Source organism: Dermacentor variabilis, chromosome 9 (assembly GCF_050947875.1).
Source record: "Dermacentor variabilis isolate Ectoservices chromosome 9, ASM5094787v1, whole genome shotgun sequence".
NCBI lineage: Eukaryota > Metazoa > Arthropoda > Arachnida > Ixodida > Ixodidae > Dermacentor > Dermacentor variabilis.
The window spans coordinates 75552151-75624239 of NC_134576.1; the positions used below are offsets into that span (position 1 = coordinate 75552151).

At 46.1% G+C, this 72089-nt stretch overlaps 1 protein-coding gene across 1 annotated transcript; it reads left to right on the forward strand.

Annotated features, from left to right (window-relative positions):
* Positions 1-6539: 6539 nt before the first annotated feature.
* Positions 6540-38358, forward strand: LOC142558070 (uncharacterized). Its single transcript, XM_075670233.1, has 5 exons — positions 6540-6697; positions 12678-12816; positions 23351-23484; positions 28803-28908; positions 38117-38358. Exons 1-5 carry the CDS (start codon positions 6625-6627, stop codon positions 38337-38339), a joined length of 675 nt encoding a protein of 224 aa, XP_075526348.1. The 5' UTR covers positions 6540-6624; the 3' UTR covers positions 38340-38358.
* The last annotated feature ends 33731 nt before the right edge of the window (positions 38359-72089 follow it).

A 72089-nucleotide genomic window follows, 5' to 3' on the forward strand; every position in this document is an offset into this window, starting at 1 on the left:
CATCAGGAACTATAATATGGATAGAATTGAACAGGCTCTCAGGAACGGAGGAAGCCTAAAAACAGTGAAGAAGAAACTAGGAATAGGCAAGAATCAGATGTGTGCGTTAAGAGACAAAGCCGGCAATATCGTTACTAATATGGATGAGATAGTTCAAGTGGCTGAGGAGTTCTATAGAGATTTATACAGTACCAGTGGCACCCACGACGATAGTGGAAGAGAGAATAGCCTAGAGGAATTCGAAATCCCACAGGTAACGCCAGAAGAAGTAAAGAAAGCCTTAGGAGCTATGCAAAGGGGGAAGGCAGCTGGGGAGGATCAGGTAACAGCAGATTTGTTGAAGGATGGTGGTCAGATTGTTCTAGAGAAACTGGCCACCCCGTATACGCAATGCCTCATAACCTCGAGCGTACCGGAATCTTGGAAGAACGCTAACATAATCCTAATCCATAAGAAAGGGGACGCCGAAGACTTGAAAAATTACAGACCGATCAGCTTACTGTCCGTTGCCTACAAAGTATTTACTAAGGTAATCGCAAATAGAATCAGGAACACCTTAGACTTCTGTCAACCAAAGGACCAGGCAGGATTCCGTAAAGGCTACTCAACAATAGACCATATTCACACTATCAATCAAGGGATAGAGAAATGTGCAGAATATAACCAACCCTTATATATAGCTTTCATTGATTACGAGAAAGCGTTTGATTCAGTCGAAACCTCAGCAGTCATGGAGGTATTACGGAATCAGGGTGTAGATGAGCCATATGTAAAGATACTGGAAGATATCTATAGCGGCTCCACAGCCACCGTAGTCCTCCACAAAGAAAGCAACAAAATCCCTATAAAGAAAGGCGTCAGACAGGGAGATACGATATCTCCAATGCTATTCACAGCATGTTTACAGGAGGTATTCATAGGTCTGGAGTGGGAAGAATTGGGGATAAAAGTTGATGGAGAATACCTTAGCAACTTGCGATTCGCTGATGATATTGCCTTGCTTAGTAACTCAGGAGACAAATTGCAATGCATGCTCACTGACCTGGAGAGGCAAAGCAGAAGGGTGGGTCTGAAAATTAATCTGCAGAAAACTAAAGTAATGTTTAACAGGCTCGGAAAAGAACAGCAGTTTACGATAGGTAGCGAAGCACTGGAAGGGGTAAGGGAATACATCTACTTAGGGCAGGTAGTGACCACGGATCCGGATCATGAGACTGAAATAACCAGAAGAATAAGAATGGGCTGGGGTGCGTTTGGCAGGCATTCTCAAATCATGAACAGCAGGTTGCCACTATCCCTCAAAAGGAAAGTGTATAACAGCTGTGTGTTACCAGTACTCACATATGGGGCAGAAACCTGGAGGCTTACGAATAGGGTTCTGCTGAAATTGAGGACGACGCAACGAGCTATGGAAAGAAGAATGATGGGTGTGACGTTAAGGGATAAGAAAAGAGCAGATTGGGTGAGGCAACAAACGCGGGTAAACGACATCTTAGTTGAAATCAAGAAAAAGAAATGGGCATGGGCCGGACATGTAATGAGGAGGGAAGATAACCGATGGTCACTAAGGGTTACGGACTGGATTCCAAGGGAAGGGATGCGTAGCAGGGGGCGGCAGAAAGTTAGGTGGGCGGATGACATTAAGACGTTTGCAGGGACAACATGGCCACAATTAGTACATGACCGGGGTAGTTGGAGAAGTATGGGAGAGGGCTTTGCCCTGCAGTGGGCGTAACTAGGCAGATGATGATGATGATGATATATGCGCGGTCGGAGTTCACGAAGTAGAAACTGTCGGGGGCACCTCCTAACAGGGAACAAAGGGGGGAGGGGGGCACTACGCTTGCGGCAACAGTAGCAGTCTATATCATACAAAGGTTGCGTTCAATCGGAAAAGAGAAGAGAGGGAAAAAAAAGGAACAGAAAAACAGCGCTTTGAATACAAAACTAGGCCGTGGTAGTATATTTGGAACGAGCAATACGGGAAATTCTTCTTCGGGGGGAAACACAAACAGTGTTTTAGCACAAAACTGTGTGGTGGTAGTATGTGGAACAAGCAATGATGGAAAATATTCACAGGGAAAAAAAATAAAAAAGAACAAAAAGTGTGGTACAGTAAAATACAAAACTGTTAATAATGCTTATATTGCACAACGGAAATACTACCAGTCCGGTAATTTGTTAATATAATACCCCTTAGCTTTCCGCCTGAAAGTTTCAAATGCGCATGATTACACGTCGGACGGGATCGAATTGTGCAATGATATGCGAGAAAACATGACACTAAATTTCCCATAATTACTTTGAACTTTAGGAAAGACGAAATTGTGACGAGCAGTAAAGGCGTCTGTTATTATTGTGAGTAAGCTGAGCACGGGTAAACCTTTCAAAACCTAAATCCGAATTCACGAGGCGGAACATTATTAGCCAAGTTCATGACAGAATAACATGCGCCAAGGGAGAAGGTTTAGGGAACGAAAAATGGGCGCAGAGGGAGATGAAAACGGTTGAAATGTCATCAATCGTAACGCTTGCTTTTGTGAAGCTTGTAGTTGGTGGAGATGCGTGAAGTATGTATTACCCCATGATGAAAGACAATATGAATGATGACTATGAATTAAATAACATGGGGTTTTGCGTGCCAAAACCTCGATCTGATTATGAGGTACGCCGTAGTGAAGTAAGTTGGACCACCTGTGGTTATTTAGCATGCACCTAAATCTAAGTACACGGGTGTTTTCGCCTCCATCGAAATGCGGCCACCATGGCCGGGATTCGATCCCGCGACCTCGTGCATAGCAGCCCAACACCATAGCCACTAAGCAACCCCCACAGCGGGTATGACTGTGAATATATGGGTCATACAAAGACAAGAGAATATTTGGTTGAAGAAAGGAGCGTGATTTGATAATGACGCGAATGCTAAAATAGTTTTTTTATAGAGATTGGGCATGGAGGTTGAATTTTAAGTACTCATTTAAGATAATGCTTAGAAATTTTGTTGATCCAGATCTTCTATGTGTTTCTTAAGCGACACAACTAAGGAATCTATGAATAGCGTTTGCGACGAATGACATATCATCATTTTTGTCTTCGATGGATTGATGTCTGAGGTGTTTTTTTATGCACCATGACTGAACATTAGCCAGATCATTGTTCAGCTTGTTTTGTAGTGTGACAAAATTTCTGCCGGATACGAAAATGGTTGAGGCATCACCATAAAGAAGGCACTGCAGTGAGCATGCGCTAATATTTGTGGCAAATCATTAATGAATAATAAAAATAACAATGGCCAAAATATTGAACCCTGTGGGACGCCTCTGTTATTAAAATTAGGTGTATATAAGGACCTATTACCAGTAGGTGTCTTACCAGTACTCACGTACGGGGCAGAAACCTGGAGGCTTAGGAAAAGGGTTCTACTTAAATTGAGGACGACGCAACGAGCTATGGAAATAAGAATGATGGGTGTAACATTAAGGGATAAGAAACGAGCAGATTGGGCGAGGGAACAAACGCGAGTTAATGACATCTTAGTTGAAATCAAGAAAAAGAAATGAAGCATGGGCAGGACATGTAATGAGGAGGACAGATAACCGATGGTCATTAAGGGTTACCGACTGGATTCCAAGGGAGGAAAGCGTAGCAGGGGACGACAAAAAGTTAAGTGGGCGGATGAGATTAAGAAGTTTGCAGGGACAACATGGCCACAATTAGTACGTGACCGGGGTAGTTACAGAAGTATGGGAGAGGCCTTTGCGCTGCAGTGGGCGTAACCAGGCTGATGATGATGATGAAGGAACTATTCACTTGGACTATTTGTGGTCGTTCTGTTAGGTAGTGACGAACTAACTGCAAAGATGCACGAGAAATTCCACAGGATTCTAGGTTGTACAGGAGGATGAGGTGGTAATTGTATCGCATTGGTCAATTGCTCCGGGCATTGCTCCGAAGGAGCCGCGTTAAATCTGTCCACCGCTTGGGAAACTCACCCCACATCGCGGCGTCGTTCTTTTAGGAGAAAACAACGCGAGAATATATTGTAATAGAGTTATGAACGATACTGTGTGAGTAAATCCATGCAGTAACTAGAGAAATGCTCAAAATGTCGGCATTTTGCAGAAGCAGTTGCCGCCTCTAGGCTTCAGTTGCAATGTGCTCGATGTGACGGTGGCATACATAGCGGTTTGGCGCGTTAAAGCGAGAGCGGATAGTGCCTCGATTGAAGAAAGAAGCTTGAGCCACCCTTCAACCGCTTCCTCGTGCTTCGTAAGGAGAAGACAATCTGTGGGTAAAATTGCGAAAACAATACAGATACAATACAATACAATACAGAAACAATACAGAAGGCAGCCTTGCGCTAATGTACTCGCACGCGACGCGGCAGGCGTTCCAAAGCGGCCGCCTGTGCACGAGTATCTGCGCAACCAGTGAACGCCAAGGATATTTCGCAGTTTGTGAATAAGCACGTCTTCCCCGTAATCGCCATTTCACAAGAGTTCCGAGTGCGCCCTGGACGCGCCTACGTGGTCACTCGATCATGAATTCGACGACGCATGCCGCAATGAGATGTGCGTGTTTCTAGCAGTTCGCAATGACGACACATGTGCTACCGTATACCAGCCCATATGTATGTATGTATGTATGTATGTATGTATGTATGTATGTATGTATGTATGTATGTATGTATGTATGTATGTATGTATGTATGTATGTATGTATGTATGTATGTATGTATGTATGTATGTATGTATGTATGTATGTATGTATGTATGTATGTATGTGTGTATGTGTGTATGTATGTGTGTATGTGTGTATGTGTGTATGTGTGTGTATGTATGTATGTATGTATGTATGTATGTATGTATGTATGTATGTATGTATGTATGTATGTATGTATGTATGTATGTATGTATGTATGTATGTATGTATGTATGTATGTATGTATGTATGTATGTATGTATGTATGTATGGCGTTGGCATTGCATGCACGAGCGAAGAAATTTTTTGGGGCTAATATCGGAACTAGATGAGGCATGTGTGTGCTGCAGCTAAAAAATCCGGAGACCACTCAGCACATCCCAATGGAATGCCGAGGGATACACCCAGCGAGAACCTTAGGTAACGTACACCTTTCTGACTCACTTGGGTTTACAGTGGACGGAAGCGTCAACCGGTGAGCAGCCGAGATAAGCAAGAGACGAAGAGACGTTTAACGTACTGGTAGAAAAAAATAACAGCAGGGAAGAGATTGATATATCACTGCAGTGTAATAAAAACTGCTGTAGAATGAGGAATTTGCGAATTTCCTGTAGAGTATATACCTTTCTTTCTTTCGGCGTTCCTTGCAATTTGAGCTCTGCCCTCCTTATGTCATCCAACTGCACAGTGCAAGTTCCGTTTATTTTATCATTTCCCTTTCCTCAGAAACATCGTCTTAGAATGTGTGTCGGTTATGTTCCAGATAAATACGTAGGTGGAGACGTTTTATTCTTATTTCATTTCTTTCGGAATGAAGCATGTAGCAAAAAGGATTTTTGGCAGCGTAAGAACGTACCCTCAGATTCCCTCCACCTCTTCCTGCCGATACGCACGCACTCGCGTCCGCGACGACTCCGACTAATTCCACTGATTTCCTGTGTACATATACTGCCGTATACTTTGGCTCCTCGTCAACATGCTAGCTTTCACATCAAGGCGAGCACCGTAAATTTCAGCCTACCACTCATGGACAACCTAGACAGAAAGGGACAGAGAGCAGGATGCGATGGTTTCAGCAGAAGCTGCAGAGTTCAGCGTCATTGTAGACGCGACGTATTCTGCTCAAAACGAAAATGAATTAAAAAAAGACGGAAGTTTTTTTTAAGAAGTTAGCCTCGCGAGAGGCTTGGAATGCTAGTACAGATGAAATGCGCGACGGTGGGTGAAATAAAACAGGAGGGAGAAGTAAAATACGAACGCCCGCGAAACCACGGTAGTTTACGACTTCAAGGCGCATGTCGCGACGCATGTTTCAAGTGTTGCTTAAGACAAACTTTGGGAGAATGTAAAGCGTGTGTAAATGCAAAACATACGGTCAGCATCCTCGTCACCACTGCAACTGTGACACAAGGGCGTGCATGACAGCCGAATTTAATATACCATAATGTCTCGCGTAAGCGATACTTAAACGAGCGAGATGAACGTGCGGTGGTACAGGTCAAGACCACGTGACACGTGAAAGCCACAGTCGGGGTCGGAACAATTATGCGGGCCGCGAGGCGAAATTACGAGGTGAAAGCTGACGCAGCACACACCTCATGAGCTCACATTGCCAAATGACGAAGGTGTGCGCACACGCACGTACTCAAAGATAACGGGGCTGCAGCAATGGAAAGAAAAATACGCGGTATAAGACAAGATGTGATGCTCCCACAGAAACGACGTTGCCACGATTGCATACGTCTACGTGCTACCGTCGACGACCTGTGACGTCGCCACGGACGACAAAGGAAACGGCGCCTCTATGTCGACGCCACCGGCGCCGGCAGTGTCGCACATATATTGACGCTCCGGGACGCGTCCGGATGATAGTGTAACTGAACGCATCGACAGTGCGTGCGCAGCCGTCGTCGCATCTGAACCATGGAATCGTACGCATCGACGACGCTCTTCGCGTGCGCCCTTGCGCTGCATGCCCTGCTGGCTGTCGCTCAAGGTGAGTTGTGCGAGCGCACTCGTAGAATACCGTATCACGCGAAGACAGCAAATACTAAAGGTTTCATTTTTTTTTCTTAACAGAGCAGCCGGTTGCTTGCGATATTAATTCGTAGCCGTGGGTCCCATCCCCAGTCGCATCTAATGGCTATCGTAATACGCGTAGACTTACCGTAGTTATAAATTACGGCGTCTCTTAGCCGCAAGGGCTTCTTCGGGATGTTGGTTCCCGTCAGTCAGTCAATTTGTGTGGATTTTGAGGAAAGTAAAAGAAAACCGCTGAGGCACGTGGTATGGCCCGTGCGCTGAAGATCACTGCGCAGCTGCTTATTCGTAGAGAGAAAGGCTTATGGCAGTTAGGTCTTGAGTAAAATGCGCGTTTTGCTTCACCTCAACGCAAGCCCCTTTCCTCAACAATAAGCGGCCTTAAGGTACAAAATGCTGCGCTAATCAGATGCCTCCCATACTGAACACAGTGTAAAAGAGGTCGGCTTTCGAACGTTAAAAGCTGCGGGCGACAATCCTGTAATCCTGGACGCAGCCGCCGAGACCGAGAATCGAACCCAAGACCTCGTTATGAGCTGCACAACGCGGTAGCCACCGAGTCAGCGTGGCGGGTTTAACTGAACCTGTCCTACTGTAATGTTATAATACAATGATGGATAGCAATCAGGGGGACAGGAAGGGTTCGGTTTTAGTATCAACCGTATAAAATCAACAAACAATGAAGCCAAGGAAGGCATACATGAGAAGCTTAACTGTTTTTTTCTTGGTTTAAAATTCTGATCACATTAAAAAAAGATGTTTAGGGCCGATATTAGGTGCTGAAGGCGGGATTTTCACGTACGTAGAGAAAATAAGCTCCTCCACGTGTTTCTTGTAAAAGCCGCTTTTCGTTGTGGCCTGTCACAGTGAGCAACATCGTATCGTGGATTGGGACGTTGATGGTGCATTTTGCATTCTTACGTCATCTTGCGCTGCTCAAAACCAACTTCACGAGATCTTTTCGGCGTCTATAACGACGCGATGGCTTGGATAAGATTACTGACAATATCCTCGATAGGTGACGGTGAAAGCACGATAAACCGCTTTCATACAATTGTATCCGGAACGAATATTTCACATAATCGCTTCCGAGTTAGGTTGAGAAAAGCCGAAGCCAGTATACTTTACAATGTGCGAGGAGTCTCAGGGGCTAGTAATGTTGAGCAACGTAAGGTTGAGTAATGTAACGAGTCTCACGATTTAATAGAGAGAGAGAGAGAGAGAGAGAGAGAGAGAGAGAGCTAAATGTGTGGGAAAAGCAAGGAAGTTAACATGAAGAGCTTCTGGTTTGCTACCTTGTACTGGGGCAAAGGGAAATGAAAGACGGAAAGAATAGCGGAGAGATAAAGCAAAGACACGAAAAGAAATTGCCGCAGAACTCATCATGCGATGACTGTCGACGGTAATACGTTAGCATGGAGTCATTATAGCGGCACACCGCATTGCCACCGTCTGAGCGAGCTATGTATGGGGTGTGTACTGCAGCGGGACTCCTCTAAGAACACTCTGTGCCATCTAGCGCTGCCGCCACAAAGCTTGCGCGTGGTTTACGACGCGTGTGACGCGCCGGTGCATGCGAATGCTGAGAAACGTGTCATGCTGCAACCAGGCTCCTATATATGGCGCTTCTTTCTGTAGGCGCTGCGCCATCTGGTGGCACTGCGGAGAAGTCCACGCTTGGCCTCCGAGACGAGAAGCGTGGCGCGCCGCTTCTCGTCTTTCGAACGCTGATAATTATTCCCTGGCTTGCTGCACACTCAGTGGCGCAAACTCAGTGACCCAAGTTCGCGAGAGGTTTATTGAAGCGTATAGCGGCATATACCCAGTGTGTTCGTGGTGCATCTCGCTAAGGCGCTGGCGTGAAAGGCGTCCACTGAAAAGCGATACATGCTCAGTGCAATTAATTGTGGCGCAGCCTACTAATACGTCCCGTTGTTGTCCTTGTGGAAACCTTATGATGTGGAGTCGATTCCGTTTATCGGATAAATTTCGGGGATCTAATTAGGATGCGCTAAACATTCGACCCCTGACTACCCGGTGACCGAGGTAGGAGGCAAGAACGGTTAGATACAATCAAAGAAACTGCAATGAATGAGAAGAGTGCATGAACAAGGCCAGCCAGATCGTCTACTCGATGCCTGCAGTGCAGCCACTGAGTCAGCCAGATTGCCAATGCTTGGCGCGAGTGTGAGACGCTCGTGCTTCTAGTTGTTCATGCACTGCATTGCTTGGCTGCCCGCATACACTTGACGCTACCTGCTGAATTGTTGAATGCATACCTATAAAATGGGTTGACGTGTCGGGTCTTCAAGAAAATTTCCACCCTGAAACTCCGGTCTTGGACTCTGCCACCACGTCGTGCCTGAATCTATCCAGCAGACGTCACCGACACCATTCGCGGCGCTCTTCGACACAAAGATTTTGCACTGTTCAGCAGTACGGTTGAGCATGACGTCAACGACTGGCTGTCTGCATACTAACGGGTGAGCTTGCACAATCGATGGCATGGCACCTCCAAGTTAAGTAACGCCATCTTCTACGCTGCGGGTGTGGCTCACGTAGCTCTGGTATAAAAACCACGAAGCCGCCTTTCAGTTCTGGTCAGCATTCAAGACCAGTTTCGCTGAAGTTTTCTGTCGCCCCACCGTCTGCATGTTGCGCGTCGAGCAGTGATGGAGAGAGCGAGCGCAACAGACGGCTGACAGATAACTGGTATGTTCAAGAAGTTCTAGACCTGTGCAGACATGCGGACGCTTCTATGTCCGAAAATCAAAAGGCGAGACACCTATTGGAGGTTATCGCCGATGACATTTCTTCACGCGTATTGATCGCCCAGAGTCCGCGTACCGTAGGAGAGCTCATAAACTTGTGCCAAAGCTACGACGCGTTGAGGAGGCAGCGAGATTTCACCAGATATCAAATCATCAAACAGGTTCATCAAAGAGGTTGATTGGAGACCAGCACAGACCGAGTGGCGCATAGCCAATGCTCCAAGTTGGCGCGAAAGAGTTTCTTCAAACAATGGTACCTACCTAGTCCTGCATCTACAGTGACCGATGTCAGCGTGTAAGAGGTTCGTTGAAGAGCGGCGCGTATGTAAACACTGTCCCATACTCAGTGACCCAAGCTGCTCCGATGGTTGTTTTCCAACTCTGTTACCTCAGCACAGCAGCCTGATGTGCTACCCACCACGAAATTCCCAGTGGCCCAGGTAGTTGGGAACACGGTTGCATACAAACACAGACAGACAGACAGACAGACAGACAGACAGACAGACAGACAGACAGACAGACAGACAGACAGACAGACAGACAGACAGACAGACAGGCAGACAGACAGACAGACAGACAGACAGACAGACAGACAGATATATAGATGATAGATAGATAGGTAAATAGATATAAAGATCAATCAATCAATCAATCAATCAAGCAATCAATCAATCAATCAATCAATCAATCAATCAATCAATCAATCAGTGTTTATTGCACGAATAAAAATTCATGGGTAAGTTTACAGAAGGAGGTCCCAGAGCACAATAAGCTGGCCCCCATGCAGCCTTTTGCTCTGGGACCCCCTGTCAGGAAGGTATATAAGTGGGAATTACAATAGCAGTATGCTTGAAAACACAGTCACAGTTAAAAACACTATTAGAAACCCGACAGGGGTCCAGTCGATGCAGAGTGCTGAAACTAGATGTGTTCCAAAAGGATTGTGTGGCACCATTCGCAAGCACTCGAAGTTTCGCTGCTGCATCTATTCTTGACAGCGGTATTGATTCCTGCACGCCCTCTTCATAAGAAGGTCGAGCAGCTTCCCCAGCATGTTCGTTGCCCATTGCGCCACAGTGTGATATCATCTAAGGAGCCACTTAAACGTTCCTGTCCTTGCTTGACGAGGCGATGTAGGAGCTCCCGGATTCCTTGAACTATTTGTTCGTAGGGTCCACGGCGGAACGCGGAAAGGAAGCAACTTGTGCCTTGGAGTCACTGAAAACACTCCACTATTTAGGTTGGCTCTGACAAATTTTGCATGTATAATAATATTATGCGGTAACTTACAAGATAATATTGAGAGCCGTTGCCACCATGCAGTGACCAAAAAAATCATGTGGTTTGTATTCTGTAGATGGGATCGTGGCACTTCGCCATGTATCTAAAGACAGAGCTCGCAGATCAGCCGGAACTGCGCACGGTTAGCTTATTGAATGAGCCGCCAGCCTCGAATTCCGCTGCTGAACCGCTCGCGCAGAGATCCGTAAACTCTTCGCGCTCCAGCGGCTACACCTTGTCATCCTGCTTTTGCGCGCCAGTGCTTGTTATCCGCCCCCGTATCGGGAAGGTGCGCATCCGCGTACCCTTTGGATCATTCATGCCGCATGTATACCATCATTCTTTACATTCTTTTAGCTCAAACGGAAATTAGTGTCCACCCACGTGAACACGGGGTTTCTAAAGTAGTAGATCAGAAAAAATTCATGTGTTTGCCCACAAATTTCGTTATTTCCCGCAGTGTCATTCAAATACTTTCTCTTTTGCTACCTTAGGTAAGAGAGCTTTCAAAGAGAAACACAATAGGGCTTACTTTTTATTATTATCATCATCATTATTATCATAACCATCGCTCCGCGTGAAATTGTACAAAACAACTGCGATGCAACTAAATGCAATGATGCACAACATATAATGTGTAAGGCGACATTATGGAGTCGTTTTGGAGCAACCAGAGTTATGGCTTCCTGCAGTGGTCTTCATGTGATTTCTCCTAGGTAAATGTAGGGCCTTAGACATTCTGGTCATTATATTTGGGATCAGCGCTATTTTTTGGGGTGGGGAGTACCTCTGGATTATCGTATTCGTCGCAGTCTTGTCCCCATTTAGCAGCAAGGTGAGCTACCTGTCAGCTGTGGGCACCAAAATCAAATTCAGAGGCGCTGTTATAGAGCATTCGTGTACGCCGTCGTGGACACAGACATCCACTCGGTAGTCGCAAAATAGCACATTTGCTCTATCTACCCAACAAACCATTAGTGTTTGCCTCTGTCCTTTCAAGAACACATTTCGATGTCTTTATTTGATCTGCGACTCGTATGAAGTGTGTAGCGGGAATAATCCCGTGGGCGTTTGACGTAAAACTTGTTCACGCTCCAAGCCGCCATATTGCGCTGACGTCAGGCTGTTTAGTTTCGCCCTATTGGGCCCAAGCTCAGACGTAAGGTAGCGCAGACTTGTAAACAACAACGGACGGGCTTTCAGTTTGCTTGGAAGCGCCGTTTGTTTTCTAAAAAAATGTTGACGAACGTCCACATGGGTGGACGCATAGGTGGACGTCGTTTACATAAAGCCTTTCTGCGCAATGTTTTCCAGCCTCCTGGTAGAACTAAGTGTTGCAATAACTTCACATCTAGTGAAAAAGGAGGCCTAAACTGTTTCTTGTTTCCAAACCAGTTTGCTATAGGATCAACGCAAGAAAATTTTGCTGCAGACGTTCTGAAACGTGGCCTGGCTTATTTGCTTTCAATGCACACAGAAAGTTGTACTAATCCATTTTTTTTAATCGTGCACTACTATCTTTGTCCTTCATTTTATCGCTGAGTTTTGTTTGTTACCGGCATTGAAAACACGTATTTTGAGAAATACATCGCGCAGGTCGAGTTCAGTTTTGTGGTTAGAGCGTGTGCGAGAGACTTGCGGTTTCAGTCAGACAGTGTCTGCGGTGTTGGGGCGCCACACCCTTGCGTTGAGTTAGGCGTTTTTCAGTACAAAAGTGTACAATTTCGTCGTGTGGTCTGTACTGCAAATGGTCGCTAAACAAGAATAGCGTTCCTCTCAAACATCGAAGATAGGATCGCTTAAACCGATACCCACAGCACGCGGGATGCGTTTAGTTTTTCTCCCTTCCTTTCCCTCAGTATTTTTCTTTTGCCGTTCTCGTAGGTCCACCAGAGCCTGGAGTGTGCAATGCTGGTCACGTGTTCATTTGCTACCGGGAGTACAGCTCGGTGCTGTTTCGGCAAGAGCTCCTCCCAAACGCGGATGGGAGCTACAACGGGACTTCTTACATTTCTGCCTGCAGGTATGCGACAGATGACTTTTCTTTTGCACTACACTGCTGAAGCAAATTATATGCGCTCAATATTATGTGTGTTGTTTCGGGGTACCATAATCGATGGGTTATTCGCAAACTAGACGTGTTTATGCTAGCAGCACAACAACTAGTGTTATACCAGACATGCTTTCGATACCCTGGTTGTATTCAAGCGTATATAGACTGTTCTTGTCAAACAAATCATTCTACCGCTGCCTTTGTCATTCCAGAATGGAACCGAATGCGGACGTTTAAACTGAGTCGCACGGCATCGTAGGCTACCGCAGAGCATTTTGCAATATTGTCTTTGTTACGATACATAAATTCAATGCAGAAAGGGAAACAATGGGTCACCCTTGTGACTCGCAGGCAGCATTGTGGTCACTTCATGGTGACCACAATTTGAAAAATATGGCGTTAGTTTACGAGACACGAAAGGAACTCAGAAAAACAAGCGAAGAGAATCGCACAATCGCACGTGGCCACTGCCATATCCCTGGGAATGTTGCAGCAGACAAGGCAGCTGGACAAGCGCATGTTAATAAAGTCACATACGGTCTTCCTCCTTCGACACAAGGCGAATTACGGCACATACTAAGGTAGATCTCAGCACGTGGTTGCTAAGCGACATGGTTCGATCATAGCTCTAAATCTTCATATTTATTTCACATTCACCCTCCGGTTCAAATTAAAATCCCATCCACATAGGATAAAACCATAGCTTTTTAAACGCTCATTCGCCGTCTGCGGCTCGGTACCGCGCATACAAAACACTTTCTACGAGAAATTTCAACGGCTGATAGTCCGGAATGCACTTGTGGCCACGCGGATGAGGTTGTACATCATGTTCTGTTAGAATGTCCGTGACTCGACGCACACAGACAACGTTTAGCCAGGGATTTAGTGCATTTAGACCTCAGGCCATTCAGCCTCAGGAAGATCTTAGGTCCTTCATTGCAAAGACGAGCGTTACTGGTCCTCCTAAGATTTATAGAAGCGAGCAATTGCAATAATCTCGTAAACTGTTGATTAGAGTGTTTATCTGTGATTAGCTCACTCTATGGGATTTTGTTGACCTGGCTTTGGCCACTTGAGTGCCTGGATTCATGCACCTTCATTTGAATGCAATACGTGCTTTCTCATCTCCCCTGATATTAGTGTAGGTATATGTGACCAGACTTTGTGTTTACTTTAGTGTACCTATGTGAATGGGCTATATGTTGCTTTGTATCTTAGATGGCTTTTAGTTTTGATGCATTTAAGTTCATTTTTTCATATTTGTATGTGAAAAAGAGGAGCCAGTGCCAATTAAAGCCGACATCTCCTAAGTACCATATAATGAAAAAAATGAGACGTAATATATTTCATTGTCTTAATAGCGCTTTGTCCTAACTGAGACCACTTACTCCCCCATTAATTTCATGCCACGCCGAAAAATAAAGCGTCAAATTTGGGTTCTAGGCGCCTCATTCACGCGCCATAGGAGTCGAAATAGGCCACATAATACGTTGGCGAATCCAATCTGTTTTATGTGCGAAATATGTGCAGCCCATTTTTATGGCGTGGGAGCAGCCGCAGCGCCCACTTGTGAGGTCTCAAAAGCAGGGACCTGATTTTGCAACCGCCGCTGCAAAGAGTTTCGCGAGGCACACAAGAGGCCACTTTTCTATTTTTCAATCTGCCTACCGCAGCCGGCCCATTCTGACACAATAAGCTGGTATTGTATTTGTTAACCAAGCTATTTTGCTCACATTGGCGTATCAACTGTTGCAAGCCCGAAAAACACAAAGTACGCAAGAAGAGCTACTCAATGGATGGCGAGAAAAGCTAAATTCGGTTGTTAGCAAATGCTCAAGCAAGAAAATGAGAGCCGAATAATGCGCGTTTACGGGTCCTTGTAATTTTTTTTAATGTAACAACTAGATGGCTAATCTTGGTTCTTTGGTTCAATGGTTCAAGATTCGGTCTCATAACTCAGTATAAGCTGCTGCAGGCTTGAAAATGAGCGCTGTACATCGGCAGAGGTAAATAGAACGTTTTCTGTACTTTGGTATGCTTGACCGCTTTGCATTCTGGGATACTTGAGTGCTCGCCTGTCGGCAACTGTACCGGCCATGGTAGCGTACGCCGCCACGGCCGGTAAAGTTGCGCTCCGGTTAGGTTAGGTTATGTTAGGTTTGATTAGATTATCTTTCTACCGGCCGTAAAAATATATTTACCGGCCAGTAAAACATATATTTTGGAGGCTTGTACAGTCGAACACTAAAAAATCCCAGAGTGCGAAGTGGTCAAGCGGACCGAAATACAAAAACTCTTGGGGCTTTAGCGACTATGGCGTTGCGCAGCTAAGCCCGAAGGCACGCCACCAATTTCGGCGGAGGCGAAATACAAAAGCTGCCCGTTTGTCGTGCGTTGGACGCACGTTAGTGAACACCAGGTGGTCGAAGCTAATCCGGAATCTGACACTACGGTGTGCAACATGATCGTACCGAGGTCTTTTGTCACGCAAGACCAGATAATTTAATTCCTTAAGTTTCTCTGAGGAGAGACTTCCATTTTGCGCAAGCTTTTTCAACGGCTGTTGCAACACAAGTGGGATACATTAAACTTGTTTTGGGTTGTGTTAGCTCTGTCACTACTGGTGAACTGCTCGCAAGCACTCTTCCTTAACCGCATTTTGTACAACGCAGTGACTGTTCATCGCGCAGTGTTTCTCTCTCTCCTCTTTTTTCAACACAGTAAGGCAAAGAAGCACGCATCTCTTTACTAATACTTATTTAAATTAAATAAGCGTGGGAGAGAGAGAGGGGAGTGGACAGGTTTATTGCTTTATATAAACCGCCTTTGGCCGGTTGTCTCTGTGCTACCACAAAAGAGCAGAGGCGCTGCATAAAAGAGACCGCATAACTGTAGTCTGCAGTACTGCCAGCGGACTCTACATGCTTCCGCCTGCAGGAACGCACACACAGCGCACTGCACAGTCAAGAATCTTTATAAGCTGCAGTCTCCAGCGCACTTTTCTCGAAATGCTGCCCCCCTCTTTCTCAAATCCTGCAGTATATACCACGGAGCTGCGTGCCGACTGCCGAAGGAGGAGACATTTCGTGTTTTTTGGCACTGCTAATTGGAGTCAGGCAAGATGGTATGGTATGGTATGGAGAACTTTATTGGGTCCTGAAGGTCAACCATACGTTGACGCGGGCCGCTCCCACGTTGGGACTGTCAGGCCGAGCCCTTCAGCCACATCGCGGGCCTTCTGGACTGCCCGTAATTGGTCAGAGAGTGATTCACTGTGTAGCATTTGCCGCCACCATTCTTGTTCCTTGTCACGGTCTGTGAAGACCGCGGGGCCCTGCCAAAGCATGTGGTCAAGAGTAATGATGCCATTGCACTTATTACAGTTGGTTTGAATTTCCCTCTCCGGATAGATCCTGTTAATAAAATATGGACTTGGGTATGTTCTTGTCTGTAGCAAACGTAATGTGACCGCTTGGGCTCTGCAAAGCTTACCGTGTGGCAATGGGTATTCCCTTCTGCTTAAATAATAATGCTTCGTGATTTCGTTATATGTTAATAATCGATCCCTGTGTTCCCCGGGTGAAGTGTAAGTTGCTCGGTCTTGAAGAGCACGGCTAGAAAGTCCTCGTGCTGCTTCATTTGCCACCTCATTGAGGTTTGTCCGAGCTCCGTCCACCACCCCCAGATGTGCAGGAAACCAGCGGATTTCGATCCTCTCACTCTTGACCTTCTCTAATAATTTTGTTGCTATCCGTGTCACATATCCGTTGGTAAAGTTGCGTATGGCTGTTCTAGAGTCGCTGTAAATATGTGTCCACCGATTAGCCCGGATGGCTAAGGCGATTGCTACTTGTTCTGCTACTGTGGGGTCCTTGGTATAGACGGTGATGGCATCCTGTATGTTACCTTGAGTGTCTACGACAACGGAGGTATACGCATCCTTATTTTTAACCCAGGCAGCGTCAACGAACACCGCCTGCTGCTTATGTTGATCTATGTCTTGAAGGAGTGCCTTCGCCCTTGCCTTCCGTCTCTCGAGGTTATGTGTCGGGTGCATGTTCCTAGGGAACGGGGTCGTCTTTATTGTTTCCCGTAGTCCCGCTTGCAATTGTGTTAATAATTCTCCTTCGTTGGTGTGGTTAATTTCTACGCCAATTTCTTCAAGTAGCGCCCTCCCAGGGCGTGTCCCCATTAGTCTCTCCTGGTGGGCCGCCTGTTGAGCCTCAGCTATCTCCTCTAGTGTGTTATGCAGCCCTAGGCGCAATAAGCTATCATTGGCCGTGCTGATGGGAAGTCCTAGTGCAGTCTTTATAAGTCGTCTGATTAAAGCGTTTAGCTTGTTCTTATCAGCCTGTGTCCATTGGAGCATGCCAGCCACGTACGAGAAGTGGCAAAAGGCGAATGCATGTACCAATCTTATGGCACTGTCTTCTCCTAGCCCCTTATGCTTGTTGGTAACTCTACGCAGAAGCCGAATGACTTCTTCTGACTTGTTAGAGATGTATTCTATCATCCTGCAATTAGATCCGTTCGCTTGCAGGAGAAGTCCTAACACTCTAATAGTCTCCACCTGCCTGATTGGTTCTCCATTCTTGGCGCATATGTCAATGCGGGGTTCTTCCTCTGGGATATATCCGTTCGGCCTGCGCCCACGCTTACTGCTCCGTAATACCAATAGTTCTGATTTTTTAGCAGAGCAGTTCAGTCCCATACCCTCAAGTGTTGTTTCTACCACATAAATGCTTTCCTGTAGTTTGATCTCTGTTTGTCCCATATTACCTTCGGCACTCCAGATTGTTACATCATCTGCATATATAGCAAAGTGGATACCCTCAATCTGCGCGAGACCTCGAGCCACTTTTGACATTGCCAAATTAAATAACATGGGAGATAGGACAGACCCTTGTGGTGTCCCACGATTCCCAAGTTCCAGGGTTGTCGATTGGAGTTCGCCTAACCTGAGACAAGCAGAACGGCCACCGAGAAAGGCTTTGACGATATTGTGCAATCGCTTACCCAATCCCATCTCCGAGAGGATATCCAATATGGCCCTGTGCTTGATGCGATCAAAGGCCTTTTCTACATCTAGGCCTAGAAGAGCTCTCGTATGTAGCGGGCTAGCAAGAATAAGGTGATGCTTGATTAAAAGCATTGCATCTTGAGTCGAAAGTCCAGGACGGAAACCGATCAGGTTATGCGGAAGAATATTTCTGTTTTCTACATACTTAGTCAGTCTATTGAGTATGACATGCTCCATGGTTTTGCCCAGACATGATGTTAATGATATGGGTCTTAGGTTATCTAGATTGAGTTGCTTGCCTGGTTTGGGAATAAGAATTGTGTTAGCAATTCTCCATTCCTTCGGATAATCACCGTTTTTCCAGAGTTCGTTGAAATACCCTGTTAAATATTTTATGGAATGATCGTCCAAATTTTTCAACAGCCTATTGGAAATGCCATCTGGACCGGCAGCAGATCTACTGTTGAGGTCGTACAGGGCTGCACGAACTTCGCTTTCTGTGAAGTCTTGATCCATTGGCTCACACTCTTCCCCTGTATATTCAGGCAGGTCTGTACTCTCATCGCTATCCTTAAGTGGTAAATACTTAGCTGCGAGCCGATCCAGAATGGCCTCCTCCGTTGTGTCCTGACTCTCACGATGGACGAGTCGTGCTACTGCTGTTCTCCTATTAGATTTCGTGTCGTTCTCATGAAGCAAATGTCTAAGTAAGTTCCAATTCCCACCACGTCTGATTCGACCATCTATGGAATTACAAAGCTCATCCCATTGTTGTTTCTGTAAATTTCTGGAGTGTTCTTCAATCTCCCTATTCAACAATGCTATGCGCTTCCTGAGTCTCCTGTTCAGCCGTTGCGTTTTCCATCTATTTAACATAGATTGTTTCGCTTCAATCAAGTGCGCCAGCCTACTGTCCATGATTTCGATATCCTCCTCTGTGGTAATATCCTTCGTTGCCGCCTTTACATCTTCCCTGAGCTGAGTGGTCCAAGTTTGGAGTGTTTTCTTTTGTCCTTCCTCTGTCTCAGCTCTGATTTTCCTTGCTTTCCGAAAAAGATCCCAGTCAATGTAGTTAAAGTGCTTTATCTGATTACTTGGTGTTTCCAATAGTATTTGTAATATGTAATGATCACTACCCAGGTCAATATTGGAGTTATTCCAGCCAGCGTTCGCTAAGTTTGATACAAAAGTAAGGTCTGGGGTGGAGTCCCTGCATGTAGATGTACCACACCTAGTGGGATAAGCTGGGTCTGTGATGAGGGAGAGATTAAGATCTGTAGCTAGGTGCCAGAGTCCATCCCCTTTCTTAGTATTCCAGCGATATCCCCAGGTTTGATGTGGGGCGTTGAAATCCCCTCCAATAATGAGTGGAGCGTGCTTAGTAACAGCCATAGTCTTATTAAGAAGTGCCCTGAAACTCTGTTTCATGTCGCTAGGGCTGCTATAAACATTAAGACAAAAGAGGCTTTGCGGTTTGCTTCTATTCCTTTTCAAAATTATTTCCACTAGTAAGTATTCTAATTTGTTTAGTCCAAGGCGCAAATCATGTTCTATGTAAGGTATTTTCTTATCTACGAGCGTGGCTAGCCCCCTACCCGGCTCTTTGCCCCTGCATGTCGCTTTGTATCCGGATAGGCTGATCTCATCCGCCAAGGTTTCCTGCAGCATAATTATTTTCGGTTTGTCTGGAGAGGCTTTTATTAACTGCATAAGAGGTGCTTTTTTGTGATAAAATCCTCGGCAATTCCATTGCCACACGGTAAAGCTCCCCCTGCTAGCCATTGCTTATAGAACCCGCCTTACTGCTACCCGCTAGAGTACGCTTCGTAGAACCCCCCGACACGCTAGGGAGCGATCTGACGCTTTCTGCTTCTGAGGGTAGGTATTCGTCGTCATCGCCCTGTGCTTCTACTTTGGTGAGCCTCTTTTCAGCCGTCAGTCTCCATTTCCATAACTTATCAACTTTGAAGGTAGTTTTATCTATGGCATCTCTAAGTTGTTTAATCGCCTCCTTGATCTCTTCCAAAGCAGAGCACACTGTCGTTTCTACTGGGCTTATTGCCCGCTTCTTTGGAGCTGGTGTGTTTTCTTCATCCTGGCTGTTGTCATTATTCACCGGTTTGGCTATTGCTACTTTTGTGGAGTTAGTCTGCGAGTTCTTGCGAAGTTCTGCAACCTGCTTAGTAAGTTCTTCATTTGCCTTTCTCAGATACGGTACTTCTTTAATTAGCTGTTCTACCCTGGCATCATTATCTCCGACCAGCCGCTCCGCACCGCTCTCCGCAGCCCTCACAGTACCTTTCACTTTGTCGGCCCAGGTTGTTCCAGATGTCGTCTTGTCGCCAGGCGTCTGCCCTCCTCCTTCGAAGCGCACCTGCACTTCGCGTGATCTGGAGCGGCTTCTGCCCTTCGACGGCGAGCGGCGTCTTGACCGTGTGGGGCTCCTTGAGCACGTGCGCCCCCTGGTGCCCGTTTGGGCATCCCATTGCAGCTGTGCTGATGTCGCCTCCGATGCAGATCTGTTGCGTTCTCGTCGTCGAACTCGTACCACGTATGGAATTTGGTACCGCTGTCGGCAAGTCTTGTCCCCAGTTGGGTGGTCCCCTCCACAGAATTTGCACTTAGGCACACACATGTGATTGTCCTCCGGGTTTTTAGTTCCACATCCTCTGCACTGTACCACGTCCGGTGTTGGACATACATCTGATCGATGTCCAATCTTTCCGCAGGCATAGCAGACATCAAACTGCTTCCTATACAGGTAGCACTTGACGAGGGTCGACCCGTATCTTACATAATTGGGTACCTTGAGCCCATCAAACAGAACAATAACCGAACCCGTGGATTTAATACGTTTGGCTGCCAATGCCAGTGGGTTAAAGTCATGCACAATGTTCTTCGTTATCGTGGCCTGATTGTCTCTGAGGTCAACTCTCCGAATCACTCCTTTACACGTGGTATGCGGAGCTGTCTCGTAGGCGTTCACTTCGTATTCGGTTTCCACTATAATGATTGACCTGATTCGCACATACCTGGCAGCATGGCTGGGATCTGGTGTACTAACCACCACGATGTTTTGCGTGAAGTTAGGGCAAACGACATCCTCTCGGGCTTGTTGCGGAGTCAGGCCCGATGCTTCAATAACCGCCACGCCTATCGCTGTGGTGCTCACTTTGCTCAAGTTGAGACCTCCTCGTGGGCGGATGATGATTTTGCTGTGCTCCTCGGGCAATTGGGGCATCCTTGATGCCTTGACAATCCGGTTTTTGAACATAGTGGTTGTAGGTCCCTTGTTCTTGCTGCTGTTGCCTTGCTCTCGCTGGCTCTGCGGCGATGTTTTCCCATCGCCAGTAATCCTTGTGGTGGAGCGAAATTTTCGGCTTGTCACAATTTGCCAACCTAGATCTTCCTCATTCTCTTCTAATCCGGTAGCGTCTTCATCTTCCATGCGCGTTTCCGCCATCGCGGCACGGCGGGGCCAGTAGGCCTACTCGGGTCTTGCACCAAGAAAGGCCAGTAACAGTCCAAAAATGAAAGTCCCACCTTAAAGAAAGGTGTCCGCAAATTCCCGGTGACTTCACAAATCCAGTGATGTGCTTGAATCCGTGATGGTGGCAAAGAAGGCTGCACAAACATTCAAGAACGACGGAGCCGATGCGAGGGACGTCCGCACCTCGGCTTCTTCTTCTTCCTTTCCCCAGGCAAGATGGTGGGAGGCCATAAAATGCTCAACTGCTGTTGACTACGCAAGCGCTTCTTTGTTAGGTCGCAGAGCGATATGTGTTGCCATTAGCAACAACATCTGCCCCCGCTGCCAGCTCTTGTGGAGAAAACAACTCGATGTGGTTTCAAAACAGAAAACGCGCCCGAGAAGCGTTTTCAGTAGCTAAAAGCAAAAATAGGCATAGATAGGCCCGAAGGGGAGAAATAGGCATTGAAGCCAAACTAACGTCAGTGCTGCAGCACTCCTTAACTCATATTTCGTGCTCTTACAACAAAAGGGGGCGGTCCTGATGGTCCGGAAGAAATAGGTATTTGCCTATGATTCGGCCTCTATAGTCATTACGTTAGAACTACTGGTTAAGGAACGCGGACGAAAAAATTCTAAATAAATTGTTATAAATGTTCAATAAATGACTGGCAACAGAAATCATTAGAAACATACAAACCAGAAACGTTCGGCGCGATTCTTCAGGAAATTATTTTTTAATGCGATTAACATTCTTTGCCTACTTCAGACAGCGTACCTACCTAGCCTCCAACGCCGACCCACTGATTCAAATTCTCTACCAGCTTTGGCCACTAGTCATGTACTCCTGGTCGTGACACAGTTGGGGTCATTCCGTCGTTGTCTTCGAGCTTCCTCATCTTACTCTCGTCACGTCATTGGTGTCATACAGCCATCGTCATCCCATTGTCTGCATGCCATCGTCAGCACGCTTTGATCGCATCATCGTGATCATTGGAGAAATGTCATCCCATTTTCGTCGTGCCTTCGTCGTCATACCGCCTTCGTTGTTTCATCGACGTAATTCAATCATAATCATACTGTCGCCATTCGGTCAAGGTGGCTCCGCTATTGTCATGCCATCGTTCTAATTGCGTCTTCGTCATACAGTCATCGTCATGCATTCGTTACCATACCGTCTTTGTAATACCGTCGTAGTCATGAATTCCATCGTCATCATTCCAGATTCTTCATCAGATTCTCTTCGCACCCTCGTCCTCACTCCGTTACCTTCGTACAGTGGTCACGCTATCCTCGTCATAAACTATAGTCTTCATACCGTTGTACTCATGCGGTCGCTGTCACGCTGTGGTCGTCATATATCGCCGTCATTTCAGAATCGTCATTCAACGGCCGTCATGCCATCTTCGTCATACTACCTTCGCCATTCCATGCACATCATTCCATCAACGTCATTCCATCGTCGTCATACAGTCGTCGTCGTGCCATGATCATGGCTTGTCTTAGCGAACGAGTGTCATATCCTAGGGGGCCGATCCTGGAGACGGAGTACACCGCATGTACCAGAAGCAGTAGAAATATCAGAATTACCATTGCAATTCCTAAACAATTCGGCAGTACCGTGTCTCTCTGCATTGCCTCAATGCTAATCGCATTAACCTCGACAGTCACCGTGAGATGGGTTCTGCCAGAGCCTTTATTTCTTTTTTTTTTGCAACTTGGGTGCAAAATTAAGAAAGCGAACAAGATTTGTGGATTGGAACTATATTTTGCGTGCTTCACGCATTTTTCCTTGCTCAAACTGTTGACAGGGCAGAAGAAATGAGCAAAACAGCTATTTTACGACAGGAATTGCAGGATGACAAACGCGGACTTTATATGACAGCTCTGCCTTCAGAAAACTTTACAGTTCACTAGGCCTCCTCACCTAATTGCCGTATATGTAAGGAACTCTCAACTTCATTTCTTCTCACTTCAGGTGTTTTCTTACTCTCTTTCCTGGTTCTTCTTAACAGCTTCTTCACGCCAGAGTCAACTTGTCAGCTTAGCATCGCCCATTGCCCCCAAAGCTTCAGGGACCAGTTCGCGCGGTCTGAAGAAGGTTACAAGGCCACCAGAGACATCGTTTGCAAACAAGAATCTCTCCAAGGTAAGGAACCCTGCATTACGAACGGCCACCTTCAACAGGGCTATAGGGCAAAAAATAGACATGCAAACTGTCCCCTCCTCCAATCATAAGCAACATAAACTAATACATGAGCCTGCCGCACTGCGAGTGGTTAAAAAATGGTGGTGACGTCATGGCTGCCATGTTTCGGACACCATTTATTGGAACTGAGAGGAACATCTTAATCACGATACTGCGCAAGACTTTGTAGTGTACAGCATTCTTTTTTTTCATTAACATGAAAAAATAGGGACATGTCTATACCAGCAGATGTTGCCGGCTACTTCTTTTAACATGAGTAACATGAAAATGTATCAGATATCTCGGGGGCAGAAAACGCGCGTTATAAGAAGACGCAATGTAATTTGACACATTATAAATTAAAGAAGAAGCGAAGCACTGCAGGTGCAGTAAAGATATATAAAACGTCACGACAGACGGGGGCATTATGAAATGACATTAAAAGTGTTATACACTACAGGTACAATCCAGGTGCACAACATGCCGCTAATGGTGTCAGGATTGGGGGCTCAATCCCATAGCTCGTGATCCGTTGTCAAGATTGGAGTCCGGCATGAATTCGAAGGTAGCTGGCCCATGCCGTCGTCCAACTTATCCACGCTGAGGACGTTGATGAAGGGAAGGACTGCTTCTCATCGAGAACGAGGAATATGGGTTTATTTACAGTATTTATATCAGTCTAACATAACTGTTTGAGAAAGTACATCAGCCTAAGATGACTGCTTGAGAGAGAGTCTCAGTCCAACATGACTGCTTAAGAAAAAGTGTGTCGAGCATCCGCACAACAGCAGTTTTTAAACACTCGGTCCTTCCGCAATACAAGGTGATGCGAACGTTCGTTTAGTCATCGCAAACTAGTCGCCTCTCCGCAAGACGGTTTACACACACACATGCACACACACACACGTGTTTACGGTCCGAAACCGACACCACACGAATTTCATAGAACTCGGAGCCGTTCCGGGTAGCGCGTTGTCTTGCGTCTTGGTCGGTGCGTGGGAAGGAGCGCAAAGCGGCGTTCCCGCGGCATCGCGCACCCGTAGCAGATCAGGTCCGCGTTGGGGAGTTCGGTAACAATAGTTGGCCCGCCGAACTCATTCCGTCACAACGGCGATGAGGCTAGAGGTTGGCGGTGGTTTCAGCACAAAGCCTGCTTCATCGAACGCATCCTAGCTGAAGCGACGGAGAGTGGAGGATGCGCGTATTATTCCCCGACACAAAGTCGATTTAGTCACGCTGTGGCTAGAGGTTGGAGGCTAGAGGTACGCTCGCGGAATGTTGCCGCCATATTCGTAACTGGGTAGCAAACTTGCAATGCAGCTGGCCGTTCTTAACAACGGTCATACGACTTTCGTGAGAGAGATTTAGCGCTTACCAGCTGCTTTTTTCTCAGGGGTACATCGGAGCAATATTGAGAAATTCGGCCTGAGTGGGTTGATAAAACATTTAGATTTGTTGTTTACATGGTTCGTCAGGTATTTGTGTTTCAGAGAGGCAGCGCGACCAGTCAATTTGTCTGCGTGAACTCTTTCCTCCAATGACGAGGTGCGCACATGACAGCTGCTTTTTGTAATTTTTTTAGAGAAAAACCAGGCAGGCAAAGTTGCAAAGCGTGTTATTATTGATTGATGCGTACAAAAGCGAATGCCTCCTTGTTTTCAAATTCCAGCATAAGCGCGGGGAGCTCGAAACATGTTATCGTTGATGGAATAAAAGCATTGGTTAGTACGTACCAAATTGCAAAGGTGGTTCACAGTACAATATTGTTTACGTCACAGTCCAATATTTTGTACGGTGCGTCGTGAGGTACAGCAGGTGCGTTTCACGGCTCGATTTCTCAACAACTGGCACTCAAAATTTTCTACTGAATCAGCAAGGAGGAATTCACAAAAGCGTTTATACGAGAGGCTGCTTCTCTATCATCTGCTGCATTTTCCCCGGTGCACATAAAAAAAGCATTTTGTCATAGCCATTCGTCCTTTTCTATTTATTCGTTTCTTGTTCTTTGATCAGGTGCTTCAACAGCGCACTTGACACGTCTTGTCGACATGCGTTCAGCCGGGTGCGCCATTATGAGCACACGCACCGCGTGGCGTCTCTCATGTTGTACTACGAGGGATAGGAAACGAACGAGACTAAGGCGAACAGAGGGGCTGGGCTCTCTATTAGTAAGAACCACATCGAGTCAACAAACTACGAAGCTAAATAAAACGTAGGTGAAATTAACTGCGCGTTCAAGTTGAGGACCAAGCCCCAAGAGACCATGGACGATCAAAGAAAACACGAACACCGCCGGTGACAATGTCCCCGCCCCGCAGGGGCGTCTGCGTCAGCAGGCGTTTGGTGTGTTGCAACACCGCGGACTCGAGCACACGAGAGTTGGACCCCCTCGCGCTTAACCGTGCGTGGTTTTTACAAAGCCATGCATGGCTGCTTCTTTCTCTTTTCTTCCTGTATTTCACATCCTGCTTTTCAGTTTCCTATTCGTTTCTCATCATTCCCGTATTTCCAGGTGGAAAGAATTGACCTTGTATTGTATATCCAGTCTTCGGTATATATATTACGTTATAGCGGCGGTGCAAAGCTGGCGTCGGCAGGTATCCTCCAAACCTTGTAACGTCCCAGTGTAGTGCTCGGTGGTAGGTGGCTACCACCCCCACCGAATATTGGAAGCATATTATGGGAAAAGAATCCTCCCCTCTCCCAGATCGGCCTCCGGAAAAAGGCCGCACCGAAGTACCTTTTGAATTCACATTCTGAGTAAACCCAGGTACCTTAAGTTATCATGCTTTAGATAGCGAAGGAACCACCCCAGTGCGACAGCTCTCCCCTTTCATGGTGGCGAAATGCCTCAAAGAAAAAATAAGAGAAGACTACAACCTCTAAGATGACAAACGTAGACATTCTCTTTGAACTCACAAAGAAAGAACAATCGCGAAATCTATCAGGTCTCACCAGCAATGGTGACATCAGAGTCCCCATCGCACCACGCCGATCACTAAACACGAGCAGAGGCGTGATCTCTGAAGAAGGCTACCTAAACTTGGGTGACGAAGAGCTCCTCGAGGGTTTTCAAGGATAAATTTAACCAAACTTCAGAGAATAACAACTAGGAAAACCGACGAACAAATTCTAACCGAACATGTTGTGCTTACTTTTGTCACGGCGGTTCTCCCTAGTTCGCTCGATGAAAGGTATGTAAAGATCTACGCTAAGTCATACATGCCGAACCTGAGACGGTGCTTCAACTTCTAGAGGTTCGGGCATGCGTCACAAACATGTAGAGGTAAGGCAACAAGTCCACAGTGCAGTGCCAATAATGACCCCTCCGACAACTGCAATGCTGCTCCACATTGCGCAAACTGCAAAAGAAACCATGCAGCTAGTCAGCGATCTTGTCCTTTCTGGAGGAAAGAGAAAGAGGTAATTACACTCATGGTGAAGGAGAAGACCTCTTTCTATGAAGCAAGGAATACGCTCTTTCCCTTACCTCAAACCGGCTATGCCAGTGTGGCGCCACAGGGGGCAGCACCACATAAGTTTCAGGGGTCTACAGGGGTCACACTCAGTGGCCCCGTAGTAACTCCATCCGCGTCCTTGGTGGCAGCGGTCGGTGCTGCTCCATAGTCATCCAAGGCGGGCCCACAGACAGCTGTGTCGCAGGGCCCAAAATTTAATTGAACTCCAAGGCCTGAGACGTGCGTCTCAACGCTTAGTCCTCGATCCTCCAGCGCCTAGGAGAAGGCCATGGCGGCCGATCCAAAAACCACGGCGTCTTCGACGCCAAAAGAGCAGCGCTCCCTGTAGCGCACTAAGAAGGACAAACTTTTTGTAACTGCGCCAAAAAAGGGATAGGTAACTTGATCAATTACTACCCGGATTAGAATAGCGACCATTTCATCACATGTCACCTATCACTTTCTAGCTCACACACACAAGAAAACAGTTTTTTGCTTTACAACGGCTTTCATCATCCATTGGAATTCTAGAAGCCTGGTCCATAATCGAGTTGACATAAAATGCATCATAAATGAGTTCTCGCCGGTGGCATTGTGTCTTCAACAAACAAGTAGGGTCCGATTAAAGTTTTTGCTGTTGTCCGAAAGAACCGTAAACACTCTAGCCGTTTGTCGGGAGGAGTCGCCATGCATAGTCGTGTAGGGCAGCACTCCTACCCGCAGTATTCAATTGAATACCTCTTTTGAGGCTGTTCTATCACATAAACCATCACCATTTGTTCTCTGTACATTCCACTCCATACTCATTTTACTACTACAGACATGGACAACCTAACACACCAGTAGCCGGAGCCTTTTGTTCCATTAGGAGATTGGAATGTCCGCAGCAGCCTAACACCATAGCCACTGAGCAACCACGGCGGATCTTAAATTCACTGGATGAAGCTGAAATAGAATTTTAGGCGTGTTCTGTCAGGTAGATGAAGCGCGCCCAAATGTACAAAATAATTAATTCAGTTAATTACTTGGCACATTTATTATTTGTCTGCCTTTGTTTCTGTTCATGTTGTGTTTGATCCAATTATCATATTGTGTGTTCTGTGTTTCGATCAATTTGCGAGTTATTGTGCACGTTGTTTTGTGACAATTTCTGTTGATGTACAGCGCAACCATAATGCACCGTTGTCGTGACGGCGAAGAACCGGGCAGAAGCAAGTCTGTGTGTTACGAAACACTTTATTGGGCAAACTTTTGACCAGGAAAACAAGTGACACGTAAAGCCCGACGATAGCGACGACAACTGTCGCAATCTGATCTGCGGGTCGTCAGGCGTGTCGGCTATTTATACGCGAATCGTGGTTTATTCCAGCGCAATCGCTGGTGCTCGCACACCTTCCGGAATAGTGCTCGCACACCTTCCAACACTACTCGCGTCGCACATGTGAATAGATTGGGCAATGATCCCTCGCATTACATCCGACGACAATATTCTAGAGAATTGCGATACATGAACTCATGTGTGAAGCGATAACATTGTAACAATGGTAGACCGGCGAAAAGCCAACACCGGCAATTGTAAAGATTCTATACGCTCACCAATAACGTGTTCTTTGCTTATCCGTATAACCTTACTTGCATGGTCTTTTAAACCGCAGTGTATAAAAAAAAAAAAAGCCGCAGTTTCACCCGACGGGCGAAGGATCGATTGCGATAGCAATCAGTGGACAGTAACGTACCCTGTGATTCAGAAGAAGTCGACGCTTATAACGTATGACATCAATGTAATGAAACATTTTTCTGTTCTTTTACAAAATATTCCAGCTCTGGTGAGGATCTCGGTCTGCTTGAACAACGACCGCATGCACAAGTGCGTGGGCAACGCGAAACAGCCGGAGCCTGGAACGAACCCTCGGGAATACTGGTGCAAGTAAGTGCAGTACTTTTCTTGTAACGGTGTTAGCTAAAAGTTAGCGTTACATTTGAGTGTCTCAATAAAGTACGTGTCAGTATAAAGAATGCATCACCTGACAGTATCACGAAATGTCAAGGCTAACAGACAAAGGAAGCTTTCTTTTGAAAATTCTCGTATTAAAGACAGCATATTGGCAAGTAGGAAGGATGGTAAGATCATCAACGGCGCATGCCCCATGCAGCGTAGGCAGCCCGGTCATCAAATCGACGCACTAATGGAGTCAGACGTGCCTACATAGCGCTGCCTGCGTTCCGCTGTACACAGACTTCACACACTTCATGGTCCTGCGAGGAACATTTCTCAGAATATTTCTTTAAAATTGCTCATAACTCGTATACTGATCTCCACTAATAATTATTTTCATTTGCAGCATACGCCTTTTAGCTACTCTTCTTGAACGCCATGACGAGCTGCGTTAGCCGCAGGTGATAGTGAAACAAATTAATAAAGAAACCAGCATGGTGCGATCAGACCATGCGTGAGCCAGTGAATGTGCGCCTCTCCGTTTAGCCAGTAGAAAGCGCCTTGCAGCGGGCTTCCGAAGATGTAGCAAGAGCGACAGAATTTATAGTAAGAACCAATCCCGGTTGTTATCCAGTAATGCGTTTAGCATGCTTTGTTCTGGCGGTCGTTATTTGTGGCGCGATGTTGCACTGAGTGTTATGGGTGGCGCTCCCTTTACCACTGTGCCTTACCCGTATGTGGCAGCGAACTAATAATGCGAGCGCCACCTCCTGAAGGACCAGTTCGGAACCCCTCGCAGCGTCTCCGATTGCAGACGCAGCGTTTCAGACGACTGTGTCCGGGTCTTCGGCCACAGGCATTGCGTCAGAGAGACTGAGAGAGATTGTGCAGAGGAAGAGGCGCTATGTTCTGCCACCCCTTAGGGAGCACGACTCGGCGCCTTAAGGCGCAGCGTGACAGGTGACAGCGCTCGCGTCGAAGGCGCTTTCTTTGCAACACTGCTAAACCTATCGAATACGTTATCGTTTATTGCAATATTACATTATCTTTAGGGATATATTACAGATAATTTTACAGATAGAACTACCCCTGAGTACACATGGCATTCATTGCTTGCCGCCTGAACGTGGTTTTCAACAGATAGACTTTTTCTTCTTTTTTTTTTTTCTCGGGCTGCATGTATAGTCGGTCCTAAGCGTTTGGCATATGCAATACCTTGTGGAAATGGTTTTGAAAGTACCTGATGTGTACAAGGTGGTTGACTGTGAAAGTGTGATGTGAATGCTCTGTGCTTTAAAACAAATATAATGATAGGATTTGTTATCACAAACACCTACTTAGGCATGAAGCTATGTTGGAAAAAAGAAAGAAAAGAGCTTTGGTGTAGTGGTGCCGTCTCCGCTTTTCACGCAGAAAGTGCGCGTTCGATGTCGATTTAATATGTTTTGCTCTTTTCTAGCCGTAATTTTTCATCATATTGTGTTAATTATTTTAGAGTAGCGAAAATATAATAAAAGATAGCCCATTTCACCACATTCGCAAGTTTGCGTCAGCGCTTTCTTTTTCTGTTGACCGCGACAAATAAATCGTCAAAGCGCAATTTGGGTCCAATCGTAAACGTAAGTATTATTAGATGCTTCCAGGTCATAAGGCGATTATCAAACCAAAGTAATACCATGAACAGCTACGTGTTAGCTTGTAAATAGCATATACGCTCGTATAATAATGTGGTGAACGCCCGCGGCTGCATCCGCCTTTTCTTGCTTCATGTAGCATTAAAAGAAGTAAAAAAAGAAAAAAAACTGTGCAGATCCCACGCACTGTCAGAATCGATGTAAGCGAAGCTTTCCGTGCTGGATGCTTTGATTGACGATAATTAGCGGTGATGTTGACGGCTAAAGCTTAATTTCTTCAATGGTTAGGCTAACACGAGAGTGATGAGTTTATGTTAAACGTTACTTTGCGTGCACCACTGCCGTTCGTCTGCGTAGTACACAGAACACACAGGGTGAGGTGTTTGCTTGAGGTGTTGTTCTGCGCCATATTTTATAGCTTCTGAGAGGATTGAGCGTTGTCATTGCCTCACATGGCACATCTTATTGTGGCAGAAGTAATAAACTTGAACTGGAGTATGGGGCGGTACGTGCCAAAACCACACTCGGATTATGAGGCACGCCGTAGTGGCGCACAGCGGATTAATTTTGACACCGTGGTGACCTTAAACATGTCCCAAAATCTAAGTGCACGTGCGTTTTCTATTTCGCCCTCGTGGAAATGTGGCTGCAGCGATTGGGATAAAATCCACGACCTCTTGCAATGCCATAGCCGTAAATCTAAAGCGCCGGGCACAGAAGTGTTCATTTTAACCACAGCCGTAGCGTCTCCTAGACACTGCGATGCACGTTAATTAATGCGGATCTACTTCAGCGCGCCCAGAATAAGTTGCCCACTTGACATATTTGCATGGCGTGTATTTTTAGAAATACCACGAACGTAGCAGCAAGCTTATCCTATGTCGTCTCTCCTTCTCTAAAGTTCTAGCTGCGTCCTCTCTGGCCTCGCACGTTAGTAGAAATGGAAGCGCTGCAGTGTTTGCAATGATTCCGAGGGAGTCACGGATAATTACAGCTGTCTTGAGGCTAATGTGGCGACTGCAAGGGATCTCCAGAAGGCATTGTATACATTCGACGCGTTGGGGTGAAGACGAGTTTCTCCCTTCGCCTTTCCTCTCTTACTCGTGCCTGTCATCTATGTACACGCTCTGAACCACCCCCCGACGCGGTGTGCGCGGCAGTAGCAGCAGTGGGACAGTCGAAGGAAAAGGCAAGGAAAGGGGCTTCGATTTAAGAGCCAGCGAACAAAATGTGCTTAGTGCCGCCACGTCTCCATCTGGCACGCGCTGTTCGTCTTCAAGTTTCGCCCAGTGAGCCCAAATTTAACGAGTATAACTGCGCAGGAAAGAGATGCGACAGCACACTCGGTTCGAATTATAACCGGAAGTAGACAACCCTTACGTCACTGCTAGAAGGAGGCGGGACATAGCATGGCCGCCTGGTGTAAAAGTTGAGTGGCAACGCCGTGGCTTGAGACGAGGTTAACGTTTAGCCATGCGCACTTGTAACCTGTAGAGAGAGATAAAACTTTGTTATGTCCTTGATGGGGTTCAGGGGTGGCGGGGGTCGGGAGACTAACCCCCAATCCCCCCTTCTTCAGACGGCGGCCAGTCCTTGCTTTCTGGCGGCGTCTTCGGCCATCCGGACGGCCCAGAGCTGCTCCTCTGGGTCCAAGCTGAGCAGCAATGTCTCCCACTGCTCGGCCGTAGTTATGCGTGTGTTAGTGTGGGAGGTGTTGGTGGGTGAGGCTTTGGGGCATTGCCACATAATATGATCGAGGTCAGCGCGGGCCTCGCACGCTTTGCAGAGTGGAGAGTATGCATCGGGGTACATGCGGTTGTAAAGCACGGGGTTCGGAAAGGTGCGTGTCTGAAGGAGTCGCCAAGTGGTAGATTGAGACTTATTCAGTGTTTTGTGTGCTGGGGGGTAGCGTAACCGCTCCCTGCGGTAGTGAAGGAGAATTTCTCTCAACGTGACCATTCGGTCCCGCGCGTGACCGCGATGCAGAACAGAGGGCTGGTCGGGATCGGAAGACGCAGGAGAAGGATGATGCGCCCGGTGTGCGAGAGCTCGGGCGGCATCGTGGGCGGCTTCGTTTCCAGCCAGACCCGAGTGACCAGGGGCCCAGATGATCTGCACGCGGCGTTGCCTTGAGGGAGGAGTGCCAGAGAGAATCTTCTGTGCTTGGGGTGCTATCAGTCCTCTTGTGAAGTTACGAATGGCCGTTTTTGAATCGCTTATGATGCAGTGTGCATTGGTAGCCGCGTAAGCCAAAGCGATGGCCGTTTCTTCTCCTACTTCGGGTTGCGTGGTGAATATTGATGCGGCCGCGGCGAGGCGGTACTGCGAACCCGCTACTGCGACGACCGCCATGGCATTTTGGTTGGGGTATTCTGCTGCGTCGACGTAGGTTACGTCAGCGGCTTGGTCGTAGCGCTTTTGTAGTCGTTTAGCTCGTTCTGCACGTCGCTCCGGATTGTGTTCAGGGTGCATATTGCGAGGTACGGGTGGGATAACTAGTTGAGCACGAATGTTTGGAGGGATGGGTACTTTTGGTCCGAATTGGGTGGTGTAGGTTATGCCTAGGGTGCCTAGAATGTGCCTGCCCGTGGTGGAATTGGCGAGTCGTTCGTATTGGCTAATACGCTGCGCTTCAATAAGCTCGTCTATGGTGTTATGGATGCCGAGGGCGTCCAGTTTCTCGTTAGAAGTGGTGATGGGAAGATGTAGGGCTTGTTTATAGGCCCTCTTGATCATGGTGTTGAGTTTGAGCTTGTCAGATGCATTGAGGCTAAGGTACGGGGCGACATAGGTGATCCTGCTCAGGGCGTAGGCGGTTACCAGGCGTATAAGGTTGCTTTCTTTCATCCCGTGATGTCGATTTCCGATGCGTGCAATGAGGCGAGTGGTTTGGTGTACATGATTATCTAATTGCTTGAGTACCTCCGTGTTTCTTCCGTTATGTTGGATGCGTAAGCCAAGGATACGAATGCTAGGTACAGTAGGTATGCGTTGCTGGTGCACGTGGAGTTCTATCTCGGGCGGGTGAGGGTCTGGGCGTCGACCTCCCCAAGTAGGCTTGTACAGAAGGAGCTCCGATTTCTGTGGGGAGCACGCCAGGCCGCGCGGTTCTACGTATGCAACGACCTCGTTGATGGCTTGCTGCAGCGTGTTTTGGATGTCCCCGTCGCTGCCCCCGGTGACCCACAGGGTGATATCGTCTGCGTAGAGGCTATGCTTGAGGTTGGGGATGCTAGCTAATGCAGGCGGTAGTCCGAGCAAGGCCACGTTGAACAGAAAAGGGGATAGAACCGATCCTTGCGGCGTGCCTTTGCTGCCGAAGTGAATAATTGGCGACTGCAACCCTCCGATGGTAATGGTGGCCGTGCGACCTGTAAGAAAATTCTTCACGTAGTTATATGCTCGATGACCAACCTGAAGTTGTGCTAGTTGGTTCAGTATGGCCTCATGCGTGACGTTATCGAATGCCTTAGTTAGGTCTAGTCCCAAGATGGCTTTGGTGTCCAGCCTGGAGCTTTTGTCGCCATCGATAATTTGGTGCTTGAGCTGAATCATGATATCTTGAGGAGAAAGTTTCGAGCGGAAGCCAATCATGGTATTGGGGAAGAGGTCGTTGTCGTTCATATGTCTGTGTAAGCGTGTGAGGATGACGTGTTCGAGGACCTTTCCGACACATGAAGTGAGGGAGATAGGGCGGAGGTTTTCGAGTAGGAGGCGCTTCCCGGGTTTGGGAATCATAATAATTTTGGCTTCTTTCCATTGTGAGGGGAGGTTTCCAGTTTCCCAGTATGCGTTGAAATAAGCTGTGAGGGCTACTATAGAATCCTCATCTAGGTTGCGAAGCATTTTATTAGTAATGCCATCAGGTCCCGGGGCCGAGTTAGGGCGGAGTGCGAGGATGGCTTCCCGCACTTCTGCTGCTTGTATGGGCGCGTCCAGGTGGTCGTTATCGGTGCCTGTGTATGCTGGAGCGGCTGTAGTAGGTTGAGGTCCTATGTATCGGTCTATCAGCTCTTGAAGAACTTGTGCGTCCGTGCCCGGATGGGTGTGAATAATTTTTTGCAAGTTGTGCTGTTGTGTGTTCTTGCTGTTGGCCGGATCGAGGAGGTAACGGAGGATATTCCACGTTTTGGGCAGGTTTGGTTGCCGCTCCATGCTGTCGCATGTGCTGTGCCAATTTTGACGAGTAAGTTGTCGTGCGTAGTCTTCGATGTGAAGGGTGAGAGTACTAATACGTTTCCTGAGCGTTCGGTTGAGCTTGTTGTGTTTGTATCTGCGTTGCAGACTGGCGAGGGCTTCCCACATATGCAGTAACTTGCTATCTGCCTCCTGCAGATTAGCTTCCTCAGGCACCAATTTAGTGGCTTCGCTCGCGTCTTGCAGCAAGGATGCGACCCAATCTTCGAAAGGGGGTAGGGTACCCGAGAAAGAGGTCAGGGCTCTGGCCTGCCGGAAAGCGTCCCAGTTCGTTATGCGGAGTTGACGGCCCTTAGGCTTTCGCGGGCCCGCTGGAACTTTTGTTTGGATTAAATAGTGATCGCTGCCCAAGTTGTCTTGTGTGTTGATCCAGTCTGCTTGTGGAATTCGTTTTGCGAATGTTAAGTCCGGAGTAGTGTCTCTGCTAACGCTGTTTCCCATACGGGTGGGACAAGTTGGATCCGTGACAAGAGTAAGACCTAGATTCTGTCCGTCAAGCCATAGTTGTCTTCCCTTTCGGCGGTCCATTGGGTATCCCCATGCCACCGCAGGGGCGTTTAGGTCCCCTACGATGAGCAGGGGGGCTCCCCTAGCTACTTGATCTGCTTTGGTGAAAAGTCGTAGAAACCTATGTTGTTGTTTGGGGCTGCTGTACACATTGAGGATGAAGAGACTCTGCTGCTTGCGCCTTGCAGACGGGATGATCTCCAGGAAAATGTGGGCTGCTGTATCAATGCCTGTGTGATGCTGTATAACCGGAATGTTTCGCTTAACTAGTGTGGTTACTTGGGGCCTGCGGTTGTCATCGCAAACTGCGGTGTATGCCGCGTATCCCGACAGCTTAGCCGCTACTCCGGTCTCTTGTAATGCGATAACATCGGGGGAAGTATGTGGTGCGAGAGAGGTAATATATTGCTCTAAGTGTGCTCGTTTTCGCCGGAAGCCCCGGCAGTTCCACTGCCAAATGCAGTAGGTAGCACGTTCTGGATTACTCGCAGCCATCTTTGTCGGGACGCGAGTACGGCTTCTTTAGGGGACCTGCTCTGGGACGGAGTAGGGTGTTTTCCAATTCTGTCAAACGGGTGTTGTGATTTTGAGCCAGAGTCGCGACCATGTCTTGAAACACTTTGCGCGTGTCGTCCATGTTTTCCTGTCGCTGTTGTTCTCTTGCCGCAAAGGCTTGCTCAATTCTGGGCAGTAGTAGCGTTTCTAGTTTCGCAGTAAGGAGGTTGTCCATTGCGCGTTCGAGAGCATTTGCAATGGAGGCGTCGAGCAACGTGGCAAGCTTACAGTCTATTGCTTCGTTCAGGTTGCGTTCTATCCGCTGTTGCAGCTCAGTGAGGGCCTCACAGTTGACATTTCCTTCTGAAGTGTATGCTGGTGGTGCCGCTGTTGAGATTGGTTCGAGAGCTTTGCGCTTGTGCGGGGTTGGTTGTTGGGTGGTGTGCGGGCAATCTATTGCAGGGACAGGAAGGATGTCTGCATTTGATGGTAAGTGTTTGGGTTGTGTGTCTGCAAGTTGTGATTCGAGCTTAGCGTTTTCTGTCTTGAGGTCTTGTATCTCAGCACGTAAGGATCGGAGCTCATGCATGAAGCTGTGCATGGTACCGTCGCTAACTGTGTTCACTGGGGTTGCTATAGGTTGTGAGGTGTGACCTGTGTGGGAGACAATGCTGGCCTTGGAGGCTCCTTGTAACCTGTAGCGTCGAAGCGCGCTGATACGAAATTATTGTGAGAAAGCATCCATGACAGACACCCTCTGGGCCTGAGCGCATGACGAAAAGCGTTTCAGGGACATTTTAAGCCCGTAACTAAGAGTGGTCTCGCAAGGGATAAACATGTCACACCACTTTTCCGATCTGATTGCTTTATTTCGTCATCTATCATACTGCTTGTCTGGTCAGGTGATCCATGTAGGAACCATAATGTTTAACAAGGAATATTTGGCATCTAGAAAAGCAAACAGCAAAACTATTTTAAGAAGGTGCGTGTTGGATATGTTAAGTATATATACAATTTGTCGACTACCTGCTGCCACGTAAACATGCCTCTCCCTGGTATTTCATAAATACCCATGCGTCTCATCACGCTGAAATAGGTCACAACGCCGTACCGATGGAGAATTCTGCCTAAAGCACATCGTATGTGGCTATGTTGGCAGACGTACAAGTGCTCTCCAAGCAATTCGTGACAGTATTTCACATGAATATGATTGAGAATTTAGAAGAACCACGTGATTCTTGCAACGCATTTAATTGGCAGTAGAAAACATCGGAGGGCCACCTACTCCATCGTTGATTTCTTTTATTTATTTCGCCATCAATGCTTTTTTCTCATTCGGATACACGTAGTACGCAATTTTCGATTCGGCGAGAAATATCGGACCAGAATCGGTGAGAGGCTTTTGAAACCTGAAAACCTCCCTATTGGATATTTTGTATGAGAATTCTACGAGAAAGGAACAAGATGTAGGCATGTCGCACAGATTTGACGAGAAATGGACGATATGATATGCATATCGAAGGAGCTCTCGTAGAAAATATGCGAGACCCGTATAACGTGCTACGCAGACTTTTACGAAGTGCACGAGATTTATGTGGTGTGCTATAAGAACGCGTAGAGCGTGTATGAGATTTGTGCGATGCTCTGTGTAGACCTGACGATCATTCATGTTTAAAACAGCGCCAAAAACACGGACAAAGGAGGACACAGGAGGAGCGCTGTGTCAGCGCTCGTCCTGTGTCCTCCCTTGTCCGTGTATTTTGGCGCTGTTTTAAATATGAATGATCCGTACCAACTAGCTCGCACCCAAATCCTTCCGAGACCTGACGAGTTTATGTATGAGGTGTGTGAGGTGGCATGTGATGTGTAGACACCGTAGTCATATGAGCAACATGATATTTGAGGATGACTGTGAACTGCATACAAACGAAGGAAGGAATTAAAAAGTGGAGAAGGAAAGGCAGGGAGGTTAACCAGTTTAGCTCAACCGGTTTGCTACCCTACACATGGGAGAGGGACGGGAGGTGGGTGGCATGTGCACTTGAGTCGTTGTGCATACAAAGCTCATGAACGACCGTGAGATTTGGGATGAGTTGTTTGTAGTACATACAAGAGCATGATGAATGTGATGTATGATGACATTGAAGCATTGTCACATATATAGCAGCATAAATTACGGAGCAAATAAGAAGCTCAGAGTTCAACTTCTGAAATTACATGCAATGAACACGTACATCCCCATCAAAGCTGGTGTCGGTATACTTTTGATGGAATGATTTTCACTTGCGGACATATTCTGGGATGAACACTTACGGCGATACTTTGTGCCCTGTCCTGCGAGGTGACCCTTCTTCGCTTTTCTGCAGGTTCGCCCAGGGTTCGCTCAGCTGCGTCGACGAGGGCGTCAAGGAGTGCAAGCACTCGTACGAACAGGAGAAACCGCTCTTCAAGAAATACTTCGCGGCCGTGTCTAACATGTTTCTCTGCGACGCCATCGCCGGCGGAAGTGCAGCTGTCGCAGCTCCCCGCGCCTTGGTCTTCGGCGCGCTAGGGCTCATGCTCACCGGATGGGTGACAGCGAAGTCATAATAAAGCCTATTACCACACAAATTGAGATGTTTTCCAACAATAACATATACACGGCTGGACCTATTCTTTCAAAGGCCTCTTCTTCTTCAAAGACGGGGGGAGGGGGAGGAATCATTCTGTAACTGTCCACGTAATGGACTGTCCATTTCGGTTGCTGCTGAAGTGCTGATTGGCTGGCCTGGGACACCTATCTCCTTCTCGCTCGTACAGCTTCGGCCAATCAGCGGCATCCGAAATGGACAGTCTACTAAGTGGACACTTACGGAACACGCCTCATGTAGGAACGGCACACCAGGAGATGGCGTTCGGGTCGTCCCAAAACCAACACATCAGTCATGTCGTGCGCGCACCACTGACTGCGCATCTTTATTTTCGTCGCCCTCGTTTGCCGTTTCAGTCCAAGATACTTTCACTTTTGCGAAATTTTACGCATGGTACAATACGGCACGATTCGGCTTCAGCGAGGGACATTCCGAAAGTAAGTTTCGTCATTTTTTTAAAGAGAAAATGTTACACCAGGTGAAACAGACAATCGTCACAAGAATCCACGCCCATTGCTGGTTCAACGTCGGAAGGAGCGTCAGCGGAGGAGGAACGACGCATACGCAGAGCGCCGAAGAAGACAGTAGCAGCAGTGTGTGGGCAGTTGGGCTAGTTTCGGTATTGGCAATAAAGCGTCGCCATGACACTGGTAGCCAAAAAAAAATTCCATAAGCTTTGAATATGTGGCTCTATCTCTTCAAACTACGTAACAATAATGCGTAGTGATGCGAATGTGTGTATAAATAAAATGTGCTTCTGGCCTGCTTCCTTTGTCCGCGTATTATGTCTTTATTTGGTCGCCTCAGTTGTTGCGCCAACAGGAGGCGCTTTCGCTCTTATCGCTTCGGCTGCCATTCTCGTCGTCTGCTCCCGGCGCTTTCTGTGCACGTGCACGTGTTTTCGTATGCTCTGAAGTTTAAAACTTTGTTTATGTACGGGCGAATGTTCCGGCAATGTTGGAAAAACTGAGGAAATGATACAAGCCTTGCTGCGCGGCTGTGTAATGTGATAGCTAGCTCGGGGAGCAACGCAAGGGCAACATTTTTTTCTGTTCCCAGCGGACGAGAGGTAAGAACACTTCTTCTGCAGTTGTTATGAAGAAACAAGCGTTGTGCTTATCAAAACACCTACAGGACGAAACGAAAGATCTTCCGTGCTTGTTTTCACGTGAATATTGTTTTTAGTTTGGCACGGCGCATTTCTCTGCGGTGTTGTAAGAAAATGAGGCTACACTTGGCCGATCGATGCTAGCTGACAAGCACACGGAAATTTCTCTTCGGTATGTGTTAGTGGTTGCTATCCATTTTCCCACGAGTTCAAAACTTGCCATTTATATCTGCCTAAGGTGTTTGAATGCTTGCTGCACAAACTGGTTACGCTGGAAAGCATTCTGGTGAGCAATTTATTTCCTATTGCATTACCCCCATTGAATGTTCATGAATACTGCAGAAGTAAAAAAAAATAGAACATCAATCACGTAGCAGTCACTGTTTGCTTTTTAAAAGAAGTTCGAGTTACCTTTGTGTTCCCGTAGGATCCCTTCACTTTTCAGCCTGCGCCTAGAAGGGTATATATATAGAATTTTTTGGACGCTTCTCCTTACTCTCAACTTTGGTTCCGCTTTTAAGTGTTCTTTAATCATGAGCACGGGGTATTTTGTACAATTTTTTAGATGTGACACATGGCGAAATGACGCGAAATGGGGAGTCCTACCGGGGCTCACATGGCAGCAGATGTACAACGGCTACGGCCTCTGCTCGGACCACTTGAAAGGAAGGGGCTACGCCGACTGCTGTAGTGGAAGAGTGGTCCCTGATCGATCAAGGTAAGAAAAAGAAGTTACTATTGTTTGCGAATCTGTACTTCTTTGGTTAATTATTTTCGTACAGAAACCACTTGACAGGGAACGGCGCAAGGGCCAAGGGCACGGAGAGCGCTGTCTTTTCCTCGTCGTCTGCTAGGGCGCCGGGTGCCCTGTGACGTTACGAAGCGAAATTTGCTCCGCATGCGCCAAGAAACCGCGCACTTGTCAGTTTCTCGTTATCGCTTGCTCGTCTGTGGGGCGCGATGTTCCCAATAATAGGCTAAACTAAGAAGCCGAACATTTTTCGCTGAGAATGAGCGTATTCACTTTCGTAAAATGTTGCGCCTCGGTCGGCACTACAGCATACGACACGGCAAAAGCCAGTTCTTGCCCCTCGCTGCCGCCTTTAAGCCTCTTGCCGCTTTGTAGCATAAATTCTTCCGGATAAAAAATATAACTGTTCAGTTGCCCAGCAGCTTTAAAGTATGGGCAGCTTTGCTCTTATCGGTATGTTGATGAGAAATCAAGCCAAAATAAATAAAACACTTATTATTTAATCCTTGACAAGATGGATCAAAACTTGAATCGATCAAGAAAACTAACTCTAAAGCTGATGCCTAGTATTCTCAGCGAACTATTGAGAAACCAGCAATGCTTAACATGTTACATGAATATATAGGAGCACTGAAACTTGGAGCATAATGATCATCATCATCAGCAGCCTATTTTTATGTCCAGTGCAGGACGAAGGCCTCTACCTGCGATCTCCAATTACCCCTGTCCTGCGCCAACCAATTCCAACTAGCACCCGCAAATTCCCTAATTTCGTCTGCGCCACCTATAATTTTTTGCCTTCCTGTACTGCGCTTGGTACCCATTAGGTAGCCTTAATGGTCCAACGGTTATTTAACCGGCGCACTAAATGGCCTGCTGAGCGCCATTTTTTTTCTCCTAATGTCAATTAAAATATAGGCTATAACCGTTTGCTCTCTGATCCAAACCTTTCTCTTTCTCTCCCTCAAGGTTATGCTTAGCATTATTCGTTCCATCGCTCTTTGTGTGGTCCTTAACTTGTTCTCAAGCTTCTTTGTCAGTCTCCAAGTCTCTGCCCCATATGTCAGCACCGGTAAAATGCAATGATTGTATACTTTCCTTTTCAATGATAACGGTAAGTTCCCAGTCAGGAGCTCGCGATGTCTGCCGTATGCGATCCAACCCATTCTTATTCTTCTGTAAATTTCCTTCTCATGGTCAGGGTTCCCTGTGTTTAGTTGACCTAGGTAAACGTACTACTTCAAGAGGCTGACTCGCGATATTGAACTCTTGATCCCTGTCGGGTTATTTATCATTATGTTTGTCTTCTGAAAGTTAATCTTCAACCCCACTCTTACACACTCCCTGTTAAGGTCCTCAATCATTTGTTGTAACTCGTCCACAGCGTTTCTGAATAGAACAATGTCATCGGCAAACCGAAGGTTGTTGAGGTATTCGCCGTCTATCTTTACTCCTAAGCCTTCCCAGTTTAATAGCTTGAATACTTCTAAGCACGCAGTGAACAGCATTGGAGAGATTGTGTCTCCTTGTCTGACCGCTTTCTTTATAGGTATCGTCCTAGTTGTGTAGAATTAAGGCGGCTGTGGAATCTCTGTAGATATTTTCCAGGGTATTTACGTAAGCGGTCTGTGCTCCTCGATTACGCAATGCCTCTATCACTGCTGGTATCTCTACTGAAACAAATGCTTTTTCGTAATCCATGAAAGCCATATGGAGAGGTTTATTGTACTCTGCGGATTTCTCGATAACCTGATAATTGACATGGATATAATCCATCGTAGAGTATTCCTACCTGAAGCCAGCCTGTTCCTTGGAACATTCCTTGAAACTTAGAACTTTGCTTATTAAATTTGGGGGGCAGATTTCTACTTGAAATCCTGCAGCCAAATGTAATCAGAACTAACATGCATAGATAAAAATAACCATAAATTTAACAAAACCAGTTCCGTTATATTTAGAAATTTCATAATGAACGTCCTTTTCATGTCGTGTTTCCGTAAACGTGAAGCAACGTCATATGACACATGTGTTGCCAATGGAATTCTCTTTAGAGTATATGACTCTCAAGCACGCAGGACAGGGCGCTCCGCCTGTCCTGTGTGCATGTGTGTAGTGTTCCTTGACAGAACGCGCAACGTCGGCGAAAATTTGCCAACTAGCCTGACAGGATGTCCTGATGATGCATCCGTCTTTACATGCTCTACAGTGCGGCAGCGAGGCCAAAAGCGGGAAATATGCTCCCCAGACACCGCAGGGGTCATCAACCGACTTAGAGGTGAAACACAAAGGTATCGTAAGTCAGCGAAGTTAGAGCTGCCGAATGATTAACGAGGGAAGCACTAGAGAAGTTGATGTATTATGTGGGCCCATAGTTCTACGAACTCTCACAATGCCCGATGACGCTCCATTATCGCAAGAGGAATGAAATGACATGGATAAATTTTTTTCCGGAGCACGTCGGTGCGGTAGCGCACTTTTGCGGTGTGCCCACTGGACTGAGAGACAACAGAATCATTCCAAATTTTAAGAAACATCTGCAACATGCTTGCGAGGAATTTCGTATAGATACCTTGATCGCGCTGTTAGAGATCTGAGTAAATCTCTAGTGGTCCTACACGTTTTATTGCGGAACAAACTCACAAATGAAAAAGAAATTAGAGACATCTTCAATATAGTTTGCCGGATATTTATCGGCACATTAGCGCAAGGAGAGCTGTGCAGAAAATTGACTAGATATAGCATGTTGTGTGGGCTATTTATTTATTTATTTATTTATTTATTTATTTATTTATTTCGGATACTTTCCTGGCCCGAAGGCATTACAGAAAGGAGTGGTAAGTGAAAAAAAAGTACATAGTTATACAATAATAGCTATTACAAAATGGCAGAACATACAGCAGTCTTGAAATTGCCAACGTCAGAAATGGCAGCGATGGAGGGAGGAAGGTCGTTCCAGTCGGCGCTGGTTTTAGGAATAAAAGAACCATGACACATCTTTGTTCTAAAATATGGAATACCAACTTTAAACATGTGATCGAAACGGGATGAAATGTATGAAGGGCGAGTAATAAGATCATCCTTTAATAGTGGGTTGTGGTGATACAGCCTGTGGAAAAGACACAGTCTAAAACATTTAAGGCGCAATCAAAGCTCCGGTAATAAGTGTGTTTTTTATGGAAGTAATGCTGGCGTAACGGGAATAGTTAGATAAGATGAAACGTGCTGCGCGATTCTGGATAGCAAGTATGCCCGTTGTATGGAACAAAAAAAAGAAATTTTTTTACTGGTATGCGAAAAATGTGGATCTCCTGCTCTTGATAATCTTATTATCATTCACAACTCACTTTTGCGACCGAAATTGCTTTGATAGAGTTGTGTTCTGCACAGCAAGTAAACATGGTCTCTGCAGTAGTTTTGTGTCTATGAGAAATTGTAGGAAGCTACCTTAGCTATGTATGATTGTAGTACAGAATGCGCCCATTTGTACTGACTAATGAGATATTCCGCTCTACATTACTGTATTGCGTATTGAATGCCTTGCTGTGTGATAGGTTGATAATAAAAGCAGTGAGTAAACCACATTTTACTGTCTATTTCTGTTTTGCCGAAACAAAACAATCGCGTGGCATGGCATGCAGGCCCGCTTAACTTGAATAGAAAAAGATAAGTTTTAATACAGATGCGTTGCACATATGTTGTGAGTAAGAAAATAAAACTAGAAGCCAAAGGGTGTTGAAAACAATACCTGAAAGAGGAAAATATTAAAGAAGAATAATGCAAGCGGTGTTGGTTTCCGTTGGCCCCTGCAGCGAAAGTCGTGTGTTCGTTGAGCGCATAGCAGACGACAAGCGGGTTGGCGTTTCCCCATCGTCTATCAACAAAGCCGTTGCCATAAAAGCAGGGTTTATTTTTCTTTGTTTTTTTTCTCTGAGCTTGTCCTGCCAAGAACCAGGGGAGAAATTGGCGGTCGTGACGCAATTACCGTTTACCTGGGGAATTTACCAGCTGACCTAGCCATGGTACTAGCAGACCTGCGTGCCCGAGGTTATTCGAGTACAAGTCATAATGGTAGACAGACGTGTGCTGACTGCTTGGTCACCAATGGAAGTGCATGCTGTTAGCCGGTAAGAAAGGGCACCTGTTCCCTGCATCGAAAGGCGCAGTCTGGGGAAGTCACTTCCAGAACAATGCTGAGGTGGAGCAGTCCGTGCGACAATTCCTTCCATCGCAAGACACTGATTTTTACCAGAGAAGTTATTTTAAACTGATTGCAAACTACGAGAAATGTTTTAATTTCGGGGATGCTTATGTGGAGAAGTAGTGCAAGGGGTATAGTTCTATATGCCACGGTGTATTCTTATTTTTTTTTTCCACAGAGGTTTTCGGGTGAAAATAAATGATTTTCAGAACGTCCCTCGTACGAACGACAGCGTTCCTCGCACTATGCCAGGACAGCCTGCTGGGCCACAATGCAGGAATGGCGTCCGCTGCTACAGTTACGTGAAATCTCGGAAAACTGAAAGCATCTTCAAAGCGAATCACTTAAGAACAGTTGTAGGAAAAAGCGTCCCCGGAAGATGCGTCCCCGGAATATGAATACCCGGAAGATAAGTCGCCGGTATACACATCACCCCAGTAATCGCTAACGAGGAAAAAAAGTCCCCAAGTCAGCGATTAACCTAAGGAGCGAATTCTGTGCGAACTCACTTGACAAATAACTGCACTCCTCATTGTGCACTTAGCTTAGGCTTTCGGGGTTTAACGTCCCAACGTGACTCAGGCTATGAAGGGCGCCGTAATGGAAGACTGCAGATAATTTTTAGCCACCTTGGGTTGTTTAACATGCATCTCACATCGGACAGTACATGGGCCTATCAATGGACACTTTCGTGGCTTCGAGAATAAATGTAAGCATGAAATATCTTGCAGTACTAGGGGACATCACAGTCACGTAGCGCTGCTTATGTCAGGTAAAAGCACGCCATGAAGCACTGCTTCCGGTGTCTCGGTTGAAGGGCAGAACTACCCAGAGACGCACTTGCCTTGAGCCACTCTTTTAGCGGCGCCTTATTTTTGTTTATGGGCAGCCCGCATCTGTCTGTTGCGTGACAGCTAGATGACATTGTAAGTGACATACGCTATGTATCTGACATTGTATCCGACGTGAAACACATAAAGATATGGTCCAAGGTTGGGCAAGTTGGTTTGTCATTATTGCGCCACGCCTATGTTGTCAGCTTGTCCTCGTCTTTTGCGCAGCGGAAATAATATATAGATACACTTCTTGCACATTTGCTTTCTGCAAACTGCAATATTTGCGGGAATTTTCAATATATATTTTTTGCAATGAGAAATAAAAAATGGGGGATTGAAGGTTACAGCAACATTTCAGGGCACCCATCTGTGGGCGTTTTTTCCTACATCGGAAATGCGGACAATTTTTCGGGGGACATTTCTTCCAAAATATTTTTTCAGTGGAAATACTTTCCGGGGACATTATTTGCGGGGAATCTTTTCCGGGAACGTTTTTTTACCAAACCCCTTAAGAAAAAGTCGTGTGCAAATCCTCGCCCCACCGAGGGCTCTCTCTGGACAACAGAAGCTGATCTCGAAGGCCATGTTTTCGTTGACTGCACGCGCCGGAAGCAATTGCAGAGCCCGGAAAAGCGTTCGTAATAGGGGCCATGTTCTGTACAATATATATATATATATATATATATATATATATATATATATATATATATATATATATCGCTCTAAGAGAGGGAGAGCAAGCGTAAAAGCAGGTAGGTTAACCGGAGGCGAGCTTCCGGTTTGCTACCCTGCACTGGGACTGAGGATCCAAAAGCGTCACCGTGGTCCGAACGTATCTTCCGCTACCGCATAAACTCGCTCGATTGATACGATGACGGGCACACGCTCTTCAAAGCTTGTCTGCGTCATTTCTCTGCTTATGGGGTAATTACATTTTAATCCGCTTTTACAGAAGTGTTCAACCGTGGAAACTGCGAAACTTTCGCCATTCAAGCTGTTTAAAACATATGTAGGAAGGGAGAGTAAAGTCATTGCTAATTAGTTTTGCCGCTGGTATAGTCTTTGCACAAGTGCGGGAAGGATATATTGTGACGGCAATATTTTCGACCACATACTAGCAGAATGAAGCATTGTTCTCATTCAACATAGCTGCCACTTGACCATATCCAGACCCGAACTGCCCACCCCTCTACTCTCCGAGACTTCGGTGGTGGTAAGGGCTGTTGAACAGCAACAATACATTACTTCTTTGTGTTCAGATGTGGGCTGGGGATGCGCTGTGACGAATGGAATTTTTCTTAGTAATTCTCCGAAAGCCATTACGCTCCCCTTCTGCCGTTGTTGTCAAAGGAGACCGCGTACGAAGCAGAGACATGTTCTGTGGACTTATTAGTCAGCAAACTTATTAGTTTTAACAAACAGATTTTCCTCGATATGTGGCACACTGAAAAGGGAAATGCGATGGAGAAGAAACGTTTTTCAACCCTCGACGAGAGAAACCACGTAGCTGCAGCAAGAAAGCGTTTTCAAGGGCTTTCTAACCTCGCGGTCAGACGCGGTGTTGGCAGATTGCTAAGTTCGCGAGCTAGCGCATGACTAATCCGACGTGGAGCAGAATTACCTCAGGAACAAGAAAACATAAAGAGCCCCATAATGGTCAATAAGAAGTATTAGGCGTAATAATAATACTAAATCGACTGTGCTCTAAGCCGTTCTTTCTACGCAATAGCTGAGGAGAGAAATATTGAATAAGCCAAAAGGATTCCTGTAAGACTAAGAGAAGGCGGGTGAAACACTGACACATGAAAGGGATAATCAAAAGTGTAATGGTGCTCGCATTTGTGGCTATGTTATATGCTGTGTTTATTATTACAGCGCAATAGCTGTGGTGCGCAATACTAATCTAGAAATAATAAGTCTGAAGCACTTTCATGAGGAAACGTGCGCACTCGTTATTTATGGGAGCATGCAGCGCGAGAACCACCGGACAGAGGCGAAGACCTCGCTACAGAAAAAGAAAGGAAGGAGCACCTCGTGTGACATGCCGTATAAATGGCGACACGGCCTGTTGGATCGCGTTCGACTTGCACGGTGATGCGAGAAAATGCGACCGCCAATAGGCAATAGAAAATCAAGAATTCTCGGTGCACAAGGCTGGTGTTTACCCATTGAAAACTGCTTACTTTTTTTTTTCACTTGACCACTGTAAGTAAACATGTCGCTAACGTGCCTATCGTGTTTCCTTCGAAAGTCAGCTTGCATATTACTGCCCTCCAGGCTCCAGGACGTCAGCCAAACGTGAGTGAGAGCAGCGACGTGTGTCGTCACGTGTCCGATGCTTGCCCTCACGAAACGTCGTTCCTGAATAAACGTAGGCAACGCGTTGTCGCGTTCATTTACGCAGGAAACTGGGGGTACCTCTGGGAGGCGTCCTCAGCTGTACGTTGTTTATTGTGAAGATGAACACGCTCCGTTATTCCCTACCTCCAGCTGTATTCTATTACTTTTACGTAGTGACTGGCAGATAGGTCTTAAATCCTGCAGCCTTGAAGTCTGCGAGAGGCAAGTTCAGATTGGGATGAACAAAGTATACGAATGGGCAGAGGAAAATGGGTTCAAGTGCAATCCATGTGAAAGAACCTGTAATTTTTTTTCAGAAAAGAGAGGACTGCTCCCTGATCTTACTATGGAACTACAAGGACAGCACATTCCTGTGAACAAAGAACATAACTTCTTGGGCGTAATACTTGTTTCGAAGCTAAGCTTCATCCCCCACATAATATACGTCAAGGCGAAGTGCCTGAATGCTATGAACATACTGAAAATTGCACATAGATTGGGGCAGTGACAGAAGATGCGCAATAAATCCCTATAAAAATCTTATACGATCGAGTTTAGACTGCGGAGCGGTGGTGTATCAGTCTGCTACACCGGGTGCCTATAACATGCTTGACTCTGTTGATCATTTAGGCATACGAATGTCCACAGGAGCTTTCAGAACTAGCTCGGTGCAAAGTCTCCATGTACAATACAAAGAGTGGTCGCTGCATCTGCAAAGACCGTTGTCCAGTTCCTGTATTGTCTGAAAACACATTAAACCTGTCAACATCCTTGTAACCAAACAGGAAACGATATGACTTGTGCTACACTTTTGCCTAATCGTGCAACGGTGACAGAACCCTTTTTACTGCGTGCAATGAACCTCATCAAAGAAATGGAAGTTCTTGAAAACCCTCTCATGGCTCCAGCCACACAGAAAACGTCTACGAAACAGACATACAAATCGCACTTCCTATAGCTCTTCAGTACGAGTACTCGTGCACTGAAGTTTACAGTGAAGCTTCAGAGTCGCACGCCAGCGTTTCTTACGCAGCCGTCGTGCCATCCTTCTCGGAATCCGGCTGGTTGCACCCGGATAAAAGCATACTTACGGCGGAAGCATACGCACGATTGTTGGCTGTAAGTTACTTCAAGGAAATAAAACTACAAAGGCAATAATATATAGAGATTCATTAGGCATCGCCAAAGCCATTATATCGCTACAAAAAGAACAAAAGCCCTGCCTTCACTGATTTTCATACAGTCCTCTGCGCTTTGTATGCATCTCATCAACATATAATATGCTGGGTACTTGGCCACAGAGGCATGACGGCAATATCCGTGTACTTGCCGACCATATAACCGCATTAGTGACAACAACAAGTATTTCTTGCATAAAATCTTTCTTACGTATATATATATATATATATATATATATATATATATATATATATATATATAACAAGAGGGAGAGAGATATATACACATTTATTATGATATCAAAGCTGAGAGGTCCGTCTGAATCAATGTTCTGGCCATTGGAAGAACGGGGAAGGGTGCAGACAGAAAGAATAGAGACGCTGATTATGAGGATAAAGATGGTCGTGAAAATCTTGCACGTTCAATGACTCTTCAAAGTCTTTTGTCCAGTGCGCTCTCATACAAAAATTTGTTCAGAGCCTTAAAATTATCAGGCTGATGACGAGAATCAGGAGAAGGTCACAATAGAATCTTTTCAGTTAATGGTCCAACGACTAATTTTGACAAGATGTCTCTCAGCGATTTTCTCTGTACATCAAATCGCGGGCACTAAGGGGCCATTGGCAACGCATGTGGGGCAGCAAAACGTTTCATAAACGTCACGTTATTCAGCAAACGTAGGAAATTTACCACCATCAACCAAAATACAATAAACTGAGGTTATTCTCTGCCTTCTTAGGATAGGCCACATGTATGACACTCACTGACACCCATCGGCCTTTGATGATCTTCCTGTATGCCATAAAAATATGACGATACATTAACGGTCCTTCCTTTCTTTTTAGATTGTTGCTAAGTAGAAGCTCAAATAAAAAAAGTACTTTTCCGCGGCAAACGGACAACACAGTCCCCTCCAGCCGGCCATGTTTTTCGGCGTTAAACCAACATTTGACAGTCCCCGCAGGGGCGTCTGCGTCAGCAGGCGTTTGGTGTGTTGCGACACCACGTACTCGAGCACACAAGGGTTGGACTCTCCCGCGTGTAGCCGTGCGCGGCTTTGCCGTGTCCGGGGAAAGGGGGATCCTGGATGTTGAGCCGATGCTGGGTGTTCGGACCTTTAAGGCCCCCCGGCGGAGGCAACACACCTCTTTGGCCTCTGCTTCACGTAGACGGCACCCCCGGACTGACCCACCCGGGGAACATCGGCAGTCGCCTTTTCCTGTCCTCCTCTCCAATCTTCGTCTTTCTCTCTCGCCTTTTTCATATTTCCTGTCCTCTCATCACTTCTCCTCACTTCCTAGTTTCCCGGCGGCAAGGGTTAACCTTGTGTAGCTAGCCAGCCTTGGTTATGCTGTATTTGGTTAAAGCAGCGATGTACGGCTGGCGTTGGCAGGGTTTCTCTAGCAGGAACTCCTGTCACGTCCCCCTGTTGGGCTCCATGGTGGATGGTCGGCATCGCGGCCGAAAACCCTACTGCACTTATGGAAAACGCTTTTCCTAAACTCCCTGATTGCCCTCACAAACGAGGGCGCACCGAAGATCTCTTTCAGTTTTTCGGACAAGTCCAGAACTTTCCTAGATATCATGTGATTCACTCAGAAAAGCCAGACAAACTAGTACGTAACATTTCACCGTTCCTTGTTTCGAAGTCCTTAACCTGAAGTTTTGGAACCGGATATAAGGCGTCGAGAATGACAAGTGGTGATCTTCTCTTGGAGCTCCACGATAAGAAGCAGTACGAGAAACTGCCGAAACTTGTCTCATTTGGGGAGACCCAAATAACAGTAACTCCGCACCGTACCATGAACACTACCCGCGGCGTTGTCTCGGACGATGACATGCTAGAGCTCACTGAAGCGGAACTCTTGGAGGGCTTCAGTGAACAGAATGTCATAAATGTTAAGCGAATTAAGATGAGGCGAGATGGTAAAGAGATCAAGACTAAACACCTGATACTCACTTTCGGTTCAAGTGTCCTCCCCGAGTCCATCGAGGCCGGTTATATCAAACTTCGTGTTAGGCCATACGTGCCCAATCCTCTTATATGCTTTAAGTGCCAAAGGTTCGGCCACAGCTCACAGAAGTGTCGAGGCCGGCTGACATGTGCCAAGTGCAGTGACAATGAACATTCCTCCGAAACATGCCAGAACACACCACATTGTGTCAACTGTGATGGCGAGCATGCCGCATACTCGCGGTCCTGCCCGTCCTGGAAAAGAGAGAAGGAGATTGTGACAATCAAAGTCAAAGAAAACATATCTCTCAAAGAGGCACGTAGGCGGGTGTCATACCTGTCTAAGAGGAGCTTTACCGATGTGGCGCGTAAGGGGGCAGCGTCACAACGGCCTCCGGCGGCTGTCCGACCCACAGGCAGTGAGTCGGCAGTTACGCCATCTGCCCCCGCGGCGGTTGCAGCTAGCGCTGCTCCGTCAACCGAGGAGAAGGGGCCATCGACCCCTAAGGTGGGCGCCGCCGAGGCTGCCTCAACCTCCCAGGTCCCTTCCAGTGCTGGCAACGGCCGGCGCAGTCAAATCCCCCAGGGAGCCCCATCGACCTCCGGGCTGGTGGACTCAGGGGTCTTGCCCTTCAAGGCGGGACCTTCCCTGGTAACTTGTCGCTCACAAGAGCACGTGTCCGGCGCCTCACAAGAGCCAATGGACACTACACCTATCCCCACGGCGCGCCAAGCGCCTAAGGAGCGGCGAGGCTCCCTCGAACGCTCCAGAAAAGGCAGAACTCCCGTTACAGGGCCTCGAAAGAGCTCTGTAACATAAGGCATCACCTCCGTTTCCGTAAACACAGCACCAATTTTTCTTTAAATATGAATACACAAATCATTCAATGGAATGTCAGAGGTCTTCTTAGGAATCTCGATGATGTGCAAGAACTTATCCATAAACACAATCCAAAAGTGCTGTGTTTACAGGAAACACACTTAAAATCAAAATACACAAACTTTCTTCGACAGTATGTTACTTTTCGCAAAGATCGCGATGATGCTGCCGCATCATATCGGGCGGTGTTGCAATTGTAATTCAAAAAAGCATAGCCTGTCAACGTTTACAACTACGAACGGCTTTTGAGGCAGTGGCGGCTCGAGTTGTTCTGCTAAACAAACTTATCACTATTTGCTCGCTTTATATACCCCCACACTACAAACTTAGCAAACATGAATTCCAGACCTTTATAGATTAATTGCCAGAACCTCATATTGTTCTTGGCGATTTCAATGCACACAACTACCTGTGGGGCGACCCTCGTATAGATGCGCGAGGACGACTTGTTGAACAATTCCTTTTCTCTTCTGGTGCGTGCATTCGGAATAAGAAAGAACCCACATATTATTGTCTTGCCAACGAAACCTTTTCTTCAATTGATCTCAGCATAGTTTCTCCTTCTATTCTGCCTGAACTCGAATGGGAAGTTACAAACAATCCTTACGAAAGCGATCACTTCCCCATACTGCTCCGAACACCTAAAGAAAACGAATATCCGCCACAGGCTCCCAGGTGGAAGATTGAGACAGCTGATTGGGAGAAATTTCGAACTCTCACTAGCATCTCATAGGCTGACATGTCTTCTTTAGAAATTGATGCAGCGGGGGAGTATCTTACAACATTCATAACACACGCCGCATCAAAATGCATATCCGAAGTGAGTGGCTTAGCATGCAAACGGCGCGTCCCGTGGTGGAATGACGAATGTAGGACCGCCCGTAAAAAACAGAACAAAGCGTCCGGGGGGTTGCTACGCGCCTCTCCCACTGCGGAGAATCTTATTAACTTTAAATATACAAAATCCGAAGGCAGGAGAACGCGCCGACAGGCCAGAAAAGAGAGTTGGCTGAAGTATTTATCGAGTATTAACTCGTTCAGAGACGAGGCCAAAGCCTGGAGCAGGGTTAATAGGATTAGAGGGCGCCAAACATATTCACTCCCTCTGGTAAACACACAAGGCGATACCCTGAAAGATCAGGCAGACTCACTTGGGGAGCACTTTGAGAGCGTGTCGAGCTCAACCCATTATTCTCAGTCCTTTCTCAAATATAAACAAGTAGAAGAATGTAAGCCAATAATTAGAAACTCCAGACAGAATGAACCCTATAACCGGCCTTTCAGTATTGCCGAGTGGAGAGCTGCCTTGATCACATGCAAAAGCACTGCACTGGGACCTGACAGAGTCATGTATTATATGATCAGAAACTTACATACTGACACACAAGTTACACTACTCACACTTTACAACACTATTTTAGCTGCGGGATACCTCCTATCTACATGGAAAGAGGCGATTGTAGTCCCTGTTTTGAAACAAGGCAAAGACCCTTCCTCGGTGGCAAGTTACCGCCCGATAGTCCTCACAAGTTGCATTTGTAAGGTGTTCGAAAAAAATGATAAATTGGCGACTCATTCATTTCCTTGAACAGAGAAAAATTCTTGATCCCTGTCAGTGTGGCTTCAGACAAGGGCGGTCAACAACAGATCATCTTGTGCGCATTGAAGGATATATTCGCGATGCCTTTGTACACAAACAGTATTTCCTCTCCATATTCCTGGATATGGAGAAGGCGTATGATACAACATGGCGCTACGGGATCTTGCGAGATTTGTCGGGAATGGGCATCTGTGGAAATATGTTGAAAATAATTGAAAGCTATTTGTCCAATCGTACCTTCCGTGTAAAAGTCGGCAATGCACTGTCACGTCCCTTTACCGAGGAAACTGGTGTACCCGAGGGAGGCGTGCTCAGCTGCAGTCTCTTTATCGTTAAGATGAACAAACTACATGCTTCACTACCACCTGCCATTTTTTATTCCGTATACGTAGACGATATACAAATAAGCTTCAAATCCTGCAACCTCACAGTATGCGAAAGACAGGTACAGCAGGGCTTAAACAAAGTGTCCAAATGGGCAGACCAAAACGGATTTAAGGTCAACCCCCACAAAAGTTCGTGTGTTCTCTTCCCAAGAAAGAGAGGCCTGGTCCCAGATCCTTGTGTTGAACTGGGCAGACAACAAATTCCTGTCAACAAAGAGCACAAATTCCTAGGTGTTATTCTTGACTCCAGGCTCACTTTCATTGCTCACATAAAAAATCTTAAAGAAAAATGTCTTACAACAATGAACAATGTAGAGTCAGATGAATGGCCACTCCATCTTCAGAGAACAAACATCATCTTAACGTATTTTCTCAAGGTTCGCTCTAATAAGGAACATCCGTGTTTCGCAACTGCTAACGAGTTGACGTGTGAAACACTTTTTCATAACAGACCCTCTATGAGACTTTCTTTCTCACTGCGTGCAAGAGAACTTAGCACGGAAATGGATGTCCCAGTTCTCGAACAACGCCTAATGCCTCCACCTAAGCTAGTACCGCCCTGGGAGTGGCAACTGATAGAGTGTGACACATCCTTTGTAGAGGTCACTAAGCATGCGCCAGAGACACATATCAAAATGCACTTCTTGGAGCTCCAGTACAAGTACTCGTGCACAGAGTTTTACACAGACGCTTCTAAGTCGCATGCCGGGGTGTCCTACGCAGCCATTGGTCCATCCTTCTCGGAATCCGGTGTACTGCACCCTGAAACAAGTATATTTACGGCTGAGGCCCATGCACTATTGTCGGCTGTGAAACATATCAGAAAATCAAATATTCAAAAAACAATTTTATTTACAGACTCCTTAAGCGTCGTAAAAGCCTTGAAGTCCCACTGTAAACACAGAAACCCCGTAATTACTGAGCTCTATTGCATTCTCTGTAGAGCGTATATGTCTAACCAGCATCTCATTATATGCTGGGTGCCTGGACACAGGGGCATCGAGGGTAACGTGCTAGCAGACCAGATGGCCACATCAATTTTAGTGCATACAGTTAATCCTACTGCTTCGGTCCCTGTCACAGACCTGAAGCCTTTTTTAAGAAGGAAACTGCGAAACCACTGGCAACGTAAGTGGGAAGCAGAAGTAAATAACAAACTGCACGTGATAAAGCCACAGTTAGGTTCTTGGCCCTCCGTAACAAAATCACGGTGAACAGATGTCCTATTCTATCGCCTCAGAATAGGACACACATTTGGCACACATAGTTTTTTACTCACTGAAAATGATCCTCCAACCTGCGGTAGATGCGGGGAGAGGCTGACCGTCCTCCACGTCCTCCTGGAGTGTCGGGCAGCCGAATCTGAGAGAAAGAAACATTTTCCCCTAGCATACCGGCAGCAGATCCCCCTTCATCCAGTAATATTACTCGGCCCAGAACCGCTATTTGACACCAACGCAGTCCTAAGTTACCTGAAAGATGTTGTGTTGCATGTTGTTAGCCCCACATGCTCGTAGCGTCTCCTCTCTTCAGAGGATGGCGATGTGATAGTTCTTTCGTATAGCACGTGCCTCTAGGCCCTTGTGTTTCAAGGGCTCCAGCGAGACAACAGTGCTCCAGGTATTATTACCATCTCATATATTTTCCATTCTGCGTCATTCTTTTACGATGGATTTTAATGTTCATAGTATTCGTCGTTTGTCATCGCTATAATTTTATAGCAAGTAGATTTTACGCACTTTACAGCGACTATTTTCAGGCCACTGTACAGTCAAGTCACAGCTTCCATAGTACATCGTCGACATTACCACTTGTCATGGCGCTCTTTGGCCAAACCTGGCCCTTGCGCCACAAAACACCACACATCATCATCATCACCAACATTTGACAGTAAGCTAGTTTCAACGTTTTAAAAGATGTTAGCACATTGCACGTTATCAGACCATGGTATGCGTAGAGCATTCTCTTACAAGAGAAGGCTGCCGGGATAACAACTTCTCTTCTATTATCGTCGAGGGTGCCACTGGTATTGTATAAATCTCTATAGAAATCCTCAGCCACTTGAACTATCTCATCCATATTAGTAATGATATTGCCGGCTTTGTCTCTTAACGCATACATCTGATTCTTGCCAATTCCTAGTTTCTCTGTACATCAAATCGCGGGCGCTAAGGGGCCATTGCCAACGCACGTGGGGCAGCGAAACGTTTAATAAACGTCACGTTATTCATCAAACGTAGGAAATTTACCACCACCAACAAAGATACAATAAACTGAGGTTATTCTCTGCCCTCTTAGGATAGGCCACACGTATGACACTCACTAACACCCATTGACTTTTGATGATCTTCCTGTATGCGATAAATATGACGATACATTAACGGTCCTTCACTTCATTTTAGATTGTCGTGAAGTCGAAGCTGAAAGAAAAAAGTACTTTTCCGCGGGATACAGACAACACAGTCCCCTCCAGCCGGCAATGTTTTTCGGCGTTGAACCAACATTTGGCAGTAAGCGAATTTCAACGTTTTAAAAGATGTTGACACATTGCACGTTAACACACCATGGTATGCGCAGTGCATTCTCTTACTAGAGAAGGCTGCCGGGATAACAATTTTGTTAAGCACGTGCCTCCCAGCCCTTATGTTCAAGGGGTGATTGGTGAGGTACGAGTGCTACTGCTATTCCCACGTTTAGTACAACATTCCTTGGTAATAAAACTTTTGTATTCAAAGGATACAGCACAAATCATTTTCATTATTTATTACCTGTATATTTCTTGCACCTTAAAAGGAAATATCTTTAGGCAACTCAGAGCCAAGTTCTACCATTCACAATTGTGATGCACGACCTCGCCGTTTGCCACGTTCTACCCTAGATGATTCAAATCCATTTATAAGCATTTGCTTGGCGCTCTTTGGTCATATCTCGCCTTTGCGGCAATAAGATGCATAAATCATGATCATCGAGCAAACTGTATTCATTAAGGAAACTATCCCCTCGGCTCCTCCATTTCTGTCCTTTTAGCCTTGCCTCCTCTGCTCCTCCCCTACTGACCGCTCTTTACTGTCATAAGACTGCGCTAGGCAGAGACATTGGTAAGCAGTAATTTCTTTCATTTCCTCTTGCTTTATCTGCATATCTATCTATTTAGATAAATAAAGGAATACAACCCATTATTGCAGGCACAATGCTATAAAATCCATACCGATCCTAAATATGAAGCATTGCCGTTCAATCCATCGTTCAGCAGGCCCGTAAATTCCAAAAATGTAAAAAAAAAGTAATCAAAAGAAGGAAACCCAAAAAACGTAGTTTACGGTGAACATCACTCAAGGTTCCTTCTCTCTTAGTGTCAATCTATATCATCATCCATGCGCGGTGTTGTATTCCGGCAAAAAAGTAAGCGCTGCAGTCTGCGGGCCATATGAGACCGAGACGAATTTTGAAGAACCAGTGGCCCGCAGTCACACGACGGTCGACTCCAAATCGGACGCGACGACCCAGCGGCACTGAATAGATTACAGAGAGAATGGTTAGGCCGAGCCCTGGTTGAAAGTATCAGCAGTGCGAAGGCCACTACGCGCAGCAGAAAAATGACAATGGTGCTATGCACCGGTCGTTCTGAAAAAAGGGGGAGGGAGGGGGGAGACATTTTTGCCAATTACAGCAGATCACCTGGCGCAACAGGGAAAGACCACATCGCGCTGCTACGGCAAAAAGCGGATTTTTTCCCTTTTTTATGATTATTTATTGGCATGTCCTTTGAAATGGCGTGGTGACAAATAGTCGCCTATCCGCCCAGATTTGTTCATATGAGCTAAACGTGTCTTTCTTTTTCAATCTAGCAGACTTGTATATGTCTCCTCAATATTATTTTTTTCTTTCTGAAAACGCCTCTGTCTACCTTGTACCGCTGCATATGACTGTAACAGATCCGGTCGAATCAATTCCTTTCCTGCTTTCTTTCCTACCATTGCTGTAAATGTCTCTAGCTTACCTCGTCTGCAGGCTGGTTGATGCTTCCAAGAACTTCTGGAAGTTGTACCTTGCCTACCTGTCTCATTATTCTAAACATGGCTGAGTGACAGTGCGTGGAGGGAGAATCTTAGCTACGCGCAAGATGGCGGCCGGGATGCCTGCACCTTAAAGGGCCCTTAACAAGCCACAGGAAATTGTGATTATACGCTGGTACATTTTACGTGACCTCTATAGAGCTTTCTAACGCGATAATGTTTCAAATTCTCGCCTTAATTTGATCTAATAGCTTATATAGAAATATGGTATTGCTGCGAAACCATGATTTCTTGAAGCGAAGGTCATAGTCACCATAGACACTCTTTATGGCAAATCAGGAAGTGTCCATAAAGGGAAACCTTAATTGGCCCGAATGTAGCGTAAAGTTACAAAGGAAACACCTGCGGGTTTCGCAGAAAGGACGCTTCGCAGACGAGGATAAATTCGTCCCGGTCCGGGATTGGAACCCGGAACAAACGCGATTCGGGGCGGTCGCTCTATCACCTGAGGTAACCAGGAGGCTGGCAAATCGCAGCAAAAGGGGCGAATAAATTGAGAACTCGATCGACAATCGGAAACTGAAAACAATTTGCCAGTTTATGGACAATAACAGACACGCACCCCCCTTCCCAAAACAAATAGTTTCACATATGAGACCACGTGGTCACTGCAACGCTTTTGTCGACTAAGCCTTTTAGGAGTGAGCTTATAGAAATATAATTTAAAACAAGCGCATCTGACGCGTTATTTTTAACATGTCGCAGCACGTAGATCTTCACCACGTGTACGCTCTTGTATTTACTTTTCCTTGTGCTTGAAAATCTCGACGCTCTTTATGACAGAGTAAATTGAAGAAGGCTAACTCGAAAGACCTCTTCGAGAACACGTCTAAGCAGTGAAGCTGAGGGAGACTTGGGGTACCTTTCGATGTGAGGCTGTTTGGAGATATAGGTTCTAGCGCTAACGACAGCAGAAATTCTTTGCTATACACTGCTCCTAAAAAGAAAACGAAAATGCCACAACTCACAATGTGACACCGGCCAACGGCAAATAGTGCTGTGCGAAAAAGAAAGCTTTGTGTACTTTTGCACATCTATCTATTACCTAACAGGTTTGGCCTGCTTTCTTGTACTCGTCTTTACCACCCGCTTAGCTAATGCCATTCAAGATGAACCAACGAGCCCATTTCGCCCCACTTGTCGTAATTGCGAGTGTGCAAAAGCGAAAGCTAGACCGTCAACGAGTTTCCGAGCAATCCATATACGCTGGTAATATTTCACGGTTGTGCCAGGCCTTGGGTTGTGTGCAGGACGCGCAAGGACAAAAAAAAAACAGTAAAGTTGCAGTGCATTGAATGTCGCTCTGCTTCTCGTCAACAGGTACAAAAAATGGCACAGTCATTCCAGGGAGGGTTTCAATAGTTTCGTAGAACTGATCTTGTTATGATGGATTAGCAGGGGTGCCAGCGACGAATGCTCCTTTGTTGGTCAAACTGCCACCTTGTATGGCACCTTGTTTAGGCACACTAGCCACCTTGCCAAAAAATGCCACCTTGTTTTAGCACACCGCTTAGAACATTTACAGAAACTGCAACGCTTACAACCTGCGAGTGCCTTACAACACATTGAAGTCCATTGTTACGTCGAAGTTGCCAGCAGTCACCGATTGCTGCGCGAATTAGCGCCACATCGATAAAAAAGCTGCACGGTGGCATGAGAATTCTCGGCCATTCTTGGTCATTCAAAGAATGTCTGGTATCGAGAATGCCAACATTCGCCTTTTGTTTAGCAATAGACCCAGCCAATGATGCTTTGGATTTATGAAATATAAGGAGCGGTAAGTGAATACTCTAATTGAAGGATAGTTATGACGTTTACAATACAAGATAATTGAAGAAGTGGTGAAAACTCGATCAGACATCCTTCAACGAAATATCGCGCATGACACCAAACCGCCCAGTTATCTCTGCGGGAAGTATTATCGTCTCAGTACGGCGTACTACTGTTTGCTCCTTCCATTCACCCACACCCACCGCAGTCACCTGATCACACAGCGAGACGTGTTTGCTTGGGGCGTCGTTCTGCCCCATTGTTTATAACCTATGAGATGGTTGAGCATGGTCATTCCTACACATGGCGAATCGAATGTCAGTAGAATTGGTGGAAGAATTATGGGGCTCTACGTTCCAAAACCAAAATTGACTTATGAGGCACGCCGTGGTGGCGGACTGCAAATTAATTTGATTCCCTGTTGTTTTTTAACGTGCACCATAATCTAAGTGCCCGACCGGTATTGCATTTCGCTCAAGTCGAAACCGGCCGCCACTGTCGGGATCGAACCCGCGACATCAAGCAATGCTATAGCCGTATAGCACATAAGTGTTGATTTGATGTGCGACCGTTTCCGTAGTGTTGCATAGAACCTACGGTGAATAAATGTGGTTTTGCATCTTAACGCCCTGTGACATTTGTCCACGCGAGGAATTCGCATGGTTTTTCGTTAAATATTGCAGAAACGTATAATACGGATCCTTCAGTTCTTGGGCAACTGTTGCCGTGTCTGTTGTAGTACCGTTTCCTTACCTTCATTTTCCTAAGGTAGGGTTTTCCCTGTCCTAACCTTCCTCAATATATGCTAACTGCAAGCGAAGGGTGCCGATGCTGTTTTCACCGCTTTCGCGATTACGCCGCTTCTACCAATTTTCTGCGCCATCTTCTTGCCCACTCTTTACCCCTACTTGGCACTTGCACGTTATTAGAACGGTAAGCCTAGCAATTTCTGCAGTGCCTTCACGGGGGATCACGGATAATTAAAGCTGTCAAAAGGCTAATGTGACGACGCCCACAGATCTCCGAAGAGCATTGTGCACGTGGGACGCGATGGAAATCCCACGTGCAGCGACGCGGGAAACTAGTTTCCCGCGTCGCCTTTCTTTTCTTCAACGTTATTTTCATATATATATTCATGCTCTGAACTCCCCCCCCCCCCCCCCCCCCCGCCTCATTTTCCTGCAAGAAGGCAGGAGCATGCAGTAGAAAAGTTGGAGGGAGAGGAAAAGAAATCTTCGCGTTAAAAACACACCGTGGCGAAGATGGGGTGAACTTAGGACAAAAGAAAGTAGTATCTGCTAAGGCGCATAATCGAGTCGCACGAACCCGACGGACAAGTCTCTTCATGTTGACGAGCGTGACGATTAGGCACGTCGTCTCTCAGTCACTTGGCATTTGCTTCCTTCATCGCCGCACACAGTGAACCATAACACGTTTTTTTTTTTTTTTAAGTTGTAGAGATAACCGAAAATACCAAAGAACTTACACGTATAGTATAGGTAGGTGCGACCCCTCCAGTCTTGCAGGTTTGCAAGGAAAGTACGAGCAATTCAGAAAATCTCTGGAATTCTTTGGATTGTCAGTGAGGACTGGCCACAGTAGCTTCAATGCTGACGATCTTCAAGTGCCCTCCAGGGTTTTAAGTCCATTGTTACGGTGGCGTTGTCAGTCAGCCGTCGATTTCTGCCTGAATAAGGGCCACATTGTTGGGGACCACCACCTGGGCACGGAAACTGAGTTCCAGCCATCGGTGTTCCGTGAAAAGTACAACTGAAAACTGGTTGGAAAGAGAATACATCCACGTATTTCCACGAAATGAAAAAACAAGGGAAGGAACGTACCGTATACCAAAAAGGTAGAGAATTTGTGGTAAAGAATAAATGAAGGAAGAATAAACTGGGTATGATGGTAAATGAGAATACAGGGCTTGAGGTAAAATACAAAGATATCATATATATATATATATATATATATATATATATATATATATATATTTATATGTAAAAGAAAAGGTTCAGTGTCGGTGTTTACAACAGCCCTGGTCTAAGCAAGTCTAAAACAGGAGAAATATAATAAGAAAATGTAAAAACGACATATTCTCAAAACAAATAACTGGCGCTTTGAGCCAACTTCCATGCAGAAAGCGATGCTGAAAATTCTGTTATAGGTAAACCGGGGATGTTATTCGCTATGCCAACCACACAACTGCAGCTGTAAAATGTGAATTTTACCTTCAACGATGAAATAAAAAAAAATTACATTATGCAGTCAATCTTTGGGTCTCCAGGGGGTATAAAATAAGACCACATCACTCAATAATGCAAATATACACAGCCGTACCTCATCCACAAGTCCAATACACTCGAACTAACAGGTACATATATCTAGATGGGAGCTCTTGAATGTGTTTCTAATACCAATCACACAATTATAACCAGTAGCCCTGGTTATTACATCTGTGAGACCTCTTGATGCGCTTACAGAAATTGCCCTGAGAGAAGTTTATAAAGAAAAAAACTGTGGCTGTAGGTCTATCACTAGGAAGGATAAGTCGCATCTTGGTGCGGTCGTTTCCAACGACGAGGCTCTAGCCACGTGGTTTGTTCATGCACCCAGGCGCTTCTGCAATGCGTCCACGATACATTTGGCAAACTGAATGAGGCATCTTGTTTAAGATTGCACATGCGTAATTCAAAGTTCCAGGGTCATCTAAAGCCTTCCCAGTAACCAATGCTAGTGCTCCAGAGGCTCATCAGATTTAATAGGCGCGTAAAATTAATCTGTCTGTAATTAGTTAGAGCATAACCAGTGCGATTAAACTCACCGCCGAGAACTAAATTCATAATTTGAGTTCTCGAGGAACATATATCTTGCCAACTTTTTCAAGTGTAGGCGTTTAACTGCAGGAAATGAAACAGGTCGAAAGAAACAGATTGGCTGCAAGTTAGGCGTGATTCTGTGCAAGGTCACATAATTGCAATCTCTTATATAAACGGCCTAACTGAATACAAAAAATTACTACAATATAGGTGGGAAAACATTACTCCGTGATAAAAACATTGAAAGGTCAGCGCTGTAGCCTGTGGGAGAGAGAAATTCAATCTTCGATCATTCCTGCGAGGATCCATGATGGCTCGCGTATTTGAAACCCTATATTGAAGACAAGGCTTGGTCCGTGATCTTAAATTGCCCTCCAGTTTCTCGACGAACACCTGATATCAATTTTGTTACTATTGTAATTGAGAGGTACTCAAATATGCACAGTCTTTACGCCTATGACGCATCCTTAAAGCGGCAAACAATAGGTTATTACAAGCCGAATATATCTGAATTTCCGGACATGCTCTCTCGATTGAGATGACCATGTGGAATATTTTTTTAAGCAGGCATTTCGTCAGCCGAAGCAAAGTGCAAGCAACACGTGGTCATTTTGAAGAGAACGCTTTGGTGAATTTTTTTAACGCCACGATCATATCCTAATATTTATTTCTATTTTATTTATCGACTGTGTCAGCTGCTTGCAACATTTTCTTCTGTTTGTGACTGCCCCTTTAGTATTGACTTAGGGAAATTCATTATGGTTGAATTAGACAGCGTGAATAACCAGCAGTTGGAAACGTAAGGAGGTCAACAACAACTCCACAAAGAAGAGACCCTGTAATAAAGCGTTAGGCCTAAGTTTGCGTGATAATTATGGCGTAAACATTATACTTCATGAACGTGAAATGACGAAATGACAAAAGGGAAATTAGTACCAACGTGTAAAAATGCAAACCAATTCATTATAGTGTGTACCGCCAAAAAGGCACGTGTCAGTGACAACGTGACCGCCCCCATCCTTTTTTTTTGTCTTATATCTTCATTGATGAAATTGTTTTCCCAAGAAGAGAAAGTCAAACACAACTCATGATCTTAGCGCTCAAACATCATGATATAAAGCCAATCACTTAAAGACTGAACCTGTCAGGAAACTCGGACACATACGCTCGCAATAATATTTCCTGTAAAAGGTTTCCGGAAATAGCATGGGCTTTGTGGCTTCAGGGTTGTAGCCCGGTGTTTTCACTTTTGCTAAATCAAGGCTGAAGGGCACTCGCCAAGGCGGTTGTTTAAGCACCCGAGATTGCTGTGCTACGTAAACCAATGGGAGCAACCACCGCAGCAAATATCGTGCGTGTTGTGATGAGTTTTCAGTTCAGGCAAAATTGAAAAAAAGAACTGTGTATTTCAGTTTTATTCTGAGAGAGATAAGAGCGTTAACAAAAAACTAAATATAGAGGGCTACAGAATGTGTCACACGTGCTTTTCTTTCCTGCAAACATTCAAGAATTTCCAGAGTGTTTCTCTTTATCCTCTCCCTTTCGCCATTTCTGTTACTCGCGTACATAAACCCACGTGACATAAACCCACAACCACGTATCCACTTATGGACCACCCTTCGCACGTTGTGAAAGCCAATCAACGACAACCCATCGCTGCTTCCTCCTCTTTCCTCCTCATTCCTGCTACTTCTCAGAAAGTAGAGGCGGAGAGCACATTGGAGGCTTTAAAAGACAGTGCAACCCTCTCGAGAGCCAGTTGAAGGACGCAGTGGTTTCTAAGCCAGTTCAGCTGCACTGGTTGCGCTATGATTTCATCGGTACACGCTTCGAGGCCCTGAATCGCAACGCATCTCTTCGAAGCCACGACGGTGACAGCCAGCAGCTTCTGACCTGCCGAGACGAGCGACTGAAGCCGATCGCAGCCACGTCGACGTTGAAGCACAAACCCAGTCATGGTGCGATCAAAGTCAAGGCGCAAGCACGACAAGATCATCGTCGAAAGTGAGTACGAGCACCCGACTTCTGAAGCTGTGACTCTTGGAGCCTCGGTGAATAGCTCTTCGCATTCTTCGGAGACAGAAACAGCTGTCAAAGATGGTGGCAATCCGTGGAGAAGGAGGCTTCGACGGCGTCTTTCGAAGTCTTCCGGCGCCTCCCACAATCAGGTGCAGACGTCCAACGATGACGTCGTCCTCGGAAGTAAAGACCTCCAGACGACTGAAGCAGCATCGGCGAACCGTTATGCTGAATTCCCTGAAAAGAAAACTGCTGTACACCATGACGACACCGAAGGCGGAAGCGAACCTTCACCCACTTTCAAGATTCCCTACGCGTGCAACGAGAACCCCTCACCGATTACGTATGTTCTGCAAGGATTCTCAGAGTGCCCCTTCTTGGACATGCGACGCATCTCATTCTTGAAGCCTTTGCCCGCATCCTGCGTTTGCGCCATCTGCTGCGCTCTTCCTGCCAGCACCAGGCAGCTTCCCTGCGGCCACGCCGTGTGCTTAGTGTGCTGGTATACTGCCTACGACAGCGCCGACAGACCGCACCAGGACAACGATGATCTAAGGATGTTCCGCAGTGGCCTCTGTCCCAGGGATGCTGTCCGGTTCTCCGATCCTGCTCTGGGTGAAGCGACCTGCCCACCGAGTATCTCCACCAAATTGGTGTACTGCGTCTATGGAGTGCATGGCTGCCGGTGTAAGATCCAACTCCGAGATCTCGAGGCCCACTGCCTATACGAATGCCGTTTCAACCCCATGACCCGCCCCCTCCGCTGGAAAGACATGCCAGGGTGCAAGACGGATCTACATTTTCTACTCCGTGCAGGATGGTCTACTGGTTGATCCCACATATGAAGCATAAGAATGGCGACCACAGCTGCAAGTTTGATCGGCTACGGTCAGGGCCTTTGAAACAGCCTTAATAGTTTCTGCGGCAGTCCGAGAATAAAGAACATGTTCTTTGGAATTGACTCGGCTTGAGTGATGATTGCACATGTGTTCAGGTCGCCGGCGACGGCTTGCACTTGAACATGGCGTGGCTTGCTATATGACATGGTACACATTAACTCAGGTTTATAGAGACAATAAGCTAGTGTGACTACACGCATATTAGTTTTTTTAGATTACAATATGTTTCTTCAATAAAATGTACTTCGGTATAATGAAGTACGGGATGAACCTAAACGAAATTACATTGATTGTTTCAAAATACCCAGTTTCGCCGTAGTGAAGTGTAGAAATTGTTTGCGAGGGACAGCTTTAGTGTTGGGTTCGATATACGTCGACATGTAGTCGATGCGACGGGCGCCACGATGGGCACAAAAGTGTCGATTTGATGCGCATGCGCCTTCGAGGTGTCGTCTGCACTTTTGCCGTGGTCCCACTCCGGCGTCACGCGCTTCCCAGTTAATTGCGGAAGCACTGCGCTTTCTGCGCTCATTGGACGGATGTTAATTACATTTCATTAGAAAGCTAGCCCCGATTTTCTCCGCTTTCTATTGAACGGTAGTATTATCGCCTAGCCTGAAGCATTACGTGACAGAGCTCAACATAAGTGTGTGACAAAAACGGCGTTCTTACTTTGCTATCCTCGTACTTCATTTCCGGTAAAAGTATTCAGCATAACAAAATGAAGATTGCAGTGCATTTAAATGAAAGTTTATACAAGGTTATCATTGTTCTGTGTAAAGGAAATAGAAATTTAATAGGACCTAATGAGTATGGGCGAGACAAAAGTTTATGAATGAAGTTATTTTTCCCTTTTGAACGCAGAACAACAAAATTGAGTGCTTTTCTAGGTTACATGTGCACTTATTACTTATGCGAAGTTGTATTGTGTTCTAGCGAATAATCGTTGAGGTATTGGCAGTTATTGCTATACTTGGTCAGGCATCACCGAAGGCGAGGGAAAACTACTCAAGCTGACACTTTGCAATTTTCAATGACCAAGCAGCAAGCCCTTCTCTATCATTCTATGAAGAGCAAATTAATTTATCTTGATTAAGGTATCTACAAGGGAGCTGCGAATTTAAATTTAACAAGCCTTTCTGCTCGTCCGCTCCGTGCAAATTCTCATTCTTTTTCGTATGCAGGCTAAATCGCAACGAGTCTTGCACATTGGTGGACCCATACGATGTCTTGTAATTACTAGCACTTACTTTTCTACTAAGCAGTGCTTGAGCAAATAGATTATCTTTAAATAATTAATGTCATAGGAGTTTTTTTTTTGGTGACACCATCTGGACAAAAAGATATCAAGCTCTTTCACGTCAATTCCAACATTTTTGAGATGTAACGCCACTAAACATTACGAAACGGGCAAAGCGCGGATGGATTCATTCTGCAGATTTGAGTGTTTGGCTTAGTCTCATCTTTACGCCAGCCCTACGCTGCTTCAAGCACACGTGCCTGCAACCAGGCCTTCAACGTGGTCCTAAGGCAGCTCACTCAATTGTGGCTGTTGGAACACAAAGAAAGAAAGAAGGAAAGATATAAAAAATGGGCAATGCACTGTACGGCGCATCATGGCTACATGGCAGCTAGTCAGCTAGTTGGGCTATTGTGCCATTGTGCCCAGGATTACTGCAGATAAAGATTCCAGAAATATCATTGGTGCCTGGTTTTGTTCAAAATTAACTGTGGGAATGTTTTAGAAGTGCCCACAGAACTGGCCTTCCAGTCCTCCTAGTTCCCAGGCTCATACGACGATATCTGGAAACTTGTTTACCCCACGGGCTGAAGTGCTATGGCTGTGGTAGAGTACTTTACTTGCCTTAGTGTACGCGACGCCCGTTGAAAGATAGGATTAACAGTAAACGATGAGCGAGCATTTATTTCCCCAAACTGCAGAGAAAAGTGCTGATGGCTGCGTGACCTGTAGCATTCCAAGCCGGGCGCACCAAAGCGAATGTCGCGTGCTCTGACGCCCAGGGAAGTTTTTAAACACTTGACTTCCAGTAGGTGGTCTTCTCGTAAAAAGATATAGCGTATTTACCCGCGTAATAATCGCCCTCGCATATTGATCGAACACCCACATTGCCCACTTTCTTTTTCGGGTCATCATCGTGCCCCCGTATGTTAGTGCAGTGATTACAATCTGCGTGTTGCGGATCATGGCAGCCGATCCAGCTGAGTTTCGTGCCATTTTTTTTTGTTGCGAAGCCGTTCTTCTATGAACGAGTGAGAGTTCACCAGTAAATTCTCAGTTGTACGAACGTCGGTTTATCGAATATTTCAGAATAACGAACTTTTTAAAAATCCCCGGCAGTTTTCTTATAGATTATATGCAAAAATGTTTCACTTACACGAACTTCGGAACTGTGAATGTTTCAGTATAACGAACTCACTCAAAGCACTAAGGCTCATTTTTACGATCATTTCAACGGAGTTTTGCGCCCTGCACTGCAGACGCAACCGATACCCGCCCTTATCAATCTACCTCTCCAGCGGTAATGTAACGTTGCTGGCGCTACAGCGACCCTGGGACAAAGCGGCGGCGCGGAAAACTAACGGCAACAAGGCGTGGCCTCCGAAATCGCCCGCACAAAACGAGCAAGCATGTAATCTTGGAGGCCATGAACAAAGTAACACCTCTGGCGCTTACAACGCTGCCAAGGCAAAGCGGCGATGTGTCACACCACAAACCACGTGGTGTGTGTTTTTTTCCGACCGGCTAGTCGTGGCACGGTCGTCGTCTCTTTCTCTCCAGTCTCGTCGGTTCCGCATGTGCACACAAACGACCCACGTGGGGTGTTTTTCATCGGCTCCGTTGAGTTTCCAGTTTTAAGTAACAACGGCAATTCGCGTGCTAAATATGTAGAAATTCCATTTCACACATTTCTAACACTATGGATGCCATGTCTTCTGCTCCATGAATTGCACTTCAAACTTTCGACTCTGTATGTCATGTCTTATGTTGGTCTAGTGAATATTCAGTTTAGTGAACTTTCAGTTAAGTGAACTATTTCCTTCGGTCCCTTCAAGTTCACTCAAGTGGGAGTTCACTGTAATAAACATTTCTTTTTGTGCGCACGTACGCATATTCATCATGTCATTGAGTGACACTTATTAGTTAAATCATAATGCCTTCTTTCGCTCCTGTTTTTAGCTGCAGCGAATACAGTGACACGCAAGCAGCATTCTTTGGGTTGCATTCCTTGCTTCACATGTTCGCTTGTCGAATTCTTCATGAATCTGACAAGTAAGTGCTTCAGGTGGTGGGTGCACAGGAAACGGGAAGGATTTCTCTGTAATATCATAATTGCGGAACACACATTTGAGGTAAGTGGTACACAAGGAGGGGCAAAGAAAGCAGCTGCAATTGTTGTGCGTTTATCTGTACTAGATGCTATAAATACTATGCTTCTCAAGTTTCTCTCAAAGCCTTTCCCACGCCAACAGTGAACCAAAAGGCTAAACAGACATGGGCGAAGGAATCAGAAATAATCCCGCACCATTGCCGGCTAGAGGTCATTAGGCACGTCGAGGCAATCCCGGATTTATCACGCGTGATTTCCTGTCCGCGAGTGCTGCCGCTTCGTCGGTAGGCCGTGCAGATCGAAATTTCAGCTGTTCATGACATCTCTATTTCGGCGCCCAAGCACTGCAAGTACTGATGACAAGCATTGCAAGGGTTTCGTCCGCATGCTTCGATACGCCGACGAGTGCTCAAAACCATTCTGCCTGCATGCTCACGACGCCTTTCGAAAGGGAGAGGAGGCTACGTCACGTGCCACGTGATTAGGGAAGCAGGCCGCAGAGAGTGAGGACGCTATCCAGCTGCATCAGCTTACCTCGACCTTACGCGGCGAATACGTAATTTTTTCAACGCTTCGTCTTACAGGAGACTGCTGAGTTCACATCAAAGGTTACCTTGCGTGCACCATTCCTTCATGTCTGTCTGCGTAGTACAAAGAACACACCGAGAGATGTTTCCTTGAGGTGTTGCTGGGCGCCACATTTCATAAACTCTGAGAGGTTTGAACATTATCATTGCCTCACATGGCACATCGCATCGTGGCAGAAGCAATAAAATTGAACTGGATTATGGGGCTGTAGGTGCGAAAACCACAATCGGATTTTGATGCAGGCCATAGTGGCGCACGCCGGATTAATTTTGATACCGTGGTGTTCTTTAACGTGTCCCTAAATCAAAGTGCGTGAGTGTTCTTTATTTTGCCCCTGTCGAAAGGCGGCTGCCTTGGTCCGGATCAATTACACGACCTCGCCCTGTCGTCTTCTCTGTCTGTGTCCCTGTTATTCGCGCTAGCCTTTTTGATTAATGATGCACTTTCTGCTCGTTGCCAGGACACTAGTTCAACGCGTTGTAAAGACGAGGACAAAAAAGGAGACCTATTTTTTTTTCCTCGTCTATACTACGCGCTCAGCTAATGCCATTCAAGATGAACTAAAGAATCCATTTCGCCTACCAGTGTGCTTGCTGCCAGTGTGCAAACGTTAAACGAGGGCGTAAATGATTTTCTCAAAAGTCGGTACACGCCGGAGGACATTTCACGGTTGTGCCTGGCTTTGGGTTGTGTGCAGGACGCGAAAGGACAAAAAAAAAAAAAAGAGAGAAAGAAGGTTGCAGTGCGCAGAATGCGCGCCAAACTTGCCAATCGCACGTACGATAATGACATGTGCTCAGTCGTTCTATGGAGGGTTTCGGTGGTTTCGTAGAACTGATGTCGTTATAGTAGATCAGCAGCGCTGCTGGGGCGTATGTTCCTTTATTGGTAAAACACAATAAGCCCTTGAGAGCAAAGGAAATATTGAACCGCGACGACGGTTTTGCTACACGTAAGGATACATTGCACCCTGCTACGGCTGTTAACACTGACGTTGACGCAGCCACATCGTTTGCCCCTGAAACTTGCTGCAAACGCCGGCCATGAGGATTATACGATTCACCCATATAGCATATCTGGTGCATTAAACGAGGCATCTTGTTTTCGTTGAAACAGGTTGGCAATTGATTATGCATAAATTAATAAGAAAATTTCTGGGTAAAATACGGCTCTATACAGCGAAGCACAGATACGTTGCGCCTTCTTAGGCTACTGTGAAAAAAATTAATTATAGAACACCTCATAACATCTTTCTCTTTGGAGAAGTATGAATGGCGAAATTTGAGGCCGTGCACGCTCATTTCTTTAAGGTATTGAATATAGCACCTAATTCGTGATATTTCTCATCGAATTTCCACAGTAAATCCAGGCAATATTGAAACCAAGCGCCACGGGAGCGCACGAAAAGGGTCCCATGCATACTGCATGTATTTGCATGCGTATGACATACAATATGCATATGAGATGCATATTGCGCGTTGCTTTTGTTCGACGCGCACGTGCGCCCCGACGAATAAGACGCGCTGCTCCGGTGTCTCGAGCTGTCCACTCAACTTTCCACCGATCTAGTTTTTTTTTTTTTTTGTAAATATACATTTTAAATAACCTTTAGTATTCAATCCATCGTTAGGGTAACAATATGAAACTGAAACACCCCGTGAAGATTTTTGAAACTGAACGCCGCGGCGAATCGCGGCGCCTATATCCTGATACGGCAAGCTTTGCCTGGCAAGGATATGCCGCTGTGTGTCGGGTCGGGATTTCCCGTGGCGTGCTCTCATTCAAACTTGGTCCCAAATTTGTTTACAGGGCGTTGCCGTCTGATTCGCAGTCTTGATATTGCCTGGATTTGGCCTTCAACTTCGATTACGAATATCTCGAATTACGTGCGATTGTTTGTATCTTGAAAAAATCGGCATGTCATAAATAGTGACGGCTTACAGATTTTCCGCATAAAGAACTGCCCGCTACTTAAAGATCAGGACATAATTAATACATTTTCGTTAATTAGTCCTTTATGAGCGACATAAACTGCTGAAATGTATTTCCGCCTCGTCTTGGACCTCGTATGCCATGACTACAGGCGTCTCACGCTCACGACATTTTTGTAAAAAACCGTATTGCCTAGAAAAAACACTGCTTAGGCACACTCAAAACGCCTGAAGTTCGCAACGAATACTTCGCATTATGAAAGCGCTACCGTACCACCTCCCGGAAATGATGCACAGTGGAACACTATATGAAAAAAAAAATATGCATCAATTATGCACATGATGAGCAATAAAATATGAAACAGGAAATTGCCAACAGCCATGTTTCTTTGGTTACGTCACATATATGAAGTTGTTGTATCCATTGGAGCCAAAGTAGTTTCTCTTCTGCTTTTGTTGTAGCAGTTTAACCACTTACAGAAGCGGCAACGCTAACCACCTCCAAGTGCATTGCAGCTTTGAAGTTCATAGTTACGTGGGAGTTGTCACCCAGTCATCGATTGCTGCGCGGATTAGGACAACATCCCAGAAAACCTTCACGGCGGCATGAGAATTCTCTGCCATTCTTATTCATTAAAAGAATCTCTGGTATCGAGAATGTCAACATTCGCCTTCTGTTCAGCCATACACACAGCCACTGACGCTTTGGATCTATATATAAAACAAGAACCGCGAATAAGTATTCTAATCAAAAATTAGTTATGATGTTTAAAATAAAAAAAATTGAAGAAGTATTGCAAACTCGATCAGACATCCTTCAACGAAACGGCGTTCCATGAAAAAAAAAATAAGCACGTTTCCGCGGCGTTCCAACGTAGACATTTCGCGTACGACACCAAGCGGCGCAGTCATCGCTCAGTGAAATGTCGTCTCAGTATGGCGCACTACAGTTTGCCGCTTTCTCTTTGACCCACACCTGCCGCGGTCGCTTAGCGCCCGTGCCCCGTGCACAGGGGTCATGTTAA

Excerpts from the sequence above, each read along its gene's own strand:
- LOC142558070 (XM_075670233.1), top strand. The coding sequence starts at position 6,625 with ATGGAATCGTACGCATCGACGACGCTCTTCGCGTGCGCCCTTGCGCTG. Across the intron at positions 12,817-23,350 it reads TCTTACATTTCTGCCTGCAG|CTTCTTCACGCCAGAGTCAA; the intron begins GTATGCGACAGA and ends TCTTCTTAACAG. Across the intron at positions 28,909-38,116 it reads CCTCGGGAATACTGGTGCAA|GTTCGCCCAGGGTTCGCTCA; the intron begins GTAAGTGCAGTA and ends GCTTTTCTGCAG.